We start from the raw sequence: 62,775 nt of genomic DNA on the forward strand, positions 1-62,775 counted from the left end.
GTGGAGTGGAGTGTGGAGTGAAGTATGGAGTTGAGTGGAGTGCCTTCATTTGTTGCATGTTACTTTGCCTCACAATAAAATTCATTTTTCTTATTAGCCATTTGTCGTTGCCGTTGCCGTTGCCTTTTTGCCAGGCCTTAATTAAGGTGATAAACAAGCAAACCGAATTAGACCTCTTCCTCTCAAGGAGACAAGATGAGACATCATAAAAGTTTCCAAAGTGTCATGGGGGCCAAGGGCCGCTCAAGGAGTTTTGCGGCTAATATCGAAGGGCAAAACTTTGCCGGAAGAGGTTTTCCTTCGGGAAAAAATGTATCACAATCTTTGCTCTACTCTAAGAACTGCCGGAACTCTGGGGAGCACAGCAGCCATTTCTTAAAGCGGATACCTTGTATCTTTGAATTGGTAAAAGGAATGGCTGATGAATGGATCAATCGGTTGATAACCCGGTTCACATTTGGCTAAGAATCATGGGAAAATAACTACAAAACATCCTCCAAACCGAGTTAGAACTGTTTCCAATGCAATGTACTATACATACTATCCCTATATCCATAGAGTAGGCATATATTCCGGCTATCCTTCACAAATTTCTCCCTATGGCTGTTGCATCGATCAACCCTCGCTGGCTTACGGCTTACACCTGCTGGCTTCTTTTATTGGCCCACTCATAATGGAAATAATCTTTTTAGCTCTCGCTTCATTTGCTTTCCTCCCCCCTTCCACAGGCTACCGACATTCGAAACTTTCTCTCTCGTCTCTCAATTATGCATGAATGTGTGTGCCAGTGTGTGTGAGTGTGTGCGACTGTTTGGGTAGGTGTATATTTAATTATGATGCCAATTAAATGGTGAAAGGTGAAGGAAAGAGTTCAGTGGTGTGGGGTTTAATATGGGACCCTTTTCCCCTTGTTCTTCGACCGGAAGGAAGTTTGCTTAATTAAGCGCGGCTTCCCTGCGCCGAATAAACTTTCTAATTAGAAAATTTGTTATACAAAAAACGAAACACCAAAAGGAGAAACCATCATAAGGCGTCTTTGCTGTACTGAACCCTCTCCAATCCTGTGTCCAATCCTATCCATCGCATCTTCAGTGACCATTAAAATAATGCAGTGATTTCTGAGGTCAGGACAGAATTATGCAGATGCTGGCTCAATCCACGCCCCTGGAAATCTGTTCATGAAAATATTTAACGGCTTGCACATTCTTGCACCTCTCACTGTGTGCACTCCTCACACCCAAATGGCGCACATGTGTGTGTGCGTATGTATATATGTGTGTGGCATACATATGTATTTACAGACAAACAAAAGGTATGAAAACATTCTTCGTTGCGGTTTTTCCCATTGTGCCTTTTTTGTTTAAAACATTTTCCGCTTTTTGGCCCGTTGCCGTTGGCCGTTGGCCGTTGGCGTTGCACATTTTTGGCATTCGCGCTTTGACAAGGCAGCACCACCCATACCACCCATACCACCTTATCTACCACCCGTCCACCCATATCCAAACCAAACCAAACCAAACCGATAGCCTTCTTCCTCATGGGCACCCTTGCATGGCTTTTCTGCATTACAGTATTTGTTTCCCCTCTCCCCCTCCCCACCCCTCCTCACCATTCCTGCGTCCCCAGGACTGACTGAATTCAATTCCTTTCATTTTCCGCCCCTTTTTTGCTTCGGTGTGTGCTGCCCTGCTGCTGCATTGGGTTTCTGGTCGAGCGGAAGGAATGCAGTGCCGGGCAGTTCTGTGTGGACAGGTATCTGCTGGGGGTCAAAAGGTCAACTAACGGGCTACTGGCGGCTCTGCCATCTCAGAGCTCTTCTTGGGCGTCTCCTGGGTTCAATGAATGATCACTTTGATTTGATTCCACAATACCGAAATCCATAAACTTCCATGCCTTTTGGTCAAGCAGATGCAAGACCGCTTTCTATATACTTAACGGAATAGTATATGTATGTATTAATGTATGTATATGTGGATACACTAGTGGGTAGATATATATATATATGTGGCTGGGATATTTGGCCGCAATCAACTGCGTCTAAGCCCGTGCGTCACCTACAGCAGCAACGGGCAGCAGTAGCAGGCAATCATCCTGCCACATTTGCGTACCATGTTGGCGTTGCACTTCTGCTGTGGTGGATCGGAGTGGGGATGGAGATGGAGATGGACTGGCCTTAGGGGTGGTGATAGGCATGCGGATGGCCCTATGGGAAGCCGAACAATGTTGGACATCGGTTTAAAACTGTCAGGCAAATCAAACTGAACTCTTAACGATTCGAGTCGAGCACGTATTCAATATGGTTTGTTAGTGCGGCCATCCAGGCTCTGACGTCATGGGTAACGGCAAAGCTATCGCCCAGAGGATGCATATGCTAGTGGGATGTCGGATGAGGCATGGGTTTTTGGTTGGTTTTTGTGTGTCGAGCAGAACAGAGTAGAGCAGAACAGAGCAGAGCAGAGCAGAGGCATGGTCCGAGGCAGAGGTCAGAGGTCCGAAATGCCGAATATTGATTTGAATCAATTAATTCGTGCGGTTGTCGCTGGAATTACTCCCTCGAATCTAATTAATTTTAATGCACGACTACACACACGCACACAGGACACACACATGTACATATACGTTGACAAAGCGAAAGAGAAGGATAAAACTAAAAATAGAGAGAGAGAGAGAAAGAGCGAGCGAGCGAGCGAGAGAAACATGAGGCGACACTTTGGGCAACGTTTTAGGCGCAAAAGCACGAAAATTTATATTGAAGTCGAATTATGCAATTTGCTACTAAATTGATTGCATTTGCACAGCTGCTTCTCACTCACTCACTCCTGCCATGTGCTTGTGTGCGTGGAACAGAGACAGAGAAAGGGAGAGCGACAGCCATGGAGTGTCCGTGTCCATGTCCGTGTTCGTGTTCGTGTCCTGGCTGCCGTCTGCCTGTTGTGTGTGCATGATTGAATTTCCTTTTAAAAATTATAAATAAATAATATACCCCGAAAAATTCGTAGCCATCCATTGAGTTTAGAAAACATTTTGTTTTCTGCGGTTCTCGGACCGCTTCCCTCCACAAAAATGTTCATTATGTGGCTGCTGAAGATTTGAAACTGCCACTGGAATTGACTGCCTCAAATCTGGAGAGCATTTACTCATACTACACTTTGAAGATAAACTATCGCAGTTCCCCCCATAACCCAACACACACACAACAAATGTAATAAAAATCTCTGAGTAAGAAAAGAAGAAAGTTCGAAAATGAATTTCTTGAAACCAGCAAATTTGAGCTGGAAATATAATCATCCTTCAAAGAAATATAATTTCAATGGCATTCAAGTTATAGGTATTTCCAAATCTTTATCCATCAACATCGATTGGTTAAGCTCAAGGGTCCTTTGTAGAGAACTAACATCGGAGGACAGGGCACCTTATAGAGCATTCCTCAGTCGGCCACACAAGCTAGTTTTCGGCAACTAATATTTCATTTGATATTAGATTTGGCATTTTTTTTTTGACTGGTTCTGGTATGCTCTCAATTGGGGAAAATAAAATCATATTTCATATTTAATAAAATGCATTCGCATGCATTATGATATTCATTATATTCCGGCATATTTGTATTATTTTCTGGCCGAAAGTGGCAGCAGTGGCACTGGCCCTGGCACTGGCAATGGCAACAAAAACAGCAGCAAACAACGACAAAATTCAAACATTTGACTATTCAAAGAACCCAAACCCATGCGATCCCATTCCAACCCGTCCGGATCTGACCCGACCCGAGGCCCCGATTTGACCACTCCGCACATTTTGGGCGAAGCACAAAGAGCGAAACGCGCTTACCACACAAAAGGCCAACACACACAGAAATGCACACATATATTTAGATATAGATATATGTAGATATATACATTTATATATATATATGTATGTATTCAGACCAAAACAAATATTGTTCTGGCCATGTTTTTGGGGCACACGCAGTGGGCGAGGGGAGGGGAGGGGAGGCGTTGCAGCGGCCAGAAATGATTTTGAGTTTGATTTTGATTTTTCGACAATTGCAATATAAATGCGATCATTTTAAAACAAAATGGCGTCCGCAGGAACAACACAGACCAGACACGCCGAGTGTGCGTGTGCGTGTGTGTGTGTGTGTGTGTGCCTGAGTGGGTAATACCAAAAGCAGAATGGAAAAAAAAATATTTGTACAACGAAAATTTTAATGTATGATATGATTTGAATAACATTTCTGATGCCACGCGGGACCCCAGCGGAGGGGTGCCCTGCCTGTCCCACCATGAAATGATTTGAAATCGTTTTGCGGTTTTTACGAGTTGCAAATCATTTTAATTAAAATATCAAAATTAGAAAATGGAAAATGATTACATTATTCATTAGTTTTCATTACGCATGTTTATTTATTAGCAGCAACAACAGAGGGAAAAGGTCAGCGCATAACACGGGAGGCGAGTGCCGGGGAACGAGAGCCCAGGGCCTAGGCTGAAGGAGAATCTGGGATACACTTCGAGGTAGAGTTATATATGGCAGAACCTAGCAACTGTACGAGTCCATGTGGGAGTTGGTGGATTCAGTATTCATCTGTAAGTCCTCTTAAGATCTGTCTCTTATTTTTCGCTTCATTTTACTCCCTGTGGCTCCATCTAGCAGGCAAAATATCCTGCGAATCGCGAAGAAAAAATCCAAGGAAAAGGGGGAAAGATATGTTAATAAGCACGCAAAGCTTGCGAAAGTTTTCTTAAGAAAAATGCCAGCGAAAAAGAAATTTTCCAACGGAAGCGTCTCAAGAAACTTCGGGGTTGTCTGCTCCTTCTCTCAAGGCGCACACACGCACTGGTGTGTGCTTGTGAGTGTGTGGGTGAGAGTCTGCGCAGAACCCTCTCGGAACTTAGACATTCACCCCCTTTGGAGTACGCTGCCATGGGTCCCGTCTTCCGAGTCCAAGTCCAAGTCCACGACCAAGACCAAGACACTGCTCCGTCAGAAGGCAGGGCGAAACTTTTTGGCGTTTTGGCGCTCCGTGGGCCTCCGTTTGTTGTTGTTGTTGTTTTCAGGATATTTTTTCTTTGGCTTCTGGATTTTTTCAGCAGCTGTTTCAGACCCAAGACGCCAGATGGCGCCAGGCCAAAAGCTTTTGGATGGCCTTACTTTTCGCTGAAGTCTTGGATTTTTTTTAGATTTCGATGAGTTTTGCGCTAGTCAAATTATGAATAATTCTTTATTGATAGCTGCCATCAATATATTGAGACACACATGGCACACACATACACTTACGCAGTCGCACTCTGGCTAAGGGTAAGTCGACCCCGACACACACACAGACCCACACACACACACGGAGAGCGGACAGAGGCAGGCGTAAGGCATTTCGACCAATTATAAGTTGTGGTTAACCGCAACATTTATTCAAGAAAATGCTCGACACGGTCCCGACACGAGTGCGAGCGGGATGTGCGTATGGATATGGCCCAGTGACAGAGCGAGAGAGCGAGAGGGTGGGCGAACGAGAACGAGAACGAGAACGAGCCAAGGCATTGGGTAGGCGATGAGGTGGTGACGCATTTCTTTTGGGGGTTGTGTGGAAGACAGGTCCACGGAGACATTTACGGCAAGTGGTGAAATTTTAAGAATTTCGAATGATTTTCCCTTTTTTTAGTAGTTTCTTTTTGAGCAAAAAAAGGGGAAAAACAGTGGTATTTTTAAAGATTGGTATTCAGTTAACGAAGCAAATGAATACAAAACACTACAAAATCTAGGACGAATATATATATAAAGTTCTCCATTAAACGAATTCTTAAGAACATAACCTTACAAGAACTAACAGCCTGGATTAACCCACCATAAACTGGTTACAAATTAACCAAAGAGAACCTCACAATTCCTTGACGTCGTTGACGAATTCTTTTCTCAAGATCAATTAAATTTCGGAAAAAAAATCTTGTAATACAAAATATATATAATCTTTAAAATATCACCTGGTGACTTCTTTTCGTTGGTTTTCTTCCAAAGGTTTTTGCATTGAAAAAGTCTTTTCAGAACGAGATCCACAATGTACAATGTCTACCTCTGCTTGGAGCTATTTGGAATAGCCTTTATTCCATTTATTCATTGTTGCCTGGTGTCATCCATTCATCTAGTCACCGTCTGCTTTCCATTATCCTTCATCTTACACCATTTCCACATTAGAACTTTCCTTTCCCTCTCATACACTCCACATGCCTCACAGGATCCACCAGCCACTATCCAGCATCCAGCAAGAGGAGCCCTGCTTCGGAATTAATAGTTTTCCAAGCTGAAACGAATCGCCTTTCAAGTCGCTAACCGCCGACAATATGTTGGACCAACGGCAGACAGCGAGGACTGGGAGGACTGGGAGGGGGGAGCTTTAAGTAAAGGACTTTACCATCTCTCTCTCTGTCTTTCTCTGCGCACCACACAACCATCCCATCCAACCACATCGCAGTGCTTCTAGTGAGGAGACAACAACGGAGCTGGAGCTGTGACATTAGTTTAACGCCAAAATCCATTAAAAATCCATACTAATATATGTCAGGGGCTAAGGCAGCGAGTGCCACAGCGCATAATGAGTGACGAGGTGGTTGAGGGAGGGCTGATGGTGGTGCAGAGCTGACAGCTTAAAAGAAGATACCACACACACACATACACATGCACACATGCACATACACATACACTTTGTGTGCTGTCTTTGCACTTTCCCCATCTAACATTGTTCGCTTTTCCGCTTTTTACACTTTACCTTTTGGCTTAGCAACGGAACGACGTCGATTTTTCAAAGCCATCCCATCACCCTCTGTCCCGGCCCTGTGGCCACGCGGCGCTAATGAAAACTACCCAGCACTATCCCACCCCTTCTTCAAGAGACACTGGCACCAGCACTCGCAAGCCAGAAAACAAAACAAAAAGTAAGTAAGAGTGCTCCACGAAGGACCCAACAGATCCATTTCAAATTGATCCTAATTATTCAAATATTCTAATTAGTGTAATACCAAAATCTATTTCATACGTTTCTCGTACAAAAAAAAAACCAAATGAATATCCATATAGATTCTGGTGCTTTCTACTGCATCCGTTAAACATGATTACACTGCTTTCTACTTCATTCTACTGCTTTCTTCAGAACAGATTATACTGCTTTTGCACTGCATTCTTCAGTCCAACAAGCAGAACATCTAAAAGTTTGCTTCTTCTTGAACAGTTCTTCCATTGCTTGCTTTGCCATTCAACATGCGATTCTACTGCTTGTTTGCGCACTGCTTCTACTACTGCTTTCTACTCGACCATATGTATGATAGCTCTTCTTTCATCATGCAAATACCAGAGACAAGTGAAACAAATGTTGTTGGAGAGGTTCCATCTTAGAGCTTATGAAAGAAATTTCTGTCAAATACGGTCTAATCTTCAGAAATCAACCTTCTATGGTCTTCGGGATCGACACAGAGATGATAATTTAATTGGTTCTTCTTCTTTTTGCATAAATTTAAATCTCACTTAAAGCAGCTCCAAGGACGACCCGACACTAAGAATTTGTCTAGCTCTTTCAACATTGGCAGGGTTTTTTGTTTTTTGTTTTGTTCTCTTCATTTTGTCTTGTTATTGATTTTATGAAATTTGTATTAATAAACATTCGTGGCAGATTCCAAAGCCATTCCCTTACCCAGCGACCATCCCACGAGATTGAATGCAGAGCGGAATTTTTTAATACAAAACGCCAGCGAAAGAGCGAAAGCTAAAGCTGTTGCTGAAACTGAAACTGAAGCCGGAGCTCATCGCAAAATTACTACAAAATTTAGCAAAACAAAAAAAAGGCTCCACAAATCAACGTAATTAAATGCCCAAGGAGCAGTCGTGGCTCCTGGCGGATGGGGAAGGGGAATGGGATGCTGGCTAGGGTTGACGGTTGCCTGGGAAGAAGGAGGGCGGAGAGGAAGCAAAATCCCGAGAAAACCGTCAGCAATTAAAATGGCGCTTGGTCCGTCAGCCAAAAGACTTCAAAAAATGCCAAAAAGTTCAAATACTAATGAATTATCCTTTATTAGGATAATGTATGATGTGGTTCGTGAAGAGTTTGCCGTTTCGTCGTTCCGCCTTTGCCCTCTCCACTACTCCTCTACTCTTCATCTACTTGTCATCTACTATGAGGGGTGCGCAAGGAAAAGACGGCAACGAGGTGGAGGGGGAGCGGTTAGCGGGGATAGACGAGTCCAAAAGTCGGAAAAAGGTTCATGGCGAGTTTTTGCCAGACTTTTCCCCTTAGCAAATAGCCGAAGAGCACCCGAGTACATTCACTACCTCAGGGATTTAGTAACATATGGAATATTTGTGTTCCCTTTTTGCAGGAAAGTAAACAACAACAAGAGAGTGAATCGGAATTCTCCGAATTGGAAAAGCCTCTGGAACAATACCTATTTCAACTTTTCTGTAATGTTTAAGAACCGTTCTTCATATTTAAAGTTATTGGGAATTCTTGAGGTGAGGTTAAGGTATCGGAAATTCGTTACTTTTTAGCGGGGATTTGTTGGGCTGCTGGCCTGGTCCTCTGCCTAGATGGGCTTGGGCTCTGGAAGAGGTGGCGCGGCAGCCGGGGCCCTAGGCATGGGGTGGGCGGTGTTTGCTTAAGAGGCTGGCAAGCTGCGGCTGGAAGCTGTTGGCAATTTATGAAAAGAGCCAAATTAATCAGACTAATAACGAAAACACGCCGAAGAGCCGAAGAAAAGGCGTCTAGGCAATAGAAATGACCGAAACAGGGGGAACGAGTACGAGAAAAGAAGCGCGCAAGAGAAAGAGAAAAGGGCAAACAAGAAGAAACTGCGGGGAAAACTTATGCAAAGTTTTCTTAATGAAAAGATTTACGATGGCAATACTCAAAATTAGCAAAAACTGAGGTTGTGGTAAACAATAAACGGCCTGGGGGTGTTGGACGACAGGGAAGGGAAACTTGGAAGGGAAATGCTTATAAACTTTTTACTACTTGGCGAGCGCATGGCGGTTGCCAGAAAGGAAAACTTTTAAGAAATGTTGCAGTGGAGAAAATATGCCAAACATGAGCCGAATGGAACGCCGGAGCAGCCAGCCAGGATGCTGGTCAGGACATCATCCAGCCAGTCCAGGCCAGTCCAAGGAATGGACTTCTGCATCAGATCTTCTGCCCGCCCGCTCTTTGGACAAACCCAATTAGTGCGTAGTCCAATTTGTGGCTCTGGCTACGGACAGAAAAATGTACAATTCTTGAACACTAAATCAAATTAACAAACTCTACTCGATTGCCATGGAAACATGGAAATCAGCTCCTGCTGCCATTCCCCCTGCTCCTGCTGCTTGTGGCCAAGGCTTAGACATTAACAATCGGAATCCACAAGCTTCGATGTCAGTGTGGACTCGACTGGACTGGACTGGATTGGATTGGATTGTTGACCAGAGGTATTTCTTTTGTTCAAATTGACTCGCATAGATTTATTAAAATATTTCGCATGAGAGAACCCTGATGCTGCTGACGATGCCAAGCCATGGGCTAACGATGAGCTCAGGTGCTGCAGATCAATCAAGTGGAAGTACATACACTTGTCTGGGTGTCAGGGATGTCAATTTGAATAAATTTTGTAATTTTACCAATATGAAAAGCATATATATTTTCTATCATTATGAAACCATGTTCATGGAGAATGTTTAGGCTATTCTCTATAAAAACAATGACCTGCAGACATCTGTAACCATAATTTTAAAGTGTTCTCGTTTGACCAAAAGCAAACCAATGTGCCACCTAGTGACTAGTGCTCTAATTATAGTTACAATTACTATACAAGCCCCTTGCTTGAAGCCCTAAGATAAATAAAAATACCGCACAAATATCGTATCGATTAAGATGGTTGCCTAATAAAATGTAGTTCAGGATTATGGAACGCTGCCTTCGATCCAATGATTGTTCCTCCATTTATCTTTTCCAAATGCTTCATTTCGTTCCGCTCGTATTGATTCGGTGCCAAATGCCGAACGTTCAGGCCAAGAATCTACAGCAGGGCCTTTTGAAGGAGGCCAAAACAACAAGTCAAAGGGTTTTTGGTCGCCACGAAAACCGACAAAAGGAAATGAGTTTGAAAAAGGAAAATATGAAAAAGACAACCGCGTCGACGACGGCGACATTTAAAGCGTGACGAGTCGACCATGCCATGCCCACACACCCGAAACTCATCCACATCCCCAGCCTCATGGCATCCTCATGGATCCCATATCCCGGCTTAGACTGCTGGCTGCTGCTATGCAAATATTTGGCTGCTGCTGCCTTCTCCTATTCTTGCCCAGGCCCAGGACCAGGCCCAGAGGCGCTGGCTCCAGCTCCAGCTACAGCTCTTGGGCTCCTGACTGCTCCCGACTGCTGGCGCTGTTGCTCCTTCATCATCATCTGCTGCTGCTGCTGCTGATTCTGCTTCTAGTGCTGGTCCTGGTGCTAATGCTCGTGCTATTCCTTGTCTGGCTGCTCGTTTCAGCATTTCTTTTTTCCGCCTTTGCTGCTGCCGCTGTTGTTGTTGTTCTTGTTTTTTGGTATTTTGTTCTGCTCGAGTTTTTACCGCCAACACAAGATTTAATTAAACCAAAGACTTGATTTATGAACGAAAGGATTCGATGTCCGGGGCCGCCGTATTCAGCCCTCGGGTTCCGGGTTCCGGGATCCGGGAACCGGGGGTTTGGGTTCGTGCTTGGGTTGAAAAATGTCGAGCAAATGGGGCGCACAGACGGAGGCCGAGAGCACGGCTGCTGAAAAGGAGTTGAGCCGGCCAAGGAATAAGCACGGAAGTCGGCGGGAGCAAGTCTCTCCATTTCCCTCATATTGTTTTTGTAATAATGATTTGGCGTGCAGGATGGAGGAGTGGAGGGCACAGCAGCTGAACGGGCCGTTAAAAGCGTTCACAGCATTACACCATACAACATACAGCATACAACATATAAAGAATTGTTTTCCATCCAGGCACAACCATACAACCATCCAACCCCAACCTCCAATCCGATCCATCGCTGGAAACATTTTCTATTGTTTTAACCCTTTTTTTTCGGGTGTATGGGTGGCCCTTCTTGTTGTATTTTTTATATTCCTGCCGCCGCTGCTCGTGCGGAAGTGGAAGTGGGATTGTGGCCATTGCCTCGGGCATCGATTTAAACTTAAAACAAGAACGACAACAACAACATCGATACAAGTATTACATTCAATTGAATTTACGCTGCAGAAAATTGTGAAAACTCAGACTTAAAGCAGCAGCAGAGGAAAAGCGAGGCGGCGACGGGCAGCCATCGAAGATGAAGAGTCTGGCCAAGTGGAAGAAAACTAAGTGAAAACGAAGACTGGTTGATCTTCTTGAAGGGGAGACATTCGAGACAAGTTGAGCGGCAGCTGAAGAGCCAAATGAACTTAAATTTGCTGAAGAATATTAATAAAATATCGATAAAGTTGTCTCAAAAAAGAGCCTTTACAAAGCACATATATAAAGCCTTTTATTAACACTTTTTCATTTATAATTGTGAAGTATATACCATTATCTCTCAGGCTTTGAAAATTAGTACTTTAAGGAAACCAGCTACTTTTCCTTACCGACTTGTATTTTATTGGCCCTATTCCTTCCACCTTTAATCAGCCATCAACCAAAAAACTGCCCCACTAATCGAGGGCTTGAAACAGTTAGGAGCTCTTAAACACAGGTAAAGCCATATCGGGCCTAAAAATTGAGAGACGGGCAAAGAGAGACCAAACTCATTTGATCCATTCTGGATACAAAGTGATAATGCGATAGCAACGTATCTGCACGGATCTGGAAGATTATATGGTACCCAGCATCGTCAGCGAGGGATAGACCTGTATCAAGGATAATGGATAGCATAGACACAGGCAGATCAAGAGCTGATCTTTCTCCTCTGGTCAGGATATAAAGTGTTAGCTCTTTAATGGCTTTAAAATGAAGCCCAAAACAGAAGAGCAGTAGGGTCAGCCTCCCTTTCACGAATAAAATGTTTTATTTAGTTAGATATAAGTTTACTTTAGCTCTAATTTGTGCCCTCATTGTAAAACCTTCTAGAACTGAGTAACAAATACGTATGGTATACATTATTCATGGCGTTTACTCCCAAGTTTAGACCCCAGCCCTGACAAGTGGCACATACATAGTTGGGTGGGAGAGGGTCAAGGGATTGGTGAGGGGAGGGGGGCTGACTTGTTGACCAATTGTGTGAATTATGTGCCAAGTGGCCTGTCTGGCATATCAAACAAATCGTCCTGCCATCCGAAATCCGAGATCCCGAGTCGAAATCGAGGCGCCAATCGCGGCCGGCAATTGAAGAAAATTAATCAAAGCGCCAAAGGGCTCCCCGAAGGCGGTGGAGGGCCTGACGGCGAGGCCTGGGGCGAAAATGATTTATGTGCGAGCAAATAATTTGGACATAAAGGTAACAAATTCTTTGATAATCATAAATCACAACAACACCGCTAGGCATTCATCTCTCTCTCTCTCTCTGTCTCTCTCTTCCTGGCACGCACACACACACACACACACACAAACCGCACATTGGAGCGTAAGAAAGATAAATGATATTAAATATAGTAGCTGGAGACGCCTGTCCCCTGTACGCCATCCCATCCAAGACCGGTCCCGGCTCAGGGCTCAAGGCCTGGCAAAGTAGTTGACCGGACTAATGTGTGAAACATTTCATTTCGTTGCCAGGAGGAGAAACAAATTGCCTATTGAATGATTAAAGGCCCGCAACGCAACGGAGGCAGTGATGGCAGCGACACTGGCAACCGATGGCCAAGAGACGGGCATGGGTTCGAGAAGGGCTAGAGATGGTCCAAGGCGCACAATGGCAACTGGGAGTCACGCCCAGGGCAACAGTGTTGATATTGAAACTGGTTCCCTCATGGGTCAAGTTAAGAATTATGGGTATTACAGAAGGGCTAAGTTTGTTTGACTGGCATGTCCCTCTTTTACCCAGACTAGAGGAGTCTGGAATTCTGAGAAATCGCGCTGATATACATACAATAGGTATATAGTTTTTGTATATAATAGAGAAATATTCTCTATTCCAATCCAGTCGACAATCACGAGTCGAACTCCATGCTGAAAAGTCGCTACAACCATCGTGTCACGAGCACAGGCCCATCCCTGGGATCATCCTCGATTGTGAACAGGACTTGTCCTCTATCGCCTTTCATTTTGGGATTCGCGTGCGTACATCATAAATCATCGGGACTGGCCTGGCCTGTTCTCTTGGCCAGCCTCAGAACATATGAATTAGAAATTGTTACGCAGCCCTCCAGCCCTGACAGAGGAGGGTGGAGATGTTGGCCAGGGACTGGTCTTGGGTGGGGGGCCTGAGATGCCTGTCAACGGCATTGTCGCTGCCAGGACGTGTTGACGTGCATGAAATTCTTACGGTAAAGGATTTCATTTCATTTCATTCGTCTTTCGTTTCATTTGACTCTCGCTCGCCTGCCGCACGACTGATTCAGGCCAAAAGGAAAGGGTTACCAGCCCCAGCTCCGAGCCCAGCCGCATTGACTCACGTATATATTTTATCTATAATTTTCACAGCAAACCTTTTGGGGCCAAGAACTTGCCAGGCTTGCCACCGCACTCCTTGCCCCATGCCTCATTCCCTGATTTTTAATTTCTACCCCACTCTCTCCTTGGGCCCTGTTTATTAGTCTGCGTTTGGCGGCTGCTCCTTGGCCATAAATCCTGCAACGTGTCTTGCATTCAATTTCTCGTTTCAGTCTCTCCACACTTCCCCACTGCTCTCCACATTGTTTCGTTTCGTTTGTTTTACTGTCAAAGATTACGCGGGACTTTAAGTGCTCTACAAGGTTCGCCTGGTCCTTGGCCTTGTCCTATGCTCTTTGTCCTCGAGGTCGGACCAAAATGTGCGCTCCCGAAATCAAGCCAGAATATGCTCCACAAGAGCTCAGGCCTGAGGCATCAGCACTGGCAAATTTCCTTTTTTATGTGCGTGTAGTTGTTGTCTTTTTTAATTTTAACCAGCAATTTTTTAAAACCTTTGTCTGCCGCTGGTTGGCAAGAGTTCCTTAATGCCTGCACTGGATGGGAATTTTACAAATTACATACATAATACACATTTAGATATACATATGTACATATGTATATACATATAAATACATATACATTTAGATATAGATGTATGTATATACCAAATATACCGCCTCAATTTCCTGAGGAAGCTTCAATTTTCGCACACTCGGAACCGAGATTTGTACAGCTGTCCGCCGAATTCTTGACTTCTTCTTCTTCTTGACTTCAGGGCTTCAGGGTAAACAGGCCAAGCTACCGATTGGTCCCACTGTGGCGCCACAGACTGACCATATTCAGAAAATCGTAGCCGGCCAGGCTTCTGTTCGTTGCAGTCTTGCTGCGACTGGTTCTCGGCGATCTCGGAGTATCTTCGGACTTCATTGAAACCACGAGAGCTGACGGTTCCATGTTCGCGACGGTCTTCAGCACGTCACTAGTCTGAGGATCGTTTTGCGCACTAGATTTGTTCCCGCGGAGTTGGAATGCAGCACATAGTGTCGGTAAAGGGCCGACAAATTGCTGAATTTCTTCTAGAAATTTTATAATGTGATAACTATTTCTAATTGTTTCTATCATCCCGTTTTATACGAATTAAAAACAGTTTTATATCGCACGACATAAGGCGCCAAATCAATAAAAAAAAACAATCATCGCTTTGCAACATTGAAATGCCGCGAACAGCTGATCGTCAGCTTATCAATCGATGCTGCTATTATTTTGTGCATTTTTTTAGTATATATCTACTCGGTATGATATCGCAGCTAGCTTTATTTCGTCGCCATCTTGAAATACCAGACGGAATGTCAAATCTTTCAAGCCTATCGATAACTCCTTACATTTTTTCCTGACCGACACGTCGAATCGTTTCTGACAAAGTAAAATACTTCCATTTCTGATTGAAAACATATATTTTTTCGCGTTATTTCTCGGGAAGTTGTAAACTGATCATCCATCTACGCAATCATGTCGGACAAAACACCGAATCCTAATTGGGCTCATGTGCTCAGCGACAGCCGTGAAATGCCGTCTTCTGCTGCCACAGCTGCAGATGCAGATGATGCTGCCGAGGAGTCTCCTGTCTCCTCTGAGTGGGTAGACGATTTTGTAGCAGACGATGACTTTGAGGAAAGCGATGAAATGGAGGACTTTGAAAACGGCTCTCTCGTTTATGTCCCGCCAATTGAACCACCGAAATTTCAGCCGAATACGTTTCTCCCCATTCAACAAGAGCCAACAAGCTGGCAGAACGGCCAGCCGCTACACAAGCCGATTCCACATTACGCTGTTCAACCAGAACTTTTACCGCTCCAGGCTCCACCAAGCGCACTGCCACCACAGGCAGAAGCACAGGAAGCTCCACAGGAAGCATCATCAGACCCAGAGATCTTACCACTGACGAGCCTTGACTCAAATGTTCTGCATAAGCGCTTTCCATCACAGAACCCTATGCAGCAGCAGACTTGCATGCTGCAGGGCGCCATGCCCCAAGCTTGGCGAAGTGGCCTGTCCAGTGCCTTCGTTTCATATCGCCCAACTGGTAAGTGAAATCATCTTGGACCGTGGCTCCTTAAACAGTTCCGTCTTATTCCGTCCACCAGCTGACCCCGAGAACGATCCCTCAGGAGCACAAGCACTGGAAAGCTTGGTACACCGTCAGCCGACAGGTGTGCTGAGTGGCCGCGGACACGGAGGCACACACGCAGACGGTCGCGGACGCGGACGCGCACGCGGACACGGACACGGAGACACATTGCGGGACCTGGCTCCCACTGGAGGGACACAGTCCATGGTAGGGCAGGATGTGGGTGTGTTGCCCGGGACACGCCATGACGATAACGCACCAGGGCCACTGCTGGACCTTAATCCTGAGTTCCTTGAAAGTCCCGAACCACTACGTTCCACATTATTTTCACAGTTTTGGCAAGAGTAGCCATACCTGCCCGATTGTATCTGTCGGCTGGGAAGAAAGTCTTTGTTGCAATGGAAGCAGAACATACAAAGGTACACAAATGAACTGGACAGCAGCACTGTATCCACTGCCTGTCCCCGACCTATATGTACACCATCTTAAACATCACTTGCTCATCTAAAACAATGTTTCTTTCCCACAGACGAAGCACGACTCAAGCCAGCTGACGGGGACCACGGCCACAGGAGATGGGTATTTTTTCCGCTCGAACAACACACATATCACACATACACCATTCTATTTTTTAAAAAACTAGACTTAACAATACACTCATGGTATCAGTTCAAAATTATATAAAAGTTTCGCATACAAGACAAGACACAGAATCGATTGAACAAAAAAGAATTGTAATTTCTGAAAAATTATAATGATTCAATGAAAATATATTTTTCCATACATACATCCGACAACATCCTGATAAATGTACAAACAATCCATTAAATCGAATATGCTACGCATATATTCTGCGAAAGAAGTTATTACTTTTAAATTATATTTAGACCTTTAAATGATGGAATATCTAAGTATGTTTCTTTCTCGTAGAAAACAGTTTTCTCTATGCATACATATGTATACCTACTTATATGATATATGTGTGCATAATATTATAAAAGTTTTCTTGTTTTTTTAGTTTTACATAAATCTTTATAGTATACTCGATTGAGACATATGTAACCCAATTTGTTCTCCATTTTGATATCTGTATGAACTTACTTGAATTATTCCTTCATCTGTATACATATAGGACCAATAGAACTAGAACAGTTTGGGTGGGTATATACCCATACAGACCAAATGCAATGCCAATACTTGTAAATGTGGATGTACATATCAATTTTAAGAATGATATAGAATCGAATCGTGATAGTAATGATTTATTCTGTCATTTAATTCGCCTCAAAGTGTGATAATTCTAGATAAATCATTGGCTAATGTTTTCCGATACTTTCTTGACATTCCGCAGACTGATATGCTGCCTGCCTGAAAACCTTGAACTGAACCTATTGTCTGAGAACCAATGAAATATAAGACTATGGAAGAATCTATACCCATCGTGCCACATTACATATGGTTTTGCTGATATAATAACACTCTGTTAGACCATCTGAGAGGGAAAATAAGTGTCGAAGCGAGTGTCGAGTGTCGAAGGTCTCGTCTCCCAAGATCTGTAATTCCATACGTATTCAGATGTGATCTGAACTCTCCCTCTACCTCTTCCACTCTCATCTAACAGAAAAAATGGTAAAATCTAAAGCTAGTTACGTAATGTAGGCATTTAAGATAATACCCCCGACATCCGGCTGCCACATCGAGGGCATTTGATTAGTCAACAAGCCACGGCCCCGCCAAGTCCAGGCCCAAAATCTATCCAATCAATACGAAAAAATCTTGAGAGCAAACTCAGCGCCAAATGAATTATTTATTTGGATTTATTTGAGGCCGAGTAAAACAAATGACCCAAGCCAACAACAATCGCCGGCCGCCTACCAGAAACATTAGAGGGAAAGCCATACGCTTGCTCCTGTTGCTCCCCACGCCCCCCACACACACATACGGACGCACAGGAAAATAATCGAGAGAAAAAAAAAGATACGGGGATAGAAACCGGACGGAGAGTGGAGAGCTGCAGAGCTGACAACAAAGCGAAAGTGGCATAAATAAATAAAGAGCAAAACACAAAGCATATTAGGCTAAGCTACTTGCGATTTCCGTTGCACGTCCGTCCTGCTATAAAAATGCGGAAGCTGATTAGCCAGCCCGGCCCCAGAACCACCCACAAAAACCACCTTCGTCCCCACCGACTCACCGACTCACCAACCCCAACCCCAAACACCATAGCCAAGGAAAAAATGAACTCCGTGGCAATCTTGGATAGACGGCGGCGAACCATTCAGCAGACCCTTGGACCCCAGACCGGGGGTGGTTGGATTTTATGAGGCACGAAAATTTACAACGCCTCTGGGGTTGTCTTCAGACCCAAGACCAGCCAAAAAAAGAAAGAAAAAAATAACAACGATGAAGACTGTATAAAAACGAAGAAAAGAAAGAAGTTGCCAAGTCTCATAATCGAAATTGGTCACAGGTGGCCCCAAGCTCAAGTTGACCAATACCCGGACAGCCCTAGGACCTGGACCGGGACCGGGACCGGTCCCGGGACTGGGACAGGAACTGAGCTTATTGAAATTAAATGTGCTGGCCAGCAGATAATACCCATTTAAGGCGTGTTTAGTTAACTTGAGTTTGATTTGGGTGACCGTGACCCCTCGCCGGGTGTCCCATCGGAGGTAATTTATTGTGAAACTGAAGCTATTCTCAGGACATTCGATTAGAGATTGGAGTAGGAGCGAACGATAAGGAGGGTTGGAAGGGGGGGTTGTCTTCTCAATCAAACGCCCACTCTCTATCGCCTCTACTTCTGGCCACGTAAATTAAGAAAAATTACCAAGGCCTTCCTTTTGGGGCAACCTCCTCAGACGAGACGAATGTGTCAACTCAAGACAACATAACATCGCCTCGCTGCTGGCCCTCTGCGTTTTATTTGGACTAAATTTTTAATCAAATCAAATGACAGAAATCATTAATTTTGCTTCAGCTAGACATTTGGACCATTTCTCAAAAAAAAAAAAACCAAAAAAAACTAGAATGAAAAGAAGGAAGAAGACAACAGAGCAAAATATTTTCTATTTGCATGCTTAAAATCTTAAAGTATTCATTGAGCCAGAATCTACTAGGGGGATTCATTGAACTTCTGGATCTATTTTAGTCCCCTTTCCACTACTTCTTATACAAGAATGGTATTCCTTTCTTGAATCGCAAGATTCAAGATCTCAAAACGCTCTAGGCTATTTCTTATCGTGCTCTCTATATGGAACAGGGCCGTCCATCTATCATGAGCAGATAATCTGTGACAGCCACCAGCTGACTCATCCCGTGAGGGGAAGGAAGGGGGAACTGATCCTGGCAGCAGCCCACTCCATCGTCCTGTGCTAGCAAGTCATCTATCACAGGGAGCTGATCTTTAATTATTTGAACGATTCAATTGACATTTGTAATAGTTTTTGCCTTGCCCAACTCCCACATCATTTTGGGAGCTGGAAACATGTGTCCCTGACACAACATGGGAGCTGCCCTGCCCTGCCCTGCCCTGCCCACCGAGGGCTAGTTGGATAGGACGGATGCTGACGAGCGGACATTGATAAATCACATATGGATGTGCGCTTGAGGTTGGGCGTTGGACGTTGGGCGTTGGGCCATGGGGCTATGGCTGTACAAACGTATACGTTCCGCTGTTGTTATTTCTTTCCACTTTTTCAGATGTTTCGAAAACGCGACGTTGCAAACAAACCGGCAACCGAGCGACCGACCGACCAGTCAACCAACCCCGCCGTAGTCGCAACCCCCAAACCCCAACCCCCCACACTAGCGGCCCAAAGTGCACACGCTTTTCTGCAGCGACATCAAATTACGAACTCATTATTGTTAGCGACGACAATGGGGTACCGGTACTAGGGTTTTCTGGGATACACGTACCCATCTCACTCTCTATCTCTCCCTACTTCTCCCGTAGCTGGACAGGAACTCGGTTTCTGGAACTGGGGACTGGGAACTGGGGACTGGGAACTTGGGACTGGGGACTGGCGACTGGTTCCTGGGTTCTGTTGGTGTTTGCATTTACCGAAAAATACTTGAATGAAAGCAGGGACAGGGACCCGGTCGCGTCCCCGTTCCCGTGTCCGTGCCCGGGATGAGGGTATTTGTTGACGTTGATAGCGAGCTATGCGCGAATGAGCTGGTGTTTTTTCTCTCTCTCTCTTTTCAATCTCTCCCTCTATTTCTCTATTTCGCTCTGTTGCTGTGTAAGCGAGGGCAAACGACACCGAGAAACGAAAACCCACATCAAACTGACCAAAATGCATGGAATGCCTATGAAAATTGTAAAGCGTTGTTGCATTGTTGGCAGCGCCGTATAGCGTTGTGCACCCTTTCAACACTCGGCGATGACCCCCGCAGTGGTGCACACTGCACACAACCCGACGCCCCCCTCCCCTCCCACGATGACCCCGTAGCGCTCATTAAATGACACTCACAGGGAAGGCGGACAGAAATTGCATGCTATAATGCACACAGGGCTTCACAAGCTACGCGAGCTGCATTCTGCATAGAGGCAGAGGCAGAGGCATATCACAAGAGGCGTGGCATTGCATAATTTTAGTTTTTCCATTGGAGGCGCTAAAAAGCCAGAGAGGCGACCCATGGGTCCCTGCCGCCTGCTGCCTGCTGCCTACTGACTGCCGCCTGCCCGTGCCCCTCATTCGCTCGTTCATCAACATATTTGCCCTGTTTCTGTTGTCACACGCAGAGCTCGGAGGGGGCTTGGGAGGTGGCTTGGGAGGTGGCTGCTTTGTTTTACTTTTGGCCAGGCCAGGCCACGCCCCCACCCCCCGCCTCCTGGCCTCTCTGTCTATAAGTTTATGTGTTGTTTCCACAGAATCGGGGCATAGTGTATAAATGAGCCACCGATAACATTTGATGGAGCTCAATTATGTGCATATATAAAATATAAATATATAAGAATCCACAGGCGAGGAGTGCATTAATTATACGACATAACTTTGTAGAACTAGGAATACTAAAATAGGCAAAAAAATCAATTGATATTATTCTAATAGTTTTATATAATACTATATTGGTAATAGTATATTCTATATTGAGGGTCCAACTGAAAGAAATGGCATCCTTTATCCCATCCATTGGATCATTGAAAGTTTTATTTAAATTCTTTTCTTGCTTGAATTTTCAGAAATCTGCATTCAATGCCATAAAATATGGAGTTAAACCCGAGAATTCGCTTGGGTATGCTACATATATGTCGATTAAGGAGGATTGAATTGAGGATTAAGGAACTGTTTATCTAAGGATCCTTCCATTAATCCTGAAAGGGGGTTTCATTGCGCGATTTGTGTACATATATCTTTCTCCCCTCTGGTTAGGGTATTTCTTACTGCTACTATAAGTATTGTATGTTCCTGCTTTAGTTTTTGTTTTTATCATGAGAGAGAGTGGGCGTGGAGATGGGCAGAATGTGGCACGAGCACGAGGGAATTTTCGTCTAACGTATTTCGTTTTTCGTATTTGCGAAAAACCGTGAAAATTACATGCCGCTGACGCAGCGGCGCCGTCACTCATGACCTGCCTTCCCATGTCCTCTCTCCCGCTCTCCCAACATTTTGGCTGCACTTTTATTTCTGCCGAATTTCAGGAGGAAGCCGTGTGTTTTATTCTCCCCCGCCTCCTCGCGCCACCTCTCTCACTCTCTCTCTATCGCACTCGCTCTGGCTCCGGCTCCATCTCTACCCGTCTCTCTCTCTGCTGATACGGCACGAAGTTGTCGCTGACCGCAACATCGCATGTTGTAGGTGCGCCAATGACGCTGATTTTGTTCCTGCTCTCGCTGCTGGGGCTACACATTATTAACAGTTCCTGTGACAAAGCCCCACTGAAGTGGGGCTCCAGCTTCAGCTTCAGCTACGGCTGCGGCTCGGCTCGGCTCGGGGTACAGCACAGGGTGGCGTCCCAGGTCGCAGGTCGTGGGTCGCAGGTCGCGGGTAGTGGATCATGGGTGGTCGGGGCGCGCCACCTGTCATGTTGCAGGCAAACGGGGCGACGCTGTCGTTTCGATGTCCTTTGCCGGCCGTTCGCTGTCCAACAAAATGTTTTGTGGTTCCCGTTGCCGTTACGAAGTTTGTGACGCCGCCGGCTGGTTGTTGTTTATTCTGGCTTCTAGAAACTGCGCCACTGACATCCCCATCCTCCACTCATTCCATATACAATACCTCCTTTAATACGAGTCCGGCTACGCGCGCGAGAGAGAGAGAGAGAGAGAGATAGCACAATTGTGTGTACGTTTATGTGAAATTGAGAAAATCTCATGTGTTTTCCTGGGCTTTTTTCCGTGGTCTTTGGAAGTGCCCTTTAAGTGTGTGCGTGGAACCGCTGAAAGTCAAGAGATTGTTGCGGATGCCAGTGCCAGCCACACCATATTAGTGCTGGGTCGTTCATGAACGAACTATTCATGGAAGTGAACGAACTGAATAAGTTCATCTTATTCGTTCTTTTCGTTCATCGTTCTTTTTTGTTCATCGTTCTTATTCGTTCGATCTTTTATGTTCATCGTTCTTTTGTGTTCATCTGTCGTTCTTTTTTGTTCATTCGTTCGTTTTCGTTCTTTTTTGTTCATCGTTCTTTTATTTTCATCTGTCGTTCTTTTTTGTTCATCGTTCGTTTTCGTTCGTTTTTGTTCCTCATGTTCGCTATGTTTGAGCTGGTATGGCAGCTCTTTTCGTTTTGCTCATTTCGTTTTGTTCGCTCTTTTTGAGCTGGTATGGCAACTCTTTTTCACATTTTGTTGTGCCGGACTCTGGCATATTTAGTGATTTATGAAATCACTTCAATGCTATAGATGACAAAAAGGCAAAGTGCAAGTACTGCAAGTCGGAGTTGAGTGTGGCCAGCCGTTTTGGGGATTTGAAAAATAATATTTTGCACCATACTAGACCCAAGATTTAAAAAACGGGGTTTTAGGTCCGATGAATGCTATGAAAAAACAGTTGCAGCTCTACAATGTAAGATCGCTCAAACGGGATTGGTGGATAAGGTTGCTGATGGTCTGTCTTCACAAATCGAAACCGTCAAAACGTCGCCAACCAAAAGTTGAGACGAGTATGACAAGCAGTTTAACCAAGTAACAAAGCCAAGCTGTAACACGGCTGCTGCCATACCTAGCAGAGGAGAACATCAATAGAAAGCAGGACCCTTTGATCTGAAGGATGCAGCGAAAAAATGTATATTAACGACCATATATAACAACACTACACCACATCATACACCATTCTTTCTACAGTGTTAAGACAACCATAACTTGTTGGCTAAACTTACCTGATCCTGGGCTCTGATCTTTGACTCTCAGCCTGTAATCCCGCATGGTCAAGGGAGGAGTGTCCACCCTGAACAAATCGCGCACCAAATAATTGTATGTACTACTTATATTGTCTTAAGGAGGCACTAGATACCCTAATCTATTGGGTTCCCAGCCACCAAGGCATCGAATGAAACGAGGCGGCGGACGTTCTGGCTTAGGTAGGAGTCGGGCTGGTTAATGTCTCCCTTAGAACGCTACAATGCGATTCAGAGAAGCCGGCCACCCTAGCAATAGAAAGCAGATGGAGGAGTACCACCGCAACATCTGGAGCATACCTGAGCGCCCTGGACGATGCCTCCAAGAGGACACCAAAGGAACTACTTGCCTCTCCAAAAAAATACCTCGATTCTCGAGGATTCTCTTTCAAACCTCTATGGATGACGAAGAGTCATACTGGCCAGAGGGTGGCCCCTCTAAACCTCACCTTTTATTGTCTTTGGTCAGAGTCTGGATTCCTCTCATGAAACTCTTTCATTGCTGTCACATTGCTATACTCGTATGTGTCGCCTCCTCCGGCTGTCCGGCTGTGAATTTCCGGTTCTTAAACTTGTTAATTTACCTCAAAACACCTGGTCAATACCCTAGAATCTACTTATTACACACTTTTCAATATGCATTTTCCATTTGCCTACAAAAGCATTCCGTTTCCATTCCCTGTTTGAAGACTCACAATTTCTATTACATTCCCAGCATCACCCCACAATGGGGAATGCGGCAATTACAGGCCCAGGTACTAAGCAGCAATTTATTAATAATAAGCAGAGCAATTAGCACTGCAAGTGATTTGATAGCCAGGCCTCTGAAGGAGCTCTCTGGAAGGTGTTGCGCGGCACACATGCACATGTCACGCCCCAAGCACGCACACACGTACACCAAGTACATGTGTGTACTTGTATCTGTGTCTGCTTGTACGAGTACTCTGCTTGGATCTGACGTTTGTGTTTTTGGTGTATGGTGTGTGACAGAGGCGTCATAATAAAGACACCCACCCACGCCCCCCCAGAGATCCAAGCAATTTGCAGTAAACTGAACTCGGTCGATGATACCCGTGCACGTACATCTTTGGAGGGGAACAAGACAGTTAAATTTATTGCATGTGTGTGTGTGTGTGTGCTAAGTGTGTGGGGGTTTGGGGGTCTCTAATGATGGCATAATTAGCAGCAAACGGTAGGTAACTTGGGCCCTGCCTCAAGTGTCTATGGCTCGCTCTTCCTTCCAAGTTTTTGGCATTTGATAATGACATAAAGTCAAATTACAAGCAGCGGCGGTAGGAGATTGGAGTGTGGAGTGTGGAGAGGCAGGTGGTGCCGGGTGGGGAAACATGTTAATTGAAAGCCCACTTATTGAAATGAAAACGCGATTGAGAGATGCACAAGAGAGTGGTTGGCTCTCTCCATCTCCATCAGGCTGTCTCGGGCTGTCTCAGGCCGTGTCTGTATCGTTGTGTGAGTGGACAATTGTGCAATTGTGTTGCCAGGACACACACAGCCATACAGCCATACAGCCACACAGGAGTGGCCATAAAATTTTCTATTTAACGCTTGAGCGACAGTCCCACACAAAGAGGACCCAGGACAGATGCTTTAATTTCGAACCTGTTCAACCTCAAACACGATATGAAAGTTTTTGGTCTGCTCTGTCCTTTGTTAACAACCATCTGCCAGAGAGGTGGAAAGCTGCCAAGGTGGAAAGGTGGAAAGGTGGAGGGCCAGTGTCAATGCCGGTTGTCCTGGGCAACAGTTTATTAGGTTGAGTCCTTGCCGTTTCTTAAGATTGCCAGCCAGCCGCCGCCCACACTTGCCCCGTGTCGCCATCGAATGCCAGTCATCATTTGAGGCAGAAAACGGGTAGCCAGGACAACGTCTCCAGACAGCGAGGGCCCAACACTTGACGGCAGCACAAATTTCTGATTTTCCGCCCGACAAAAAAAAAAAAAAAAGCGAAACAAAACGTAACGAATATAAGTAAAAGATAAGTAAAAGGCCAAAGGCCCAGCTGCGTCTGTCATGGCCATTGACCAGCCAAGCCAGCCCGTCCAGAATGGGATGACAGCCCAGGAGAAGTCGGTGTCAAAAAAGGTGACACGAGACAAGCTTGACTTGATGACGAGAGAGAGTGCGAGAGAGAGAGTGAATGGAGCGGGTGGACCCACCCCCCAAGGGCCAGGCCTTGGCCTTTCATTTTATGTTATTCATTTTTAATTTCTTTTGCTCCTTTTTTACACACACATACAGTTGTGCGAGTGTGTGTTTGTGTTTGGGCTTAAGCTCACATTCGAGTATGTTAATTTTCGTATTTTAACGACAAGGATCGGGTCAGAAGCCCGGGTCCCAGGACACGTTGACGATTTGTCAGTTCCAAGTCATAAGGCAAAGTTAATTTTCTGCCATTTGTTTCAGATTCGGGCACGGTAGATAAACCCTTTCTTTACTTATCGTACACATGATACTCGTGCCCGCTCTCCGCAACTCCGTAATTGGATTGGGGTGGAGGCGTGTCACATATGGGCTGGGGGCTGGGGGCTGGGGGCTGGGCTTAGTGACAAATGAGTCGCTTGGAGATATTATCCCACAACAAATATAGATACTATCGGGGTTGGGTAGAAAGAGTATATTTTAGAACTACTTGAAAGTTGTAGGCTTCTATCATCTTTCAGAAGGCGTTCCAGCTAAGTGGAGATAAAAGAGTTAACAAAGTTCCCGCAAAAATAAGAATAAGATATATAATCAGAGCTGAAGACAAGCGATTACATTAAGACCCAAAGCTCGCAGAGGGATAATCCCCTTTTTTTTTGTGCCGTCTTAGAAGCCATTCGCTAATTGTTTCTATGCTTCATTAGACTGGGCCAAAGGGAGGGGTAGTGAGCGTTCTTGGATCGCAGCCAAGCTCATTTAATATGAGCTGGGAAAACTCATTCATTATTCGCCAGGCAGCCAGAGCGAGTGCCAGAGCGAATGCCAGATTCCCCGGGAACATATTCGTATCGCAAGCTGAAAGTCTTTGCCGCCTCGTCCTTTTTTGGCCGAGAGACCCTTTTCCCAGGATTTTTCTGTTGGCTGGGTTTACTTTTAGACGCCTTTTTTCGCTTTCAAGTTTGACCATTTATTTAAACTTTTTATTTAGCGAGACTTCTATTTGCGCCAAAGTCTCTCCAGCAATAAATTCAATTCTCCTTTGCGCTGCTTTGCTGCCCCCCTCCCCCTCTCCCCCCAGCAGCTCTTGTTAACCCCTTTGATGGGTAGCCAGGCCGGGGCTGGGGTGGGGCTTCGGGCAGGAGGTGAATTAATTTTCTTAAAAGCTTTTCTTGGCGGCGCTGATTATCCAAATCCCACCTCCCATTCGCTCTTTCTGTATCTGTATCTGTATCTGGGAATGGACAGGATTGGACTCATTCTATGCGCATTGCAGCGGCATTGCAAGGATCAGACACGAAATAAAATATCACTAAATGCGAGTACGAGTACTCTGTGCTTCTGGTTTCGTTTTAATCAGTTTTGAATTTTTAATTGAAATTTTTATTAACGAATCTTTGGCACACTACTCGAAGTACCTTATTTACAAATCATCTCTGGCTGACTGTCTTTCTGTCTGTGTCTGTGTGTGTGTTAGCTTAAATTTATTTTTAATAAATTTTAAAATATTTTTGTATTATATGTATATCTATTCTTTTTCTTGCAAAAAAAAAACTGGTACATTATATTCTTAAACATCTAAATATATAATTGTTGCAATATTTCTTTTACGTGGCAGAAACTTGGAGCAATATATAAACAATTTACACAGATCTGGTATCTACATATATTAGTAAATATCTACATATATAATTACTTTTTTGGTTTTTATTTTATAATTGCCCCCGCCTTGAACTCTATATATACTCGTATATATTATATGTTAGGGTCATGCTAATTGATTTAAATTCGATATGTGAGCCGCTTAGACTAGGGTTGACCATACAAAAAAAAACATTACATAGTGCGGGGATTGCTCAATGAATTTGTGGATAGATCCTTCTGCTGCCTGGCAATCGATAAGGTCTCTCTGCTGTACATGTATCTTTGAACTTGATCTCTGATAGAATGGTGAAGAAAGTCCTGCAGAATCGTTCTCTTAGTAACATATAATGACCAAGTGTCTCTACGAGCAAGCCAGGGATAGAGATCTATCTAGATATCCATGGAGCAACCCCCGCCAGCTGCGATATGGCGACTATTCACACAACACCACAACCGCAATACTCTCTCTCTCTCTCTCTCCTCTCCCCTCCCTCTGTCTCAATCTCTATCCCCGTATCCCTTGGGTTTGGTCTGCGGGGCATCTTTCCCATCGATCCGGTGCTCGCCCTGTCCATGCGCCGCCAGGCAGGTGCCCAGCAAGGCGACCGCCAGCCGCTAGTAGGGGCGCCACACATCCGCCGAAGGCTTGGGAGTGCGCGTCCTTATGGGGCCGCCACCACTGGACCCAGACCCGGAAGCAGAGCCGCTGGCGGAGCGGGAAGTGGTGCTGACATCGTCCAGATCGATGGTCTCAACAGGCGACGGCGAGGGCGAACGGCGCGTGGAGCTGACCGGCGGCGAGGAATTCGGATTGGCATTCTCCGCGTCCGGGGGATTGTGCGTGATCAGGGTGACACAGCGCTTGATCAGATTAACGCCGTCGTGGTCGCCGCCGCTGCTCATCAACGAAGTCGCTGAGTCCTGGGGCTGGGGTTGCGCCTGCGTCTGGGCTTGGGCCTGGACCTGGGCTGGGACCGCACTGGCCGCTGCCGCTGCTGCGGCGCTCCTCAGCCAGGGTAGATCGCTGTAGCTGCCATAGAGCTGGGTGTACAGCCACTGGCTGGACTGCGGCAGGAGCGGGCTCTGCAGGAAGAGCTGGGCGGCCAGGGCCGGATTGAAGCTGTGCGAGGGGGCAAAGTGATTAGCGCCGGCCGCCGCAAAGCCGCCGAACAGCTCCGATGGATTTTTGCTGCGCTGGATGAGGGCGGTGAATGCCCCACCCGAGCCGGGGGCGGTCTCGGTCAGGGATCCGGCGGCTGAGCGTCCACTGATCGTGGCCAGGCTTCTGGCATCGCCGCTTAGCTGTGTGCCGGCTTCCGCTTCCGCCTCTCCATCTGGTTCCGCTTCTGCCTCAGCTTCCGCTTCCGCTTCAGCATCAGCTTCGGCCTCCTCTTCGTCGTGTGTGAGCGGAGAGCTGATGCTCTTCCGAGGCGATCCCGTCACCGAAATACTATCGCTCTCGAAGCCCGCATCGATGTTGCTGCTGTTGTTGTTATTGTCGTGCTGCAGCGAGGTGAGGATCGTGGGTGGTGATCGGGGCGAGCCGAGGGGACAGTGGATCGCTGGCTGGACAAACGCACTCAGCGTTCCACTGGTCGTTGTGGTGGGGGATCCCTCCGGACTGGTGGTGCTGTGAGCGGCACCCACTGTCGCCAATTGCTGTTGGTGCTGCTGCTGATGCTGTTGCTGCTGCTGGCCATCTGCTGGAGGAGATTCAGAGACTGAGATATATATTTATTTCATGGGGTATATTTCAGGCTGCACTCACCGCTCAATCCTCTCAAGCCGCTGGCCGCCGGAAATGCCGCATGATGTCCGAAGAATGGGCCTGCTGGAAAACCCGCTGAACGCCCACCCAAGGCCATGTGGGCACGCCAATCGGGTGCATGCAGATGGCTGTGCATCCCCACCAAATGATGGGCGAAACCTGTGTGGCAAAAGAGAGCACAATATTCAGATTAAATAAATTTGAAAAGCATGAATTTGGGCTGTACTGAGAACAACTTCTTTTGAACAAAACCTCTGAAAGTCAGTGAGAATATCGTCCGATATTGGACACAACCAGCATTCATCGCAAAAGTGTTTATATTTCCCAAATTAAGTATTTTCGCTTAAAAGAAATTATACTATATTCGATGAGAGGAGCAATTCTTGTACAGAGAATGAGGAGAAGTTCTACGCAGAATACAAGGAAGTTGCAAGAACAGGAGCTTCCCGGGTGTCTACACAATAGCCACACTTTGGCGGAAAGAGATCCATATATGTATATTAGTGGCAAGCTCTGGGTCGGCTAGGGTTTTCTCGTCAAGTCGGCCCTTAAACAGACCAGCGATCACAATACTTTCTTCTCCAAGGAAGGCATCACCAGCACTGGCAAAGTCCTAAGTGTAGCTATCTCTGACATACATACATATTTACCAAATCGGATCGCTATATCCATCAAGCAGTGCAGTTCACAGTAGTCAATGCCTTCTCGCTGCGAGCGTTGCATATTTAAACATCATTTGGAAAGTAATTTCTAGTACTAATAGTTCAGTTCTCATACATCCCCCATCTGCTCTGCCAGCTGCAGGCTTCTCATAAGCACGCTTCAAGGGTATGACTAGGAGCATGAAGGTTAGGCCAACTACATAAATCATTAGAGAGACGGCCAAGTGCAATGCCAAGACCAAGACCAAGACCAATAACCGAAATCTCAAAACCAAAAAAAAAACAAAAACAAAGAGGAGCAACAACAAAACAAGCACCAGACCCAGACTCAGACTCAGGAACACGGACACGAACACGAACAAAAGAAGAAGTAGACGGAGACGGAGAGCCTGCAAAGCCGTCTCGACCACATATAGCCCACTGTGCAAGACCAAAAATGTTGCCGCACATTTTGGTTGCTGCAAAACAACATTGGCAAGGCCTCCATGGCGGATGGATCCCTCCAGTCTGCAACGCTCAGAGGCAGCCATTGCTGCTTGCTGCTTGACGCTTGCTGCTGTGTGTACATATATGTATGGGGCAATACATGTACATATATATGTATGAGTGTGTCCAATGGGAGCGCCACCTGCCGCTGGCCGCCGGCCGCCGGCCGCCGGCCGCCTGCCGTCATGGGAGCCGAGACCAAGACAAACTCCTAAATAAATTCATTAAAATTATCCCCCAAGCTGGGCCGTCCCACTCGCTCTCTCTTTCTGTCTCTCTGGCCGTTTATCTCTATCTCTGTCTCGCACGCGGCTGGCTGGTGTGTCCATGCGGCCGCCATCAAGTGGCAGCCCACATTTGTGGGCAAGTGGAAGGAAGCCAGTGCCAGTGCCAGTGCCAGTGCACTTCTGCCATTGCAGCAGCTTCCTTATAAGAGGCAGGCGCAGACACAGACACAGGCAGTGGCAAGGCGCGACTGTGACGCTGACTGAGACTGCGGCAGTGGCAGTGGCAGAAGCTGAGGCAGAACCAAAGACGGTCGAAGGGAGGGGTCCTGGTTTTGGGGTAAGGACAAATGCCGAAGCTTAAGAAAACCGTCTCTGAGAATTCTCCTCTCTGAGACGCAGACCGACCACAATACACTCACATGCTTTTGTGCTCTCTTCTCTCTTTCTCCATCTCCACTTCTCTCTCTCTCTAATGGCTAGCTGGCTCTCACGCTCGCTAGCGTTGTCTCGTTCTAACACACTTGAGGCCAAATACTTGGCCAAGTTTTGCCAAAGTTTGCAAACCAAAATTTCACCGAAAATGTGACACCAACGAACCAACCAAACGAACCAAACAGTCGGCGACAGTGGCGGCAGCCAAAGGGGGTGTTCGAGTGGTGGGGGGAGGGGGGCCTCCCCCACCAACACTACTTGTAGGCAGTGCAGTGCAGTTCAGCATCTTCATCATCTCATCGTTTACGCCCAGCCAGCCCCCATGTCTTGAGCAGGTTCTTCTGCTGCATTACTTGATTGGCATGGCTGCATTACGATTTCCGTTTTTCCACCTATACAGCTGCACACACACACGCATATATAGTATAGTCATTGATATCTGTACAATACATGCAAACTAGGTCAAACAGGCAACACTCAAGACGAGGAGGGGGGCCGCTTTTGTCATATCAGACTCTCTCTCCCTCTCTCCGCGTCTCTGTCTGGGATCTTTTTGATGAAAACTTGTATTCAGTCAAAACAAAGCCGTGCAAAACCTTTGAGGCAGTGGAGCGGGGGAGTCGGGGGCTGAGCAGCATCTGCTCAGAAACTTTGAGGCAGATTAAGACTATTTTCTGTTGCTTTTCCAGAACTCAAGCATTTTCGAGTAGAACAGTCCCTTTTAGACTTATGGCTTTCAAATGCACTTTTCAAAAACTCCAACGATAATAACTATGCAGATATGGATCCTCCAAGGTGTAATGATTTTGTGCTGCCAGATGATGCGTATACGTATACGCTCCAAGCCCACGTTAGTAAAAGCCATCTGTGCAAGGTATAATGAGTGAGCGAGAGACAAAAAAGAAATTTTCAGATTTTACACAGTAAAAATGACGATATGAATACCGAATCGATTCGATGGCCTGTTTAAGGAGGGCTCTCTGACATATGGATGCCTTATTTACTATAAAGCCTGACCAGTCCTAGAGGCATTCGATTTAGATTCAAGATGCTGTTCGAATAGGTCGGATCTTGCATACAAACTCTCCATGAATATTCTTCGTCCCTTATTATAGTTTTGTCGAAATGTCCTGGCCATATTATTATGTGCTCTTCTGCAGTATATATAAATACATATTTATATCTCCATTTATGTGTAGGCGAGTTGCTGTGTATCCCAGATGGGACACAATTTTATAGTTGGGTTTTAGTTTTGTGTCACACAAAATGGCAGCAGTTACAGCCCACAGAAGTACGACCGACGATCGGCGATGGTGGCGGGGGCCTCTCCCCTGGTCAGTCCTCTTCTGCATAGCATCTCCTACCCTGCTGTCACGCCTCCCGCACCGACACGCATACACATACAGACACAGATCTGAGTAGTGCCCGCCCACGATGTCGAGTGCTACTTAAAGTTAGCAGCGGCTCCTCTGGCGACGGCGACGGCGACGACGTCGCAGCAGTAGCAGCAGCAGCAGCAGAGCTGTGGCAGTGTTAGTGGCAGCGCAGAGCAGCAGGCAGAGGCATACCATTGAGCAAATTGTGTTGCCATATAATATAGCATCATGTCGATTTTGGGTAACCCAAAACTATGTACATACATACATACGTATGCCACTGTCTGTGTGGGCAATGGCCAAGCCCCCCAAACACACACAGACGCACTAGCAGCGACGTCGACAGTGGGTACCCCCATAACAAAAACCTAAATATGCGGTCCTGTAAGGGAAACCCTATGTGCGATAAAGGGTTAGCCACGCTTGGTGTCAGTTTTGGGTTTGCCATTTCTACAGTTTTTTTTGGTGTTTTTTCCCCTTTTTTTTTGGGGTCGGACTTTCTTCGGCACACCACGTAACGGTATTCGTCGATGCTGCTGCCTTGGCGTGGCGTATTCCCATTTGGGGCAGGTGCCGGTGCCTCCCCCCCTCTAGTAACCCTCTCCTACGGCATTTCGATGTATGTGAGTCGGTATGCGTCTGTGTGTGTGTGTGTGTCGGAGCATAACGCGGTGCCATTGGTGCGCCACAAAAAGCTTTCATGAGCCCCAACGTCCTATGCTTATGTTTCCCTTCTCGTTTTTTGTTTTTGTTGCGTCTTTGCTTTCGCTTCTTCTTCTCCTTATCCTACTTCTTCTCCTACTTTTTTTGGGTACCGCAATGTGGGGAGATATTCTGGTTGGTGGGTATGGTCAGGGGGTGGTAACCAGGGGGCTTTAGAAGCATCCATTGTTGTAGGGCATGGGCGAGTGCGGAAATTTTAGCCATTTTCCATCTAGGGAAAAACTTGGACTAAATTTTGCGAAGATTCCAATGCGATTTCATGTGGCGAATTGGCTTTAATTATTGGTGGGTAATCTTGCAAGAAAAATATATTGATAATATTTATTTTCTTCAACACATCCCTCCCACCATAATAGTCGTAATGTATTCGAAAAGTAATAGACCATTTCTCTGTGTAGGATCCGAAAATTTCGCATTTTTTTCTCGCTCACTCCCCATTTTCTTGCAAAAAATTCGCGGCCCTATAAGGTAGGGCCATGCTTATGAGAATGGGTGATCGCTGACTTGGAACCGTGCCCACAGCCGTGGCTCAGAATAATAATTCAGTTTGCGGAAATCCTTTAACCAAATCCTTTTGCCAAAAAATATGTATTTAAAACAGAATTTAAATCTAAAAGAAATCCTTGGTCAATGATACAAACCACCAGGATATAGACCCCCTAGGAATCCTATCCCAATAAAAAATAACCATCTCATCAGATCTGTTCTTGGCTCTTAGTACTGAGAGCATCTTTAGCGGTTTGCCGACGGCAAATGCAGCGCTTTTCCTTTTCCCTGCCGCCGACGGCATTTCGACGAGGGACGCACGGCCCGGCGCCCAGCGAGAGAGAGAGAGAGAGCTAACCAAAGACCCACCCACCCACTACACCCGCCCACACCCGCAATGAAAACGAAAGGCGCTCCCAAAAAGAAACCCAAAGCAAAGGCAAAAACAAAACAAAAAGAAGAAAAAAACTCAACGGCGCGCAACAATTTCTCACCACAAGACGTTGCCTTGGAAAAAAGACAAGAACAACAAAAATGGAAGGAGCAGAGAGCAGAGAAAAAAAAATCAAACCCACTCGGGCTCAAGCCGATTTTCTAACTCACCACATGGTCAGGGAGGGGGGCTGGGGGGCTGCTACCGTACTTTGCTGCTGCTTGCCGACAGCCCATTCCACTCGCCGACGGATTTGAGCCAGTCCGACGAATCAGGGGAAATCTCCGGCAACAGTACATGGCCCGAAAGTCACTCAAAGCCCGCGACTCACTCAAAGGGCGAGAGCGGGAGAGCGCCTGCGCTTAGGCACACGCACACACTCGCACAGTAGCCGCGACGCCGGCAGCGGCTGCCTGAGTGGAGAGCGCAGCGAAGGAAGCTTCGAGTTCGTTTTCTCTGTTTCGTTTCTGTTTCGCGGCGGATGCTGCCGCTGCCGCTGCTGTTGCTATCTTTTGGCTACCGATATTTTTGGTTACTTTCGTGCGCACTTTGCGGTAAATTTGAATGCTTTTCTTTTTGGTTTTTTTTCGTGTTTGTTTTACCGTTGGCGATTTCTCTTTCGGTTTTTGCCGTTGATATACTCTATTCTTCTAGATTAACCCATATTTTACACAGTTGTTGGTTTTGTGCTCTGAGAAATTAGCCAAAGTGCTATGAGAGTGGCAGACTGGGGAAAGAATGGCGAGTGAAGGATTGAGATTGAGGATCCGAGAATGGCGAACAGAGACGGACGAGTAGAGATGAAGCTTGTACAACGAGTACCCACTCGAGAGGAACGAGAAGGAATGACTTAAAAGGGCTAAAAAGACTATACAAATACTTTTACGGAGAGATTTAATAAGCTATGTCTGTTATAAACATCATCCAACACTCCTGGAAGAACCTGTGCGATGCCTGGCAACCCTGGCCCCGGCAAAGGTTAATCACCTAGCACTTACCGAAATATTCGCATCATATCATCTTGGCACAAAATAATTCAGCAATTTATAGATATTTCATAAAGTACCAATCACCAATCCACCCCTGCTGGCGTGGCAACCCTGGAACTAGCCCAAAACACACAAAAAAAAAGGAAGAGGAATAAAATTGGGAGCAAGTTAATAAAGACTTTGGGCCAGGCAGCTGTTGCCAATCACTTATCAGTGGCATTCGCCACAGGTGAGAGCTCAGTTGGATGTCCTTTCCCCGTCGCGTTTCCCCTGTTGGCAACCACCCACTGGAGAGCCGACACCCCCACCACCTCTTGGGTGGGTAGGTGGAGTGTGTTTTGTCAAGTGTCTGTCATATCAGTATTTACATGTATTTGTTGTAGATTTGCAAATTGTTTTGGCAAATTTGTTGCTATTTTGTGTTCTGTCAGGGATCCGTGGAAACGGCGACGGGAACGGCGACCCCATCCATCTCCATCCGTATCAACCGCCCTCCCAATCCACGCACAATACGCACACATTTACCGTTACACAAGTGTTGTCAACACATGCGTGCGGTACCAGATTGTGTGGGGGGGTGGGGAGGAGGGGAGGAGATCCAGATTGGGATGTAAGCGGGAGACGGGATCCAGATTGGGGTGGTGTGGAAGATGTGTGTGGCTGGGTGAGTGTGATGCCCTGGCATACCAATCTAACCCACACATACCCACACGCGCGGGGCCAAGGCCAAGGCGTAACAGGCCGCAAGTTATTACCGAGACGGGGCTGCGTAGCATACTTTTTGGGGCAGACCTAAAAAGAAAACAAAATTTCATTGCTTCTGCTGCTGCCTCTGTTCCCTTTGGCATTTGGCAAACATATTTTCGCAAATGTTGTAAATAATTTTAAATGCACACCTTGTTGCCCCAGACCCAGCCCCAGCCCCCGTTCTGGTTCTCTCCCTTTCGGCCTGGCATGATAAGGGGAGGCCAGGCGATAGGCCGGGGACAGGACTCTTGGGCGGAGTCCACGACCCTTGGCGTATTAGTGTCGCATTGACACGTAAATTGACATGAAATTGAATCAATGCTGTAATATGTCCTTGGGGGGCAGCGGCACAGAGAGAGAGAGAGAGCAAGCCCCGAGGCTCTTTAGACCTACAAGGACAATGACTTTAAAATATCTCCCTTTCTACACATAGTATATGTGTGTATGTTTTGCTCTTGTCAGCCAAATTGAGCTGTAGGCCTTTGGGCATGCCTGCTCTACCCTTAGCCGCTCTCACACTCCCCCCCTCAACCGAACTGTGACTGTGCAAATTTTGTGTGGCTGTCTGCATGTTTGATTATATGTACTAAATCATCTCATTCTTTTCTTTCACTCCCTTTTTTCCGTGTCTTCTTTTTGTGGGAGGTGGAGTGGCGGGCCTGTGAGTTTATTAACTTGTTTAAAGACTGCAACGTTTAACCCTTTAAAGCCACCCCCATCCAGCCAGCAAAAATAACAAACAAACAAAATGGAGAAGAAAAACGTGTTGGAACGATGACAAAGAACATGAAAGAAGCTGTTCACTTTTTACTGGCACTGAGGGGCTATGTTTAAAGATTTTAAAGGGGCTAAATATGAAGGATTCGGAGGCGTAGAGGATGAAGTGACTTTGACAGACACAAAAACTGTCACTCGAAGAGTTTAGGAATGCGCACAAGGTACATAAGTTTTAGGCTCACGGATCTACTGACTGAGTATGGGGTATTAAAGTCGAGCCGCGGCCCGTGCCGCGTTTAATATGCATTTAATAATATTTTAATACATTTTTATTGAATTAAATATCTTAAATACTAGAAATCAATCAAACTAAGGTCTTGTCCCACAACTAAATAAAATTATAAGAACAATAGTCCATATTGAAGTCTTGTTGGAATAAATTTCTTAGAAACTGGTTATAGTTTATTATTATTATTATTATTTACCAATTTGCCACTGATTTTTTGGGTCATTCTCTTGCCTTTTAAAAACAACAGCCGACTTGAAGTTGAAATAATTGATTTGATCTCCTCTCGATTGGCATTCTTTGGCTTTGAAGCAGACCTCAACACAAAGTGCCCGGACCCACAATCCCCTTACTGCTCAAAGGATAAACCAAATGTGGTGCAGTCGCTTTACAATTGCGTGTATGTGTGTGTGTGTGTGCTTATGCATGTGTATGCGTGCCTGTGGGTGTACCAGGGTGGACTCAACAGACTTTGATCTTTGCCCGGGCGCCTTTGCCTTTGACAGCAGCCAAACAACAGCAGGACCAAAAAAAAGGGGTTTTAAATAAATAATCTTAAATGAGGAAAAAATACACACACTCACATACATATGTATATACATATATACAATGATGTGTGGGTGGGGTGGGGGTGGTGCTCCGTCTGCCATTGTCTTGGAACGTTTTGGGGAAATTAATTCGAGCAGAAAATTCATTTACAACATTAGCGAGACATATGCACACATCTATGTATGTACACACACACACACACACACACACACATGCATGCATAGACACACAGGAGGAGCCCTGGCTCTTTAGGGTTTTATGACATAAATTACATCAAGCGCAAAATTTTAATATAATTTTCACTAAAAACGCAACGTGAAACTTTTTTAGTTACACTTCGTGCTCGTCAAAGGGTAGGGTGGAGGGGATGGGGAAGGGGCTGGGGATGGGCAAAGGGGAAGATGTAATGCGGGGAGGCAACGCGTGTGTGAAACAGGATATCCGCTGCGGAAGCTACAAATTTTCCACTTTTCCACACAGCAAGTGGGTGAGTAAGAGGGTAGAGGGTAGCGACACCATGTCGCAGGCACCTTCCGAAGGATGTGTATGAGAATGTGGGGTAAAATGGGTTAAATTTGAGAGCAATCGAGGGTACGGGGTGGGATGGGATGGGGTGGTGTGGAAGCTTGTCACTAATGTGCTTTTGCTTACAACGCCATTTTATATTTATTTCGTTGCAACGTCTCAGGGGCGAGAAAGGGCTCACAACTACATATTTGCCGAGTCCTTTTAATCATTTGGCAAACTTTCTCTGACACGCAGCAGCAGCAGCAGCAGAACCTTTTCGTATGCCAAAAAACTACTCACTACTCACATACATACATATATAAGTAAGCACTTACACACACACGCACACACATACGAGCATGCACGAAGCAAGCACAAAGTCCTTTTAGTTTTTAATGTAATTTTTGAGACTTTTTCAGCTGCTGTGTCACTTTGCACCGTCGTGGAGAGATAGTGTACGAGTACGAGTGCTGCTCCTCCACTCAGTCCACTCAGTCCCAACGTCTCTCTTTCTGGCTTTCGCCATGTGTACTCGTAGCCCCTAACCCTGTCTCTCAGTTCGGTAGTTGTTGGCGAAAAGTTTTCTTATTTTTAAATGATTTGCCAGAACAGCGGACTAGGAGTGGCCAAAGGTTTCCAATAAGGACATCCGAAACATGTAGTTGAACCACTTTCAAATCAATAGGACTAGTAGGACTAGAAATCAAAGTGAACCCTTAAGGGCAAATCATCTTTAAGACAATTTTCAAGCATACCCAAACGAAAAAGGAGATGTTTATACGTACCATTCCTTATTTAAATCTAATACAGAAAAAACATATTAGTCGAAGGCCTAGATTTCGTCTAAATTTTAATTAGAATTCAGCAATTAATCTTCTAAATTATATAAACAATCAAATTAAGAATTTTAAACTTCTCATCATCATCATCATGAGTTGAATAACCCACGACTCTGACAGCTTTGTAATGATCAAGAAAAACGAGAGCACAACAAATGATGCCACATCTGAAGCAAGTGGTACGTGGTAAGCCCTTTGGCGAGGGTCTCAGGCGAGGGTCTCATCCCCAGACAAACGAAAACGAATCGTATTGAATCGAACCAATGCGAAAAGGAACCACCCGCAGAGCTCTAGAGGCATCAACAGAGGCAGGCCTCATAAATTTCATAGTGAAATTGTTAAATTTTAATAAAATCAAAGCGTATCAAACGCGATTTGTTCACCAGGCGACGACTGTTTCTGTTTCTGTTTCAGTTTCTGCTTCTGTTTCTCGGGATCCCCCTCCAAAGCCCAGTCACAGTCGTCCTTGCCATCGTTATCCTTGTTCGCAGTCTGGTTATATCGCGTGTTTATTGTTGCAACAGTCGCGCGGGGCTCTTTTAAATAATTTAAGGCTACGCCTGCTGCTGCTGCTGCTGCTGCTTGGGGTTGGCTTCGGTCGGAAGGACGGGGCACGGATTCGGGTTCAAGTAATATCCAAGAGGATATTACCATCCCCCGCGAGACGATGCGCATTTCAACAGCAGCCATATCCTCGAGCACATTGAAGTCAGCCTCCTCCGCGAGCTGCTGCCGCCGGGCTGCTGGCGCTTTTTGTGACTCGTTAAAGGATTAAAATCATTTTAATGGATTTTTCAAGCTGTTGTTTTGTTGTATAATTGTCGCCTGTATTGTGTCTCTCCCAGTGTTTCCATAAATAGGGCACACGGACACACACACAGCGAGCGACAGGGTGGCTGTGAATCCATCTCTAACTGAAGGCCGGAGACTTGTCCCCCCCCTCCCCGATCCATTTGTCATCATCTTTATGCTAATGGCTGGAGGTGTTAATGAAGCCAGTAGTGGGTTCTGGGCACAATTTGGATTGGATAAATATGCTGGCAGTGGGACCCATAAGGTTCGAGCAGTTGAAGAATATTTCAGAGTAGCTACTAAATCAATACCTATTTCTAATGAAATATTTCTAAGAAACTACCTACTTCCAAGTACTTCCCTAAGAGGCTTGCAACTTATATGGACTTTCAAGTCTCAAAAGGCTATGGGGCTCAGGGGATATGAAGAAATAAAGTCCCCCCAGCTTAGCTCCAGCCAATCCATTCAGCATCGGCTCATCTCATTAGGGCATATCCAGAGACCCTAAGGCTGGGCCTCCCAGACAATTGCATGGTAATGGAAACTCTGGCATATAATGAGGGGTATCCAATCGGGTTATATACACAAATCTCTAATTAACCTATAAGCCAATCCAGATGGAACTTCGCCCTCTCTATCTCTCTCTCTCTCTGTGCATGGCCCATAGCCTTTGGCATTCGGTATTCGGCATTTCGGGCTTCGGTTCGTTTAACCCCTTAAAAAGGTATATTTATTTACAGCTAATTTCGCGTGCGGCCCCGCGGCTAAAATAGACAAGCAATAAGCCTGCCTCACCTCTCGCCCAGCCTCCTGCCACCCCACTGCCTGCCACCTGACATTGATACGTGTGGTTCGGTGTCTAACGAGCGACAAGCCCTTGAGGCCATTTGACAAAGCCGCTTAGTTCCGTTCGTTCCAGGATCCCATCCGCCCATCCACCCCGTCCACCCCATCCACCCCAGCCGTCCCTTCGGCCAAGTGGTAATGCTATCGTTTAAGCCGGGTTTTTTCATAGCCCTTGCCACTGTTGTTGTTGTTGTTGTTGTTGATGTGCTTACCTGGCAACTTGAAGGGCAATCCGGCCATAAGTGGATCCGGTCCGAAGCGCTGCGGCCCAAAGGCGAACGGATGGAAGCCCTGATGTCGGACTTTGGAGCGTGGCTCCCGTGGCCCGTCCACGGTCACCTTGATGGCCTTCGTGTACGTTGCTATCTGGATGGGATTCGTCGAGATGACTATTGTCAGCGTGAAGCTTTTGCCTGTCAATTAGAGGATGAGAAAATACAAGAAGGTTATCTATCTTCTATCTATATTAAATGCGATTATGGTAAAGGTCAAATTTGAGAGCTAAGAAGTGGGCTTTTTAAAGCTTCATTCAACGACATCATTTAGGAATATTTGAAACGCTCTAGAACTCCTCTTTAAACCAAGAACACTTTCAGGTGCCACCGAAATCCCAAAATCTGAAATCCCACACACAGAGGGACGATGCTCTCGGTGTTTGGTGAATTTTTTGGCAACCGTTCCCATGCAATCAACGTGCACAAATCCAGCAGCGATACCCCCAAGGCGTCCGCCCATCCATGCCCCCGACGCAGCAGCTGCCAATTATGCTGTGAATTTATAGATCCTCTATGTCCCTATGGGTTGCCATGGTCCAGGGACCAAGTTGGAGGAGACATGGGGCATGGGAAGAGGAAATTAAAGTGCGGAATTTGGCATTTAGCAGCATTGAAGCCCGACGGAGTTGTGAAAGCTTCATATCACAAACGAAGCTCTGCCAGGCAGACACCAACCGAATGAATGAATGAATGAATATGGGGGGGGGTGGTAGGTTCCTCCTAGGGTCCGTGGGCCGGGATCGGAACTGCATACATTTCCTTCCTTCGCTTACAATGCAATATTTAAGCACCCTGTGGCAGCTTTTACATGGCAACTATTGTGGTCTGGGTCTGGGTCCATTCCAACCCCTAGTCATTCCAGTCTCATCCTTTCTCCCCTCTAAATAGAACTGTGCATTTTTGAAATATCCATAAACTGGAACTCCCAGACGACGCGACGCGAGAGATATAGGGCGGGGGGGGGAGCGCGAATATAAAATTCATTTGCCAAACATTTTGAATGCCAAAATGCTTGAGTTAATCAACAAAAGGTGCGAGGGTTGTCCTTGCCCTTGCCCCTGGACGGGATGGGATGGGAGGGGAAGCCATGGGGTGGAATTCTGTTTGAGGCAAAGGAAGGTCGACTCGATTGCATACAGGATTAACCTCGATTAACCCACAGCTAAGATGCATTGGGTAAGCTTTAAATTAGCCCAGGACTCGTAGCCCAAACTAAACTATTTTTGCACTTTATCCTAATTAAAAACACTCCACGAGAGCTTAACCATATATCTCTGTCCTTTTGGGAATGTTTTGCAGGTTCATATCATCATTTCACTTAAACGTAAACTTCAAGAGCACCCAACCAAAGTCATTTGCAGCTTTTGGGTCCACATCCACAGCCTTAGCCAACCAAAAGAACATGTAAAAAACAAACAAACTTCTTAGATTAATATTAAATTAAACGAAGCATGCAAAAAACGCAAGAAGGCGGTAATCATTAAGACAAAAGGCAACAAACAACTGACGACAGTTGTTGGGCCCACACAATTTTAAGGGCTGGAAAATGGCGGAGTTGTAGAACAGAGAAGAGAACTTGGGGACCAGAAACCCCAGAAACCTACACAAGAAAACAAATGAACATAAACAGGCGAAACGAACCAAGAAACCCAAGAAAATGAAATGAAACTTTTTTAATTATGCGCCCTCAGATACTCGCAACAGCAGCAGCAACACCAACAAGCGGGGAAAGGGGGGTAGAGTCCTGGAATGAGGACAGCAGTGGAGTGGAGAGACGCTCGATGTAACCAAAGAAGGCTCACAAAGTGGCTAAAGACAAAGGACTTTGGCGTCTATTTATTTTAACTTCTTTTCAGTTCGTTTTGTGTTTTTGCCAAATGAGCAAAAATTGCAAATAAATCTGTAGCTGTTGGCCATTTTGCACCACCCTCTAAGCACCCAGCGCCCAGCACCCATCACCCATCACCCGTCGCCCACTGCGGCCCTCTGGCTGTGTGGGGGCGTGGCATGGAAAACAACGGCGACAAAGAACTTTTCCCTGCTAATAAGATGAAAAACCATTAAAAGTCGACACAAGTCGCGTCCATTGCAAGTTGAGACCTTCAAAAGTGGTGTTGGAATGTGCGCCGGGTGGGGGGTGGAGCTGGCTTGTGTGGTGGAATTGGGGTGGTGGTGGTGGTGGTGGAGCGCTGCCGCTGCTGTTGTGCCGGGTTAAAATGTTGTCATTTTCGCAACAAAGCAGAAATTATCACCACTTTGCAAAAGGCGACGACAACGACAACGACGACGATGCTGGAGATGGGCATGGAAATGGGAATGGGAATGGAGAACAGTCTGCACCCTTTTTGTAGAGCCCAACGCTGAATTCATGTGCACGTGTCTGTGTGTGTGTGTGTGCGTGGGAGTACAGTAGAAACTAATTAAAGTAGAATCCAGAAAAAAGGGCTATGCCATATTGTTGGATAATCCAAATAGTTAAACAAGAAGGTGATGCCATTGGTATCTGGGGAAATTCTCTTTGAATTTAATATGATATGGTCTTGCAGCTACAGTGAAACCTATTTCAGTGGCTGTCTCTCCAAATGGTTAGCTATGTTTCCTTTTCTTGGACAACTTTTCCAAAAAATCTTCCCTTCATTCTGGAAGCTTCACTATACATCCATATACATATATATATATATGTGTGTTTGTGTGTGTGTATGTGTCTGTAAGTGTATTTCGGGCGTTAAGTGATTTTAAAACAAAGTTTTTGAAACGTTTAACCTTACACAACGAAAATGTTTCATTTGCTGGCAGCAGCCATTGCCTGCATTTTAACTTTCGATGCTGATAATGAAGGCGAGAACCAGGACCAGGACCAGGAACAGGACCAGGACCAGAGCTAGAACCCAAGCAGTGTGGGGCACAGTGCGGCGCAAGGACAACAGGGACACCCAACAACAAGGGTTCGTATGCTTAGGCAATTTAATGGCTGCTGCTGGTGCTGTTGCTGGGTCGGTATTCGGGAGCTGTTAATGTCGTTAGTAGCATGGCGCCATAATTATAATTTGACATAAGACAAGAAGTCTGAGGTTGACAACAAAATGACATTTTAAATACACAGCACAGCAGCACAGCAGCAGGACCGTTGGAACAACCCTCTAGGCCCAGGGCCCAAGGCCCAAGTCCCCCACACCTTTTACCCATTCTGACGACTGCGCTCGTATTTAGACACTTAACAGATCATAATTTTAACACTTTGCCTTAATGCCAGAGAATTTGCTTAATGGCCATGGCTCGACGAGGCTTTGCCAAGGGGCTGGAGGTCGCCTGTCCTCACACATATGTGTGTACATATGTAAAAAAGTTCCGTAGGCCGCTTTAATCCTCGCCCAAACTTGCATCTTGGAATTCCCAGTCATTTGTAAGCTTCTTAGCTATAGCTTACACTCCTGTCTTTGGGATACCCAGCAAAAACTCGTCCAACCCAACAGAAACAGCAACAATATCGTCAGAGTTTATTTGCATAAACTTACTTAAACTACCGCTCCACCAGCCGTTTGGTTGTTGCTCCCCCCTTTTTTGGGAGCCAAGATAGATACTCTTGTCCGCCATAAATATTCATATGTTTATTTCATAGCAAATAATAAATAAAAAGAAAGGCTGAGAGAATGGAGATGGAGTGGAGAGTCGTTTGAGGGTAGACTTTCCGTTTCTCTGGGATGTACTACATTATGTACATATTTCCTATTTAAGTTCCTTTCGTTTGAGCTGATGTTTCAGGAAAACAATGTCCAAAGGAACTGTATTTGTCATCGCAGCAGGCTGTATGCCAACTGTATGCGGCCAACAGAACCTCACTGCCTCAAAAGCATTTCACATTTAGTTCACAAACTAAACAACTCGACAGAAAATTTAATTTCCAAAAGTTGAAAATCTTATTTTTTTTGAAAACTAACTTTACTGTAACGAAAAATCATCAGATCAAGCAGGATGATTCTTCATATTATGTCTCGCGGTGAGTATTTCCATGGTACTCCTATTGGGCACCTTTGGGGGAATTATGACCGTCGATTTCCCAAACCTACAGGTACGCTGCGGCACTTTTCAATGGGGCCACTCCGCTGGTCCAAGTCTAGTTCCCAAGAGGATGCCCAGACTAGTGACGTGCTGAAGACCGTCGCAAAAAAAGAACCATCCGCCCTCGTGGTTTCAGTCAAGGCCGAAGCTGCCTGTGAGGTGACCAAGGACCAACCGCAGGACGTTAAGAAGAGCAACACTTTGTACGACGCTATGAAGAAAATGCACAATGATTACAGCAAAGACTACAACGAACAGAAGCCTGGCCCGACTAGGATTTCTGAAACAATCAGTCAAACAGGGACCTCGCAGTGGCGCAAATCGGCGCCTTGGCCTGCTTACCGGGGCCCTTTTCTCGAAGAGTTATTAGAAAAGGAATCCCCCCAAGTGGACGTGATCCCCACAAATGAGAAGAGGAAGCTGACCCGCCGCGACTATTTGAGACTGATTTTCAAGGAGGAGAGACTAAAGAACCCCAAGGAGAAGAAGCCGGTCGCCGATACCAAAATGGGCCAGATGGAAGTCGACAAGGAGCCACTGAATCCTGCACGACTGGAATTCGTGAATCTGAAGTGGAAGGAGCGCCAGCACGAGGTGGGAAAGCGGGTGCAGGAGGCAGACACGAAGAACAACGACTCCCGATTCGAGATGACCACGGGGCTGAAGGGGAAGATCGACTAGACGAGTCCCCCTCTTTGCAAATACCAGCCTCCCTCCCTCCCTCCCTTAAATTGTTTAAATTCTTGTTATGATCCGGCAGTGATCCATCACCAGTTGGTGTTTGTGGTCCGCCTTTGCAATTTGATTTCATTCAATATATAAATTATAAATAAAAATTCGAGAGCAAAAAAACAATTAACGAATAACTGATGGGCGAAGTCCGAAGTCAGTGGTCAAGCAGTGCACCGCTTAAACCTGAAGGTTTGGTTCGTTTTCCATTGACATGATGCATCAAGCAGTTCATCCACAAAACCTGAAGCTTTGGTTCAAGCAGTGGGCCATTAAACAGTGTATATCTTAGCGTTGAGTGTTTCCAAACAAATCTGAAGACGACTTAATGACTGATATTGTTTGTAGCCGATACTCGAAGAGTTAGTAGCATCAAGAGCCAATGAATTGCAACAACGGTGACAGCAGCAACAGCGGCAGTAATATCCGCTAAAGGAGCATCCACAACTTGGAGTAAATATTGTAGCATACATTTCACTAGCTGGCTTCAAGCTTCACTCTGCTTCGCTTCGCCTCGCCTGTTGCCTGGTGCCGGGTGCCCTCCTCATTTGCTTAGCTCCTGAGTTCCTGAGTTCATGAGTTTTTCAGTTGCTTTTCTTTAAAGCTTCCGGCATCCATTAAACTTCATTAAAAATTAAATATGCGCCCCAGCGTTGGCAACAGGCAACAGGCAACAGGCCCCTTGTACACGGCCATGTCTCTGCATTTGGCTCGGGCTCCTGGCGGAACTGGGAACTGGGCGTGGCTGTGTTCTGAGTTGAGAGTTGAGAGTTCCTGGGAAACCCTTTTCCACGGACACGCATCAATTTACTGGCTCCTGGTGGCCCCAAAAAATGCTCAAGACTTTTAATGAGATGAAGGTGAAATTTCATTATGAAGTTTGCCGCCTAAGATGTCAGGTCTCGCAGGTCTCTCCATCTCCTCCGCAACCACTCGCCCTTTATCTCTGGGCTGCCTAGTTGGGTAGGGGTGTGGTTGCGAACGGTAACCTCGTTAAGCTTAATTAATAGCAGCAATGTGATAAACACCCAGCGAAGAAGAGCAGAGCCCAAAATGGTCGCAGCCCAGGCCGCCATTTTGTGCCAGGCTAAAACCAAACCGGAGCCAAGAGGAGGCACACAGACACAGACACAGGCACAAACTTTAAGCCAGGTGTCAACTACAGCCCCCAAAGCGGCAAGCGGCTGGCAAGCGACTGGCAAGCGGCTGTGGATGGGATTTGGATGGGAGTCGAAGGACAAGTTCGCTTTTTTAATGAGCCAACGTCAACGTTGCCGCGCGCTGGCTGCCACTGACATTTGACAGATTTCCTAGGAGCAGCCGCTTAGATACTTTTGTGTGGCCCTGAGACCAGAACCCAGGGGCGGCGAAGGCAGGGGACAGAATTTTCTACTTATTTAGGCATTAACAGAAGTTGGGCATAAGCCACGGCAAGAAGTCACCCATCCATCCACCCACCTGCCCTCGCTGTGTGGCAAGCTTCTTTCGGTTCGACGGAGGAGGAATAGAGATTGGTAGATGTTGGAGCAATTGTTGGATGGCGCATCGTTAGGACCCCCCACCCTTGGCCAGAGTAAGTGTATTTTCCATTTCGGTTTGGTCTGTTTCCAATTGGAAAATAGACCGCATCAAAGAAGAAGGCTTTGGGACCACCTTGGAAATTAGTTTCTTAAGTTATACTTAGTCTTAGACTGAATTTAATTGTTCAAAATCATTTCAAAAGCATTCAAAATAGATTATTTCTAATGCGAAGTTTTCTCTGCTTTTTTTAGGCTTAACACAGACTCCCCACCGATATTTTATATGGCAGCCATATGGCAAAGTGGTTTAACCAATTGAATCAGGGAATAACCTATAGAACTACGATTTTTAGTCGGGACCTTAGAGCGAACATCTGTTAGATATGACAAATATTTAAAGACATCATTCATGCCTGGAGTACTCGTAGAAATATTGAATATTGAAGGCCAATTTTTCTTAAATGTCTGCCCTGATCCAACCACTAATTTTTTCTCCAGTCTGAAAGCTTAATTTGACCCCATCTCTGGGTTTTCTTTTTTTTTTGTTTTGTTGCTGTATATGTATAGTCTTCTTTGTTCTTTGTTTGTCTGTTTGCTCATAATGTTTGTTTGCCAAGCTTTGGCGTGCTCTGTGTGTCTGTTGTCTGGTTGGTTGGCTGGTTGGTTGTTTGGCCTTAAATTCCTTGTCGCTAAAATATTTTGGCCAAAGTCTAAGCAGCAAGTCAGAGAAACAGAATCAAAGACAACAGACACACGTACAGGGAGTCAGTGGCAGTGGCAGAGACAGAGACCAGAGTCAAAGGCGGTGGCGAGCGAGCGTTGCAAATATTTGCCGAGGGACAAGTATGCGCAATTAAAATTTGATTTAATACAAATGTACAGACACCCGATATATACCGAGAGACAGACAGACATTTGTTTGCATTTGTATACGAGTACGAGTACGAGTACGAGTACGAGTATTTGTTTGTCTGTTTGCTGGTGGCACACTCTCGTACTCGTATGAGTACAGTATCCAATTTCGGAAATTACTTGCGCATCATCAGATCTCGAAATTCCTTGAGTATCGAATGGAATTTAATTGAAGTCACGAAATTTTACACAAATTCAAGCAATTTCCACACACACACATACGCACACACACACTGGCATGCGAAGGAAATTAGGGATGGCGGTAGGGCTTGTACATAAATAAATCAGATAACACATTAACACTTCTTTTGTGGGAGCTGTGGATTTCGGGGAGGGGGGAGGGGGGGAACGCGTTTGCCTTCCTTACATTTTTCTTGCTTTTGATGTTGAATTTTTAATTTTCATTAAAATTTGCCCGCCTTCCAAGCCGAAGCCGAAGCCGGAGCCGAGGAAGCAGAAGCAGCCCTTATGACAGTCCAGTTGGGGGTTGGGGTTGGATCCGTGTGGGTTGCTTGTTTCCGGTTGGTGGTGGCACACACACACACGCATACTCTGCTCCATACACACTTACAATTAGTATTTGCTGTGTGCTTAATTGATATTTGTATAATGAAATGTGTCATAGGATTTTCTTGCCCGCATCATTCATGAATGGCATGGAGGAAGGTTGAGTTTGTGAAAGTGGAGTGGGTGGAGATTGCCACGAGAGCGAGAGCGTATCTCAAGAGTCTGTATTCGAAATCTCCTATATTTTTTCTATAAATTAGACTCGACCCAAACCATATTACACTGCCAATAAATTCCCCAATGAGATTGGTCGGGACAGCTTCTCTCCGTCCCTTTTCTCGCGTTCTCTCTTATCACATGACACTCCTACAAATTGGATTTATATAGAACTCTGAACAGATTTAAAAGTCATGCTCTGATCTCCGATCCCCCTCCCCCCCCTTCCCATCCTGCAACCGCAATCAATAAATCTGCTGTATATACATATTATTTTTACCATTTTTGTTGGGCTTCTTTGCGCTCTTGATTGTTTTGGCTGGATGTTTAAAATGCGATAAATTAAATTAAATAGCTTAGGCCGTTCGGCAAGGAGTAGCAGTGGGAGTGGCAGTGGGTGTGGGAGGGGGGAGGGGGGAGCGCCGGGGACTGGCCTTTTATTTGGCTACTTACAGATTATGTGACATTTATTGTTCACGCTTAAATCTAGAAAATTGCAATTTAGCGGCCTTTGCCTTTCCACTTGGTCCGGGGGTCCTGGAGGATGGGCCCAGTGGGCTGTGTCTTTGTGAATCACTTGTGGGGTGGTGGTTGTTGTCACGGCGTTGGGGGTCTTTGAGCTTATCAGCTAGCCCCAAGGACAGAATTATGTCCTTGTCGCCATCGCCATCGCCATCGCCATCGTCTTTGTCGCGTTTATTTTCTTTCTTACTTATTTTTCACTGTTCTCTTTTCTGGTTTGCTTTTTTCTGCTGATGTTGATGCCGCCGCCGCACAGTTGTCTCGAGTTTCCGTTTTAATAAACGTCGATTCCGGCTTCCTGTTTGGCAACGTTGCGTGCCTCCCACCAGATCGCAACCATCCGCCCATCTAGCCACCGTCCCGTCCCCATGCCCCGAGGCAGCCACCCCCGCAAATGAGAAGTCGTAATTGCAGGGCGCGTTACGTCTGGCTATGGCTCCAGCCACGGCTAGGACTCCCCGGCCGTGTCTTCATTTATTGCCAATATAATTTTTGACTTTGCTGGAAATTTAATTTCCTTTTTTCCCTGTCGCTTCTTTGCCTTCGCTTTTTGCTGGCATGTGGGAAAGTTTTCCCAGCATCAGCATCATCATCATCATCATCCGCATCATCCACTGATACTGACACTTGCCCCGAGGCCATGGCCATGCAATACAGAATCGGTTATGGCGTCTGCCAGCTACAACAAAAAAGCGGATGTCAACACAGTGGCAACAACTACAGCGGCTACAAGAAGAGCCAACATCCAACAAACTGCGCGAAAAAAGGGTTACAATATCTGATTATTAAACTGGAGCCAAGACTGCAAGTGAAACCGAAACGAACCCCAGATCTTTGCCTGCCTCACACCGCCACAAAAACCAAAAGGGATAGCAGAGTAACAAAGATGGGAAATAGCTGAAAGAGGCGGTAAAACAGATACAGCAAGCACAACTGTTGTTCCATACCAAAAGATAACAAACGCTGCACCAACAATAAAACAACATCTCAAACAACAAGAATATTGGCTTGCGGCTGATTTTCTACAAAATTCCTACCTTTCACATTCTTAGGACAATTTGGACAGTGCCATCAAAGAACTAAATTCTAATTCTAAAAAAATATAACCATAACATGCAGAAATTGGCTGTCCCATAACATATGTAGTTATCTTTTGATGACTTTGGAAACACTCAACGCTAAGATATACACTGTTTAATGGCCCACTGCTTAGACCAAAGCTTCAGGTTTTGTGGATGAACTGCTTGCTTCATCATGTCAATGGAAAACGAACCAAACCTTCAGGTTTAAGCGGTGCACTGCTTGATCACTGACTTCGGAAAGGGAAAAATATGGACAAAATGTTCCCTATTCACAGCCACATCTTTTGAGCCTCTCATCAGTTATTCGTTGTTTTTTTGCTCTCGAACTTTTATTTATAATTTATATATTGAATGAAATCAAATTGCAAAGGCGGACCACAAACACCAACTGGTGATGGATCACTGCTGGATCATAACAAGAATTTTTAACAATTTAACAATTTAAGGGAGGTTGGGAGGCTGGTATTTGCAAAGAGGGGGGGGCTCGTCTAGTCGATCTTCCCCTTCAGCCCCGTGGTCATCTCGAATCGGGAGTCGTTGTTCTTCGTGTCTGCCTCCTGCACCCGCTTTCCCACCTCGTGCTGGCGCTCCTTCCACTTCAGATTCACGAATTCCAGTCGTGCAGGATTCAGTGGCTCCTTGTCGACTTCCATCTGGCCCATTTTGGTATCGGCGACCGGCTTCTTCTCCTTGGGGTTCTTTAGTCTCTCCTCCTTGAAAATCAGTCTCAAATAGTCGCGGCGGGTCAGCTTCCTCTTCTCATTTGTGGGGATCACGTCCACTTGGGTGGATTCCTTTTCTAATAACTCTTCAAGCAAAGGGCCCCGGTAAGCAGGCCAAGGCGCCGATTTGCGCCACTGCGAGGTCCCTGTTTGACTGATTGATTCAGAAATCGTAGTCGGGCCAGGCTTCTGCTCGTTGTAGTCTTTGCTGTAATCATTGTGCATTTTCTTCATAGCGTCGTACAAAGTGTTGCTCTTCTTAAGTTCCTGCGACTGGTCCTTGGTCACCTCACAGGCAGCTTCGGCCTTGACTGAAACCACGAGGGCGGATGGTTCTTTTTTTGCGACGGTCTTCAACACGTCACTAATCTGGGCGTTCTTTAGAGAACTAGACTTGGACCAGCGGAGTGGCCCCACGGAAAAGTGCCGCAGCGTACCTGTAGGTTTGGGAAATCGACGGTCATAATTCCCCCAAAGGTGCCCAATAGGAGTACCATGGAAATACTCACCGCGAGACATAATATGAAGAATCATCCTGCTTGATCTGATGATTTTTCGTTACAGTATAGTTTAGTTTTAAAAAAAATCTGATTTTCAACTTTTGGGAATTAAATTTTCTGTCGAGTTGTTTAGTTTGTGAACTAAATGTGAAATGCTTTTGAGGCAGTGAGGTTCTGTTGGCCGCATACACAGCCTGCTACGATAAAAAATACAGTTCCTTTGGACTTTCACTTTTCTCTGTTTTCATTTGATGTATAAAAGCAAGTGCGAAGTCAAATACTTCAAGGGGACTGTTTGTTTTGGGAACAGCTTGAAATACGTAAATATTTTGAGCACTTAATCCAGGTTCGCTTGTTGTTTCAAATGTAGCTGGGAGAACTGGGTACTAGCACTTAAATCTTATAAGCCCGATACTCAGTCAGTGATTTTAGTTGGACGAGCAGGGCAGACCGCGATCTCTCTCGATTTTCCATACATACTGTAATGATTGAAATACTTTTCCGTTGATTTGTCTCGTTTAAATGCCATTTTCCATTTACATTTTATCGCCTTTATCGATATTTTACAATCAGCCTCAGAGAATAATCAGCTAATGCATTACATATTTGGATACAACGAAGGTTGTAACCCAACGCCGCACACAAACAGCATTCGTTTGCCCAAAAATGTAAGTATCTACGGCCGGGTGTCCACCTCCTCCTACTCCACCACCACAAAGCTAACTCTCCCTGCCCAGTGTCTCCATTTGTACAGGGTTTCGGGGCTAAGCTGAGCAATAAGCAGGCAATAATCACTTGCAGTTAATTAACATATTATCGCAAATGCAGCTGCAGTTGCAGTAGCAACAGCAACAGCAACAGCAGCAACAATTGCAACAAGAACGCTTAGATGCTGCTGCTGCTGATGCACTTTGGTAATGCACTTCAAAGTGCTTACACATCAATGCAATGGGCAGCCTCTCATTTACATGCATATAGCATATACAGCAACAATAATTACATGTGCCGGATCCCGCCCTCCCCCCGTTCCACAGCCTTCGCATTCGCCTTCGCCTCCCCCAAGCAATCTCTTTCAGGCCCATGCCCCGGTCGGTGGGCGTTGGGCGTTGGGCGGTGGCAGCATCCAAGTGATTGTAATTCATTAGTAGACAACAACCAAATGCATTTCCCATGTGCCTGTGTGTCCGTATCTTTGTGTCTGTGTTTCCGCTTCAATGCAGCTGCAGTTGCAGTTGCAGTTCCACTCCCACTGTTGTACGCTTGTACGGTTGCACAGTTGCACGGTGCAGTGTTGCAACTGCAGCTGCTGATGCCGCCATTTTATCTAATTGCGTTGCCATCACTCCCTCGCTACGTCTCTCCTTCCCTGTGTCTCCTCCAACTCCCTCTCTTCAATACGCATACGCCGCGTGGTCCATATCATTAAAATTACGAGTGCTGCGCACCAAAAAAACCAAAAAACAAAAAGGGTTGTGTAGCCAAGGCACAGCGAGGGCGGGCTCAGGAGTTTGCCGAAGGAACTAAGAAAGGTTAAAGTGGATTTTTAAGTGGAATTTATTTGGTACTAAACAAAAACTAAACTAACAGAAACTAACGATCGGTCTACCTACCACTCGTATTAACTGGGAACAAGGCTTCTGCTGAGTTTTCTACCCACATGCACATATCGGTTCATATCCGTCGAGCCAGCCTCGTAGACCCTCATCTCTTACTTTTCTTTCTGATTGGCCCTCATAAATTTGTTGCATAGCGGAGCGCCCTGGAGTGTCTGCAGCCTTGACAACTGCAAGTGGCATTAGTTGTAGCAGCAGCCAAAAGCAAACGGCAACGGCAACGGCAACAGCAACGGCCAATGCCAATGGGAAACAGCGAACAACAATTACAATTGCAGGCTTTGCATTACTTTTTCCTAGTACAAGGGATTTGCATTTGTTTGCTAATTGAAATTAAGCAAATAATGCAGAAGGAGGGGTCTGCTCGACCCCCCCGAGTATCCCCAAATTCCAGGGAGAAGTCGGATAGAGAGAAAAAGGGGGACTTGACCCACGTAATCCTTTTGTAGCGCATTAAAACAAGATGAATCCGTCCCCCGAAAGACAAAAAAAAAAAGCCAGAAAATAAAATAGAAAGGGTTTCCCGGCTGGGTTAAATAATTTAAATCCATTTGTAGAACATTTGATGCTGCTGCCTTTTGGCAATTGTCACGCCACCCTTTATATTTTTTCTATTTGCTGTCCCCCCCCCCCCCCCTTTCCACCCCCCAGATAATTAGTAAGGAAAAAGCAAGCGAATCCCAAAGGCGGAAAGGGAGATCCCCATAATCAAATGTTTAAAAAAAGATTTGCCAAAGTAAATCCCAAGGAATTATTTGCCACTTGAAACGTTTAAAAATGTCAAACAAGTTTCATGGATAGATGGTCGGCTGGTTGGAGGGTAGAGGGTAGAGGGTAGAGGCCGAGGCCGAGTCGAAGCTGATGCTGATGAGGGTGCCCCAAAAGATGTCTGTGACCCTCCGCCCCCCCAAAAAGCAATCTCTCGCCTTTTGAGGGGTCAGACAAACTTAATGAGCAAATTGTCAAATGCCGCGGCAAAGCGAGCACTTAGACATGCCCGGGGACACCATACCCAGGCCCCTACCATCCCCCGGCACGGACTGCGGAAATGAAAAATAACTTGGCGAAAGCGGAGACCCTGATAAAGCTGCACAGCAAAGGAAAAGTACAAAGTTGTCGCTGTTGTTAGCCATGTTTTGTTGGGGATTTGAATAAACAGTTACGCTGATTTAATTTGGCCAAAATAAAAAAAAAAATGAAGAAGTCTAAGAAAAAGAATAAGAAGGAAAACCGAAAAGCGAGAAAAATGAAGACGGCAGACAGGAGACAGGAGAGGGAAAATTCTATCACAGTATGTTGTCTGTCACCCTCGATTTGATTTTTAAATTGCGTTCGTGATAAATTGACGAAATGAACAGCAATAACGCCCCAAGAGCGCCAGCCCACCAGAGCCCCAACCCCAACCCCAACCCCATTCCCAAACACGAAAAAAATCTCAAACAAAATTGACAACTGTCAAGACTGTCTGCTGTCTGAACGCCGCGGCGTTGCCGCCGATCCGCCACTCCCCAATAGACATATAAAAATTAACTACAGACTACTTATCTTATTTGTTGATGCCAGCGACGAGTCATGAGCCTCAGTCGGAAGGGGACAGGACAGGGAAGGACAATATGAAAGCCGGAATCCCCAGGAGTTTGTCAGCGGCTTTTGATGTGTCTGAGCGTGAGTGTGTGTGTGTCTGTCTGTTGGTGTGACAATATGCGTAGATAACATGCGATGACTGGGCAGGAAGCAAGCAATCAACTCAACCGATACGATATTCTGAATGGAAATGACCAAACGCGAAGGAGGAAACACTACAGAAAAAGGTCTTGAGGGGGCTCAAATGATGTCTAAAACCAGCTAAAAAGTACTGCCATTTCCCATCTCCAAACTTGAACTATAATAGTTTTTTGTAGCTTAAGCTGTGGATATATTTATGGGCCTCCATATGGCCTTTACTTACCTCTTCCGCTCCTTCCCACAAATCGTAGATCATTGAACTTGGCCACTTGGTTCTTCATCACCGCCGTACAGTTGCGCAGCTCTCCGCAGAAATTCTCATCGTTGCCCGCCCGAATGGTGACTATTGTCCCATCCATGACCTCGCCCAAGGCCAGCACCTTGAAGGCAATCGGCAGCGTCTTGTTTGATCGCCAATGCGTGGGTAATGTGGTGCAGACCTGAATCAATTATGCATTAATTATCCAAATTAGGTTGAGAATTTGGGCAACATATTATCGACATGGATTCAGCGATTTAATGCCACTTACCACATGGGGTGAGCCCGTCTTGACCAGCTCGCCGGGATGTTCGGCGAGCAGGACGTCGACGGTGCGCTCGATGAGGTTCTCTGGTGTCAGGTATGGACTAGTGTCCACCGGTTTTGTCTTGGCATTGTTACTACTACTATTATTATTATTGTTGTTGTTGTTGTTGTTGTTGGTGGTACTATTGTTGTTGTTGTTGTTGCTATTATTATTGTTATTATTGGAGGAGGACTCTGCATTACGCCGCTTCGTGGTGCTGCCGCCCGTTGTGGTCGTTGCTGTTGGAGTCGTTTGCTGTTGGTGTTGTTGATGCAACTGTTGGTGAAGCTGTTGGTGCTGCTGCTGTTGTTGTTGCTGTTGCTGTTGCTGCTGTATTTGATTTGAGGTGGTCGAACTGACCTCAGCAGAAATGTGCATTATTGCAGCTGCTTATAGTTGGTCCAAGGTATTCAGGGCCTCTCTGGTTTCAGCTTTGACTACGTCCTTTCAGGCTGTACGCGGCTGCTGTTGTGCTCCTGCTGCTGCTGCTGCTGCTGATGGTTTGGTTTTTGGTTTGATTTCAATGTTGCCTCAAAGAGTCGATGCTTTCAATCCGATCATTGTCAGCTCATTTGGTCAATCTGGAAAATTAATGTGGATTGCGAATGAAATTCGGATTGAAAATATTCCGTGTGGGGCTGTTCTTTGAACTGAAATTCACTGGAAATCGACTTTAACAAAGAAATGTCGAGTTTTTCCACCAAGATCTTGTGCTGAAGCGCTTTCAGGAGTTGGTTTTATCAACAAAATAAACGCATAAAAGACGAAATGAAAAGATCCCAATTTATACTATTCAAAAAACCACACTCTCGCAAAAGCTTGGGAGAAACCTTTTTTTGGAATGCGCCCAACGTGAGAATATTAATTTTTGTTCTGTTTTTTTTTTTGTTTTCTGTAATATCCTCTTTTGTTAATTTCCTTTCTTTTGTATTCACATTCGCTGCCCGCATAAGTATGCTGCATTCTTTTTTTGTTGCTGCTGCCGCTGTCATCGCTGACAACAACTCAATTATTATTGCACTTTAAACGAGAACTGAACAGAACAGAATCGGTGGCCGATATCTGTATCGTATCTGCATCTGCAACTCCACCTGCATTTGTCTCTGAATATGGCCAAAAGCGACATGGACTGGAACGAACCCGATACCAAAACCGAAACGAAACCAAACCAAACCAAACCAAACCGAACCGAATCGAACCGCACACCTTTGCGCACAATTTGCATTTAAGCCGACATCGGCGAGAGCAGCTCAATTAAATATTAAAAAATCATAGCCAATAATGATGAAGAGCTGCATCTGAATGGGAGGATGTGTATGGAGTCAGCTGAGCCGTGGAGCCATGGGCCGCAGCATAAACTAAGATGTATGACGGCATCTGTTCCGTGCCGCACGCGAAACAAAAACAACAACAGAAAAAAGTTCATTTCATGTTCGTCAAATGGGAAAAAAACGAGAGAAAAATTATCGAAAGCGCCAGATGTTGCCAGCCTGTGTTTGGCCACCAAAAAATCAACAATGCTCTTTGTCCCCCCACACAGACCCCATATCCAAGCCCATGTCCTCGTGCACGCACTGTGGGAGGGGTTATGGTAGCTCTTGTATAAATAAAAATCATTTGCAGGACCCAACCAGTCGCGTTTGGTTTTCGCCACGTTTCTTTTTTACCAACTACTTTTGTAGATTCCCTCTTTACACGGGAGGACTCAAAACTTTGGCCTGGCTTTTGTCAGATCCTGGGGCAAAACATAATCTTCCCATTCGGGAAGTTTTTCGGGTTAAATAAGACTTTAAGGATAATGCTAATAGGTACCAGTACGAGGTAAAAATAACAAAGGAACTGATCTGATGATCGAAACAATTGCTTCTAAGCATACAGAAATGGATATATTATAACAAAATATATTCAATAAATTAGCTTACTAATGCATGTCAAATATGGTTGAGATTTAAGATTTAAATAAACAATAAATAATACAAATAAAAACACGGATGCAACGGAAGTGAAAGTGGAGCTATTTTTTGGTTCATTTGAATAGACAGAAAGACACGGTATCAAACGGTTCAATGAATAGTTTGCATTTATTCTGATGGGAAAACTCTTCCTGTTAGGTATACCTCCTCCTCAGCCTATGATTTGCCTTGATTGTGAAAATTGAGAATGATTTAAGTTAAAATTTAATGCACTTTGACATTGCATATTTGACATAACCACAGAGTTTGCATCGGTTAAGCCTAGTGCCAAATTCGTCAAGAAAATTACCCAGAATGAAGAAATTAGAAGAACAGTTTTTGACCTTTTTTAGTTAACAAAATTTTTAAAAATAAAGCAATAAAATTACGCTTCTAAAAATAAGCCAATCTTATAGAAAATTGTGTTGTTTATCGGATAGAATTATTCTTCGCAGTGGAAAAGCTCTTACAACAGCAGTAAACTGAAAAGTAGGTCCGTCCCTGTATACCTCAGACATATGTACGTAGGAAGGATCGATCAGCTACACTTCAGGTAGGAACATAAGGCAACGACATGGTAATGTTGTAGATCTCTGTGTACATTGATCTGCAAGGGTATTTAAAGCTTCGTAGCATTAGAAGCAGACCATTCCCTCGTGTTTTGTGCTGTAGAACCAAGTGTTGCCTGTTCATATACACTCACACACACTGACACATGAGCAATCTGTAGTTCGTATGTATATGTATTCCCTTTTTTAACAACTTCCGCTTTGAAATGTATAAATACATTCCGTACGAGCATATACATATATGCATATATATATTTATATAGATTTTTTTTGCGCCGCTGAATGCAGCTGTCCGCTGGCCAAATGAACTGGCCAAGCGACTATGTGGCGACATATGTGGCCACAGATACGAGAGACAATGGCAGTGGCCGAGCGACATTGGAGGAGGGCGGGCACCAGCAGAAGGTGGTCTATATAATTGGTTAACAAACAAGTTGGTCGGTTGCGGGGCTAGCCACACAATTAGATCAACAAATGCAAATAACTTTTGTGGGGAGATAACTGAATTAGTCAGTCAGGACAAAAAAATAGCAGTGCATACCCATCGATACATAATACAAACAAAGAAACATCACCTCTAAATTAAATATTTCAAAATTAATACAAAAAAAAATGCTTAAATATTCCAAAAATAGATCTAAATGAAAAATTCCAAAAGCCTTTGGTTCAAGTCAATCAGGTGAGTAGCAGATCTCCTGCAATCGGATTTAAATACCCTTGAAAAGGATAGAAACTTGACGAATTTCTGCGCCAAACTTGGAAAAGATGTCGCAATAAGTCTTTCTATTAAGTAAAGAGAAAAGCTCAATCTACAAGTACAATTTTCAAACATGATTTCACATGAGAAAATAAAGGCTTATAAGTGTTTGGAACAAGGAAAGTTCTACAAGATCTTAACATCCTTCCACCGACTAATCACTCTTTTTTTGGATCAGATACTAAGCACTGAGCTTGCGATCAGAAGAACCAATTGAAGAAATAATAGTTTATGAGTGTAGGAGAGCCCCATAGCTTTCACGATTCCTTTTACATCCACTAGAAACTAGTGACGCGCGTCATGTGGCAGTGCCCCTCGGTCGATTGGCCGGAAGAAGGGCTGCATTTCTGCTTGGGTGTCTCAAGGGCCAAGAAACATTGCTTCATTGATATCAAAAGTTGTTTCATTCCGGTGATCCTTGGCATGAAACTGCGAGTCGAGGATCTGTCTACATATCCACCAATAACTTCCACCACATCTTTCTTTATATCCGAAACTTGCTTGTGATGTTCTTTCACATCTGAAGTACATATCTCCCTATATGATGATGATGATCCAAATCATATTGATTCAGATTTTAGGCCCTTGAATATTCCCCTACATTCTGCCCATTGATCTTTAGTATAATTTCACGTAATTTCACATAATTTTGGCCCCTTTTTGGTTATCCAAAGACATCCTGCCAACAGCGATCACTTTCTTCTGTCCCTTCAACTTACATTTATTGGTTTGTTGTAGATTTTCCACTTGTCCGCAGCACTCGATATCGGGATTTCCCTTTGGTTGTGGCACAGGACACACTTGAAAAAAATGATTGAATTTTGTGGCACTTCTAAAATATCAACTTCCAGAATTAATTATAAGCTATGGGATTTATGAGAATTTGTCGAGCACACGGCACACTAACACAGAAGACACTAGCACGAGCACACACACACACACACGCGCGCCTGCACACACGTACAGGGAAAGTGAGAGAGAGAAAGAGAGAGACAGAGAAGGCAGGCGAGCGAGCGAGCGAGCGAGAGCGGGAAATTGTGGCTTAGATTGAATTTGGGACTCTGGATCTGAGGCTGAGACTGAGACTGAGAGACTGGCAACTCTGGCGATCGAATCAAACGACACGGAGATATTAAACTATTTTTTGCGGTAACCATGAACGCGACCACTACGAGCGGTTGGCAACGCCGACCACGGCGTCGCGGCGACGCCGACCACGGCGTCGCGGCGACGCCGGCCGCGGCAGCGCCAGAGACAGAGAGCGACGACGCAGCACAGCCAACGACGAGGACGAGGACGAACGAGCTGGGGGCGGGTTGGGGGGGGCTTTTGGGCGGAATGTTAGCGACGCCTCATCATAATCATGGACGAAGGGTCCTGGGTCCCGGGTCCAGCCACCCACTTCCACTCCAAAAAACGCTGCTGCGACATTACCCCGCCCCCAAATTGATGGCGGCAGCAGCCGCCCTCGTCTTTCTTTTTTTTTCTGCTCTTGCTGTTGCTGTTGCTGTTGCTCTTGGGGTATATAATTCTTTCTTTCGTTTTGGCTTAACATTTACCGCGAGAACCAGTAGCAGTGGTTTCTCCAAGGCAGCGACGCTGACGCAGAAGTCGGCCGCGCAGTTGGCGCCGGCAGCGAGGCAGAAAAAGAAAAAGAAAAGCTAAGACTAAGGCAAACGAAAACCGAAAACCGAAAACCAAAACCAGAAAACGTCAACTACACCACAAGCAGAAAGGCCGCAACGACATCTTCAAGTTGGTCCACCTCAGCATTCACCACACCACCCACCACCCACCACCCGGCACCCACACAAGCAGCAGTCCCCCCCCCCCACCACCTTGGGGGGCTCGAGCTCAATTCGCGGCATAGAAAAATGCGCTCAATTTTTTGGCGCACCTTTGGACCAAGCAGCGCCATAGACTGGAAAAAATCTTGAGAATGAGAGTGAGAACAGCCTGCGAAGCAGAGAGCCAGAGGGTGAGTCCTGTCTTGAGTTGAGTTTTCCCCAGTCTTGGAAGGCGCTTCGGCGTGGTGAACTTTCGATGTGTGGGGGGGGGGGGACCACCTCTTTTTGTTGCTGCTTATGAATTTCCATTAGGATTTTTTCTTTGCTCCTTGGCTGCTTGGCTGCTTCAACCCCCAATAAGAATTTCGTCTTCGGAATTGACTCAAGCAGCGCAAAAAAAATCTCAAACTCTGGCGGAAAGAAAAAAGGAAACAAAAAGAAAGAAAAGCAAGTGGAAAGCAAAAGCAAAGGCGAAACGAGACGGGACGAAGCCAAGCCAAGCCAACGCGGCTTTGCGGCAAGCCTTTAGCTAACCAGGAATTGCTGGGGCCAGGAAGGAGACCGACAGAGCGAGAGAGAGATGGAGAGAGAGAGAGAGAGAGAGCGAGCTCCAGTGTGGCAGAAAGAGAGAGAGTCAGAGCTGGGGCTGGCCGCACAGGAGCGAGTGAGAGAGGTGAAATCTTGCGGCTGCCATTTGCGGCCAGGAAGACGCAGCAATATGCCACCCCCCACCCACCTAACCTTGAGTGAAAAATTGCAACCACATGAGGGTGGGGCAGAGCTCCGAGATCCGTGCCCCGTGTCCCGTGCCCATGCCCCTCTCAGGGCGGAGTTTCCTTTTCGGTTCTTGACATTTCTTTTCGGGCTCGGGCATTACTTCTGTTTGGTTTCTTTTTCTTTTGCCGCTCTGCTCCTTTCGGTTGCACAGCATATTAAGGATTCAACCCTCCTCCATTTTGCGGTTTTCTTCGCACCACGCGAAATATCCAAAAGATATGCGAGAGGGAGGCAGGAGGGCGGGCGCCTGCGACTGCGGTGCTGCTGCTGCTGCTGCTGCTGGTGGTGGTGGATATGTGCGGATGTGTGTGTGTGTGTGTGTCAGTCGACGGTTGCGCAGCAGCTGAAGGGTGTCCTGTGCCCGCCTGTGGTTGGGCATTATGAAACCGCAAGAATTATCATACGCTGCGGTCGATTACTATATCAAAACCCCTCTAATCAGGCAGCTCTGATGCTGATGCTGGTGCTGGTGCTGATGCCGGTTCTGATGCTGACAGGGCGTCCGAGGCCGCGCCGCAACCACTATTCCGGGCGGGTAACTGTAACCGTAACCGTAACCGTAACCGCAAGCGAGCCCCGCGGCCGTGGTCTTCTGGCCAACCAAAACTACGCGTTCCGCTCGAATTCTGGCAGCCAATGGGCGGATCTTAAGTGTCTCAAAAGACGCGCTCTGCTCCAAAACATGCCACTGCCCGCTGAGTCATTCAAAAATGGTGGAAAACAAAGGAAACAAGCTACAACAAAAAAACAGAAACAATTTCAATTTGTCTGAATATGTTATATTTTCTATTTCTTTCTTTGTACAATATTCTTCATGTACATAGATGATAAATATGTACAATGATCTCTCATCAATTGATTCAGTGGCCTTCCTGATTAAAAAAAAGAATTCATTTATCCTCGAAGAAACTGAATTTATGAATGTTATACATTTTTGAAAAACATTGTATCTCTAGTTAAAAGAAAGGATATTTTTTAAATCAATTTCAATCGACTTTTCATACCATAAACAATAGCATTGTAGAGGCAATAATATTGGGAATATTATTGGATATAGAGTTTTCATGGGTATACAAGATCCTATCGTTTTCATGAACCAAAATTGAAAAATGAATGAAGCCAGAAACCGCCTTTGAAAGATGAAAAAAGCACAGGAATTATGTATGTTAAAAGTTAAATATAATTTGGTCTTGAAATATATTCCACCAACTCTATGGTTGAACAATCGACCCCCAACAAAAGTCCTGTCCCAATTAAGACATTTCTGCATATGAGGAATATGTAGGTTTGTGTGCTTATCATTAGCCAAACACTCATGCACACTGACACACACACACACACACGGGGCTTATCGATAACATCCTTTCAGAGACCATGCCCGAGCCGCGTAACAGGCCACTAACCGAACCCCAGTCTTGGCACAGGACCTACAACGGAACAGAAGAAACCAAGCCAATTAAAACGATAAACCAAAAATGCCCAGAGGCGTCAACCGAGAGGGTAAATAATAATGAGAACTGCCAGAGCCAAGAACTTGTGGAGATCTTCTTAGGGACGAAGTCCTAAATACCCTTGCATAACCACGTATCGAATGAACATCATGATGATTCCTGATGATTCCTGAAAGAAATATCTGTAGATATCTAGATATACCTGCTCTGCAAACATCTGTTAATAATCATAATACCATCTGCAAGGGTGTAGAAAAATCGTTGGAGAATAACGAGTTTTTAGAGTCGTCACTCCTCTAACCTCCAGTCTATTGCCCGCCTTCCGTCAGCCGGCGCTCAAGTGCCCGTAGTTAGAGGCAACAAAAGGCGTTCAAGTTGCAAGACCGCTAAGCAACGACCCACCAACAACCACTGTACCCTACCCCAAGCCCAAGCAGGGAGAGGGGCAGGGGCAGGACAATTATGAAGCAAGTTGGTCCGCACTTCAAGGCAAAGAAAGAGATTTTGTGCAAATAATTCCAAAGTGGAACGACAATAAATGGAAAGCGGCGACAAGTGGAATTCAAGTGATGCAGGCAGGTGGCAGGTGGCAGGTGGCAGGTGGGTGTGTGTGTGTGCTTGTGTGTGTCTGTGGGGTGGTGCCACTTTTTAATGGCCTTCGGCGTGCCATCCCCCCGCCTCTCGCTGGCCATTATTCAGACGGCCCCTTCCTGACGGCGTTTTGTGTTGATTTTTCTTTTAATTGTTGCGGATTTGCATTCTGACACATTTGTCAACCTCAACGTCGGTGGCACAAAAGGATGCCCCGGGATGCCGGCGGGACGGGGGCCCACGAAGGAACCATGGATGAGGCAAGGTTCG

General features: G+C 45.7%; 4 protein-coding genes across 4 annotated transcripts; 2 read left to right on the forward strand and 2 right to left on the reverse strand.

Moving 5' to 3' along the window:
• Positions 1-14,898: 14,898 nt before the first annotated feature.
• Positions 14,899-16,526, forward strand: LOC6901651 (uncharacterized). Its single transcript, XM_002134284.3, has 3 exons — positions 14,899-15,621; positions 15,683-16,085; positions 16,196-16,526. Exons 1-2 carry the CDS (start codon positions 15,048-15,050, stop codon positions 16,012-16,014), a joined length of 906 nt encoding a protein of 301 aa, XP_002134320.2. The 5' UTR covers positions 14,899-15,047; the 3' UTR covers positions 16,015-16,085; positions 16,196-16,526.
• Positions 16,527-26,874: 10,348 nt separating this feature from the next.
• RunxB (Runt related B) lies at positions 26,875-59,034 on the reverse strand. The gene is made up of 6 exons (XM_033383752.1): positions 58,619-59,034; positions 54,586-55,202; positions 54,279-54,495; positions 39,886-40,086; positions 28,577-28,735; positions 26,875-28,511 (listed from the first exon to the last, which is right to left on the reverse strand). Exons 2-6 carry the CDS (start codon positions 54,997-54,999, stop codon positions 27,424-27,426), a joined length of 2,079 nt encoding a protein of 692 aa, XP_033239643.1. The 5' UTR covers positions 55,000-55,202; positions 58,619-59,034; the 3' UTR covers positions 26,875-27,423.
• LOC117184811 (uncharacterized) lies at positions 43,783-44,862 on the forward strand. The gene is made up of 2 exons (XM_033383751.1): positions 43,783-43,945; positions 44,018-44,862. The coding sequence occupies exons 1-2, from the start codon at positions 43,921-43,923 to the stop codon at positions 44,686-44,688; spliced, it is 696 nt and encodes a 231-aa protein (XP_033239642.1). The 5' UTR covers positions 43,783-43,920; the 3' UTR covers positions 44,689-44,862.
• LOC26532544 (uncharacterized) lies at positions 49,803-50,875 on the reverse strand. Its single transcript, XM_015186450.2, has 2 exons — positions 50,727-50,875; positions 49,803-50,654 (listed from the first exon to the last, which is right to left on the reverse strand). Exons 1-2 carry the CDS (start codon positions 50,749-50,751, stop codon positions 49,984-49,986), a joined length of 696 nt encoding a protein of 231 aa, XP_015041936.2. The 5' UTR covers positions 50,752-50,875; the 3' UTR covers positions 49,803-49,983.
• Positions 59,035-62,775: the final 3,741 nt, after the last annotated feature.

This window comes from Drosophila pseudoobscura, chromosome X (genome assembly GCF_009870125.1).
Source record: "Drosophila pseudoobscura strain MV-25-SWS-2005 chromosome X, UCI_Dpse_MV25, whole genome shotgun sequence".
Taxonomy (NCBI): Eukaryota; Metazoa; Arthropoda; class Insecta; order Diptera; family Drosophilidae; genus Drosophila; species Drosophila pseudoobscura.

Coding starts and splice junctions, on each gene's coding strand:
- LOC26532544 (XM_015186450.2), bottom strand. CDS start 50,751: ATGATTCTTCATATTATGTCTCGCG. Junction 50,655..50,726: donor TCTTCATATTATGTCTCGCG/GTGAGTATTTCC, acceptor CCAAACCTACAG/GTACGCTGCGGCACTTTTCC.
- LOC117184811 (XM_033383751.1), top strand. CDS start 43,921: ATGATTCTTCATATTATGTCTCGCG. Junction 43,946..44,017: donor TCTTCATATTATGTCTCGCG/GTGAGTATTTCC, acceptor CCAAACCTACAG/GTACGCTGCGGCACTTTTCA.
- RunxB (XM_033383752.1), bottom strand. CDS start 54,999: ATGCACATTTCTGCTGAGGTCAGTTCGACCACCTCAAATCAAATACAG. Junction 28,736..39,885: donor ATTGCCCTTCAAGTTGCCAG/GTAAGCACATCA, acceptor TTTGCCACACAG/GTTTCGCCCATCATTTGGTG. Junction 28,512..28,576: donor CGGCTTGAGAGGATTGAGCG/GTGAGTGCAGCC, acceptor AATCTCCTCCAG/CAGATGGCCAGCAGCAGCAA.
- LOC6901651 (XM_002134284.3), top strand. CDS start 15,048: ATGTCGGACAAAACACCGAATCCTAATTGGGCTCATGTGCTCAGCGAC. Junction 15,622..15,682: donor CGTTTCATATCGCCCAACTG/GTAAGTGAAATC, acceptor TCCGTCCACCAG/CTGACCCCGAGAACGATCCC.